General features: G+C 32.7%; 7 protein-coding genes across 8 annotated transcripts in view; 4 read left to right on the top strand and 3 right to left on the bottom strand.

Annotated features, from left to right (window-relative positions):
- Positions 1 to 7032: 7032 nt before the first annotated feature.
- LOC125829517 (photosynthetic NDH subunit of lumenal location 4, chloroplastic) lies at positions 7033 to 15802 on the top strand. Its single transcript, XM_049508737.1, has 7 exons — positions 7033 to 7389; positions 10084 to 10176; positions 11717 to 11777; positions 11875 to 11943; positions 12452 to 12567; positions 15503 to 15575; positions 15647 to 15802. The coding sequence occupies exons 1-5, from the start codon at positions 7066 to 7068 to the stop codon at positions 12532 to 12534; spliced, it is 630 nt and encodes a 209-aa protein (XP_049364694.1). The 5' UTR covers positions 7033 to 7065; the 3' UTR covers positions 12535 to 12567; positions 15503 to 15575; positions 15647 to 15802.
- Positions 15803 to 21748: 5946 nt separating this feature from the next.
- LOC125829530 (uncharacterized) lies at positions 21749 to 27861 on the top strand. The gene is made up of 5 exons (XM_049508749.1): positions 21749 to 21964; positions 23703 to 23743; positions 27050 to 27118; positions 27208 to 27267; positions 27373 to 27861. Exons 1-5 carry the CDS (start codon positions 21847 to 21849, stop codon positions 27448 to 27450), a joined length of 366 nt encoding a protein of 121 aa, XP_049364706.1. The 5' UTR covers positions 21749 to 21846; the 3' UTR covers positions 27451 to 27861.
- A 7221-nt stretch (positions 27862 to 35082) lies between these two features.
- Positions 35083 to 36146, bottom strand: LOC125829529 (heavy metal-associated isoprenylated plant protein 23). The gene is made up of 2 exons (XM_049508748.1): positions 35792 to 36146; positions 35083 to 35412 (listed from the first exon to the last, which is right to left on the bottom strand). The coding sequence occupies exons 1-2, from the start codon at positions 35946 to 35948 to the stop codon at positions 35111 to 35113; spliced, it is 459 nt and encodes a 152-aa protein (XP_049364705.1). The 5' UTR covers positions 35949 to 36146; the 3' UTR covers positions 35083 to 35110.
- A 7924-nt stretch (positions 36147 to 44070) lies between these two features.
- Positions 44071 to 53965, bottom strand: LOC125829472 (aspartic proteinase-like protein 1). Of its 2 annotated transcripts, none has more exons than XM_049508684.1 (10): positions 53390 to 53965; positions 52089 to 52227; positions 47699 to 47940; positions 47353 to 47580; positions 47035 to 47173; positions 46891 to 46961; positions 46707 to 46806; positions 46455 to 46515; positions 46215 to 46286; positions 44071 to 44670 (listed from the first exon to the last, which is right to left on the bottom strand). In XM_049508684.1, exons 1-10 carry the CDS (start codon positions 53692 to 53694, stop codon positions 44414 to 44416), a joined length of 1614 nt encoding a protein of 537 aa, XP_049364641.1. In that variant the 5' UTR covers positions 53695 to 53965; the 3' UTR covers positions 44071 to 44413. The 2 variants fall into 2 exon arrangements, with proteins under 2 accessions (XP_049364641.1, XP_049364642.1); XM_049508685.1 differs by having other exon boundaries at positions 44228 to 44670; positions 47699 to 47974; positions 53390 to 53659.
- A 7777-nt stretch (positions 53966 to 61742) lies between these two features.
- LOC125829581 (uncharacterized) lies at positions 61743 to 63323 on the top strand. The gene has a single exon (XM_049508791.1). It carries the CDS (start codon positions 61743 to 61745, stop codon positions 63321 to 63323), a length of 1581 nt encoding a protein of 526 aa, XP_049364748.1.
- Positions 63324 to 63604: 281 nt separating this feature from the next.
- LOC125829580 (uncharacterized) lies at positions 63605 to 64816 on the top strand. Its single transcript, XM_049508790.1, has 5 exons — positions 63605 to 63646; positions 63733 to 64014; positions 64104 to 64223; positions 64298 to 64355; positions 64481 to 64816. The coding sequence occupies exons 1-5, from the start codon at positions 63605 to 63607 to the stop codon at positions 64804 to 64806; spliced, it is 828 nt and encodes a 275-aa protein (XP_049364747.1). The 3' UTR covers positions 64807 to 64816.
- A 2495-nt stretch (positions 64817 to 67311) lies between these two features.
- LOC125829451 (protein CELLULOSE SYNTHASE INTERACTIVE 1) overlaps positions 67312 to 71798 on the bottom strand; it is a 10440-nt gene continuing 5953 nt past the window's right edge. The window contains exons 5-8 of the mRNA XM_049508663.1: positions 69416 to 71798; positions 68492 to 68946; positions 67876 to 67992; positions 67312 to 67762 (exon numbers count right to left, since the gene is read on the bottom strand). The exon at positions 69416 to 71798 is cut by the window's right edge and continues 162 nt beyond it. Of these exons, the coding sequence (XP_049364620.1) occupies positions 67610 to 67762; positions 67876 to 67992; positions 68492 to 68946; positions 69416 to 71798 (3108 nt within the window). The 3' untranslated portion in view covers positions 67312 to 67609. The remainder of the gene's footprint in view (positions 67763 to 67875; positions 67993 to 68491; positions 68947 to 69415) is intronic.

Below are 71798 nucleotides of genomic sequence, written 5' to 3'. Positions count from 1 at the left end.
GCATTCTCTAGCACCATTAAAAAAAATAATTAAATATTAATTAGGTCTTTCTTGAGAAATATGTCACTAAAGAGAAACACTTTATGCAATTAATTCTATATTTTTAATTTCTAGTAATACAATTTTTTTAGTAGTTCTTTAGAGTCAAATTGAAAAAAAAATAAACATATTATGACAAAACGAAGTTGTGATTGAGACAGTACCAACAATTTTCATCTTTTAAATGAAAAGTAAAAGATGAAGACTAAAAATTGAATATTATTGCATTATCTAGCCTACTTACTGTATTGTTAACCATCACTTCTTCAAAATCTTCAACGTCCCAAAGTCGGCTATGTCCTCCCGTATCAAAGATGGCTTTTGCTGTTGTCTTTTTACCAACTCCACTTACTCCCCATATCCCTACAATCCGAACATCATTGATTTCTATATGAAGTAAGGATTTTAGTTTCTATATGAAGTAAGGATTTTAGTTTCTATAATGAACATTTATTCCCTTAACATCTTGCAAAGAATATAAGGAATAAGAATGCTTACAAGAAGAAATGTGATTGACGATCTGTTGAATACTCTCTGATTCGATCCTACATAAATAAGAAGATTGATTGTGGAAAATGTGAGAAAGTCAAGTATTAGTAAGTATTTCATATGTTAATCAAATAGGGAATATTGTAGTTCAAGGTAATAGCAGCATTCAATAGTTGAAGTTGATAGAAAAATAATTTAATAAGTATATCTCAAAAAGTAGGACTATTTTTGGTCAAATAAGACCGTTTCCCAAACTTTATTTTCCTTATAAATTTTGAGAAATACACCTATATCGGGTGAAATATCCTTAAGGGTAGTGCCTTAACCACCTCTCAAGCTAAAAAAGTTTCCATGATTTTCAATAGTTTCCAACATAAGTATGAAAGTTGCAAAACTTGAATAGCTTAGAAGGATTTTTATGTATTCTTTGTAACTAAATTAACTCATTTTGGAGGTATAGATTCTTGTTCTATAGTAGAATATATCTAGGTTTCACAGAAGCATCCAAGTTTAAATAGAATTTATTTCAATTCGTTTTTCACTAAAAGCAATTATGTGTGTTTAACTCACCCGTCACGGATATCATATCCTTTTAGATCTGCGGCAGCAGTTAAGGCATTCCTCCATCTTTGCACCTTTTGCATCCCCTCATCACCCTCATCCTTATACGTTGATTCGTGTTTGGCAAATGCTTCTGCAAAGCTCTCACTTTGGTATCGTACATGTGATGGATCCACATCATAGAAGACCAGTATGACTGTTTGTCCATTTTCCTCCTCCTTGCATTTCATGATATTCACTAATTCATTTAAGCACCACCTTGATGTAGCATAATTCTTTGAGAAAACGACTATGACAACTTGAGACTCTTCTATAGCTTTCACCAGTTCTTCAGAAATGGAATCGCCATTTTCTAGCCTTTAATTATCTAGAAAGGTGAATATTCCCATGTTGTCCAAACCTTCGTACAAGTGACTCGTAATTTTTTTCCGAGTATCTTTGCCACTAAAACTTAGAAAGACATCGTACTTCCATTGAGGACAATATTGTGAATTACTTAGAGAAGAAGAAGATGATGCCATAGATTCGATTAATTGTTGAAAAGAAAAATAAACAGGATGAATGAGATCAATTGATGATATTTTGGACAAAGTTATATAAAGGAAATTAGAAGAAACAAGTACCACTTAACATGAAAGCTTCTATGAATAAATTATTGTTGTTGGATGTAGTCAACTTATATGTGGTACGTTATCATTGAATTATTTCTCTTATAATATTTTATTAAAGTAAGTTACCTGATGGTGTAGAAATTTACTACACTGACAGTGCACAAAACTTAAACTCATTTATTAATAGAAGTAATAGGTAGGAAATTCCTGTGAAGATTCTTAGAGCATGTTTTGACATTATTACCAGGAGGTCAAAAATATTTATTTTAAGAAAAAAATATTATTTTTTTTGAAATATTGAAAGGTTAGGTAAATCAGTAAGACTGCTTTTTAAATGAAAGCAGAAGCAATCTTTCTATGATTGAAAAGAAGCTAAAAATATATGTTTCTTAAAAACTGTAAAAGCAGAAGTAGAGAATTATTTTTTTCAAGACCACAATATCTCTTCCATATATACATATTTACCAATATATCACTTATTTATTAATTAGCATATCTCATAAGTTTGGTTAAGTTTCATTTAAGAATTTTATTTTTTTATTTTTATATAATTTATTTTATATTTTATACATTATTTTACATATTATTTTGCAAGATTATAAAAAAAAGTAACAACAATATTTTCATAGAATTATAGCAATATTTAATTTATTTATTTATCTATGTATAATATTATTGAAAATTTGAATACGTACACTTTCATCTAATTAAAAAAATTATAATAGATATTCAAAATAGTTTCACTATATAAAATAATCTTAATATTAAAAGTACATTGATACTTGTCTTTCTTCGTAATTTAATTTTGAAAGCACTTTAAAAAAAAATATTAGTCAAACACAATCTGCTTATCAAAAGTATTTTTCAAATGAATAGTCAAACACAAATTATTTTTTTCAAAAGCACTTTTCTAAAAAGCTATTTTGAAAAAACTTTTAAAAACAAGATATTTTTAGCGGTAATGTCAATCATGGTATGTCTACTCCGGCAAAATATTGCTCAGTCTTCAACAATATAAATAATCTAAACAAATTTCTTTGTCACCATACAACAGCTGACTTTGCAAAAGGGCAATAGAGAAGAGTTGACAAATTAATTGAAATAAACAAATTAATTTATTAGCAATAATTGATGATGAAACTATATATATTCAATTGCAATTTCCCAAATAAGTAGTTTACTTTTGCCTTTTTTTCACTAACGAAAGCCATCAAAAAAATAAAATAATGAAAACTTGATCGTTACTTTAAATAATGTGGTACAAATTATTACTCCGAGATACAATTATTAGTCTGAGATACAATTGATGTATCTGGCTCAAACGCAATTTCACCATTAATGCTACATCCAAAATTGTGATCTTTTGTTATTATGCACAATGGATATAACCCACAATTTGTTTGACGTCTTTTCAATTCCATAAAAAACATCATGCCCATCTAGTTTCGGATTTCGATTGGAGTTAGACTGTCTTTCATCGTGTATCTGATCTCCATTATTTTTTAGTACAATCGATTTCTAATTGTTTTGAAATACCATCCACTAGATTGTTGTAGTTTGCATCATCTCTCAAAAGTTTTCCATCAATTTTATAATTTTCATAATCAATTCTAGAGACCCATGAACCGGAATGCCTCAACAATACTGTGATATTCGACATTTGCAAAAGAAATCTCAAAAAATTTAAGATTCAAAAGAATGATTTGATGAAGAAGATGAAGTTCAACCTTTTAGATTAATAATTTTGATGATATCAGTTGATAAGATGGATCCACTAATGTCACACCCCGAGTGTACACCCTAGGCAGGACTGGCATTCGAGAACCATTTCTTTCCCCAAGCAAACCCTTGGCCTGGCTAGACTCTCAGCGGAAGACTTTAAGCATTATTACAAGGATCAAATGCATTTATAAAACAATTGTCTCAAATTAAACTCAGAACGTTTAAGGATAAAACATTCAAAATAGCCATAGATGGCAACTCAAGTCTTATAGCAAAACATCTGAAATACAAGACTAAAGAACTCTGACTACTTGTCTATGAAGCCTCTAAAACAAAGAGGGATATTGGGACAAGATTCCCGATCATCCTAACAACTGAAATACTAAAACAATATAACAGGAGTCTTTCAGAAAGCAAGGAGGCTCACCAACTAACTTTGAATGCTTAACTGGATCAACGAAGCGCTGGATGCTAATCCTGGTCACCTGTGTCTGCATCATAAAACGATGCAGGCCAAAAAGTATCAGTACATTGAATGTACGAGTATGCAAGGGGAATACTAAACGAGACATAAGCTTGAAAGGAATCTGAAAAGAGCACTTACCTTGGCTTTACTCAACTCATGAATAACTCAACTCAAATGCAAAGTAAAAACAACAATAATGGTGCAGTTTATACAAAGCATTTAAAATAAATAAGTGGTAACTCAATGTATTAAAGAGATACAATAACAACTCAGTTTACTCAGTAATGTAATACTGTGGGAGTTTCTCTAACCGACAACCACCACTATGAGCATAAGTGATGATACAACGTCTCGTCCACGCTGCCAGAATTGTCATATACTTTGCCGTCATATAAAACACCTCAATTAAGTGGATTCACTAGTCTATGCTAAAAAGCACTAAGGAATCATCTAAAAAGTATGATCTTTTCTACCCATGATGGCTACATGGTTTATGGAGACTTGAGTTATTATGAACTGGCGTCCCTATATCGGTGCTCAATACTACTCCCAAAAGATACTCAACTCATATGTTTTAAAAACAAAACTCTTTCTGTGATTTGAGATAATTACTCAAAAACTAGCTCAAAAACTCTCTTGGAAATCAGTTTTTCCTCTCTTGTTTAAATGTGAAAACATTTACTCTTTGGGAATACTTAGTTCCCATATACTTTTTTTGAAGAAACGAACTTCATTAGTTACTCTTACTTAACTCAAAACTCAAGTCTTAAAATAAGATTAAAACATTTGTAAAAGACTTCTTGGAAAGACTCTATGAACTTTCTATACTTGGCTCTTAACTTTCTTTGAATTGGAATTTATGGATTCAAGGTTATGATTCAAGTTTATGAATGATTTGTAAGTGTTTAGAAGTCATTTAGAGTAGTTAGAATCAATAGAAAGTGTCAGTGCACTTTAGAAGGACTTAAACGGACTAAACGACAAAAAATGGGTGGGGACAGACGACCCGGGCGCGTTCCTGGCGTGCCGCGCCATCCCCTAAGTTACTGGGGCTCATTTCTAGCGCATTGCTGGCGGGCCGCCCCAGTCTTCCTGGCGTGTTGCGCCAACATTCCCCAAGGCGAATCTGACGAATTTTTCCTCTCGTTTTCATACCTTAATTCTATTAATTTCGATTATTTTTCTCAATATATCTTTAGATTCAGGTACCCACTACATAAACACAAGAATCTAACTCAAGGAAACTCTAATAATCGCCATTAGACTCTCAAGAACTCCTCAATCTCAACCCAAATTCAAACAGAAAGCAATTCAAGAACACCCATCAAGAACATTCAAACTTCCAATTTTTTTAGGACGAATTCATGCTGAAATAAACATGTTTGACACGTGGGCGAACGAACCCAACGTTATGAAAGTCTCACATACCTCGTAGTATCAAATCCTTGATGAAATCCGCAATCAATTCCTTACGAAGACGACTTGATTTTCCTCTTCTCTTCTCTCTTGAGTTCTTCTCTCTAAAGCCCTAGCGTGAATTTTCAATTGTGCGAACTGAAGCAATTCAGTTTTGACCCTAATTAATTCACTAAAAACGAATTAAATCAAGTGGGTATGGAAAAGACCAAAATACCCCTTAAAAATTCGGATTAGACTTTCCTTATTTAAACATCCCAACTTCAAATGGACATATCTCACTCATACGAACTTGGAATCGCGCAAACTCAGCGGCGTTGGAAAGATAATTCAAAGATCTTTCATATGGTATCTGGAAACACACGTAAATCATATTGAGCTAGGAGTTATGATCGTTTGAATTTGACCAAAAACTCAAACTTAACCAATTTTTCAGATTTTTCGTTCTTTCCAAAAATGACTCTTTCTAATTCTAGCTCTTTCTAGTTCTTTCAATTAGCGAGATGTTACAACTAATTACGTTATGGTTGTTAATTTCCCAGAACTTACTCCCGTAATTAAGGGAACAGTTAATTCAAATTAATTAAAACACTTATCACATCCTTCAAAACATGTATCCCGTAATAGAGTCATGTATCTTACGGTTTACTACTAATGTATCTTATGAACGAAAAATGGTATAAGGAGTAATATTGAAAACTAACGGTATTTCTAGTAATTATGATCTAAAGTAGTGGAATTTATGTAGTTTACCCTTAATTTATCTATAAATGACGTGGTAACTTCAGTAAGATTATATCTACAAGTATTAATTATACTTAATCCTAGTGCTAGATCGATAATTTAGAGTGCCTTATATTCACAAACTACTTGTATCATATTAGTTCGATATGAATGGAAATTATGCTTCTTCAATAGAACTTGATAGCGAGGGAGAATGTATTTGAGCTTGCTCTACCACTGGAAGTACCTTCGATTTCTTGAAATAGTTCCCCTTTGCTCCACTTGTTTTGTGACGTGAGACGGCTTACTAATAATTCAAAATGTTTCTTTCATCCACCCATTTTGACACAACTTTCGTGCCTCACATACATTCATCTGTAGTTGAATTTAATTAGGACATGCTTGCTATCCATCAGAAAATGTAATTTGATTTTATAATGAAACGTGGTATTCTGATGTTATAAAAATATCGTATCACCTTTACTAATAAGACTAGTATATATGTAGATTTGAGTGTAGCTCCACTCAAGTAAAAAAAAAAATTGTTTGAGAAAATGGCAAAAGTGAATCTTATGTTTGAAGTAATTTTAAAATAGCCCCTTACTATATTCTTAAACATTTTTTGTCCCAGAATTTTTCAAAAGTGAACAAATTTTAATCTTTATAAAATATTTAACAAACTATTATTTTTAAAAACGTTTAATATACTCTTCAATTTTGAAATTTAGAGATGATATATCACTCATTATAAAAGTATCTCATATATATTTTTATCCTTACACAAATGGCCTAGATATATCTTTAGACGAAAATGATATGTTTGAATCATTTGTAATGATAGGATATATGTAAGTCACGTTCATAACAAATGTTAAATCAAACTGTAAGTGACAAAATTGAGAAGTAATCTTAATTAAAAAAAAGCCACAATGGGCCCCAAATATGTATGTATCATCACCTTCACTTGTTCTCAAAAAACAACCATTGCCCATATATCCAAATACAGCCCACAAGTTCCACATTAATCAGATAGCAGAAATGGCAGTTTCTTCACTATCCTTTACATTACCTAAGCTTCAAACCTTCACTCCAAAACCCACCATTGCAGCAACTTTTAAGGCTTCTTCTTCACATGAATCAACTCCTTTTATCAACCAGAAGCAAATTTTCCAAATGGGTGTTGGAATTTTGGCTGCTTCAATAGTGGCTTCAGCACCTTTAAATGCTGATGCTACCAGAATTGAATACTATGCCACTACTGCTGAACCCACTTGTGAGTTCAATTTTGTCCGCTCTGGACTTGGGTATTGTGACATTGCTGTTGGGTCTGGTGAAGAGGCTCCATATAATAAGCTCGTTAATGTAAGTTTGTAAGTTTGTATGTTTATTGAAGCTTAAACACTAGCATTTTCGTGTGTTTTGCCGTTTGCCGTTTGCCGTTGATGCATATTGTTGGAATTGCTGTACAATTTCTCCTAAAGTTCGTTTATTTTACAATTTAAAATTGACATTTTGCTTTCAAGAATTCAATGGTGCAGAGAATGTTGCGGTCTGTTGTTATTTCATGATGTGAGTTAGAATCAATTCCTAACACTTTTGGTCTCTGTCAAATATTTCGGAACTCCACCTGTTAGATTTGTGTTTTCTTGATAATCGTGGTGTTTGGGGGCCTATTTGTGCGCGCAACTCAACTAATTCCACGAGATAACTTTCACCCGCAACAGCTATTGGGTAACTTTATCCACCAAAACTGCTATTAGGCAAAAAATAAAATAAGCGGGAACTCATATTAAGAAGTAGCACAATTTTTGTTGTTCTACTACTTTAAATTTATTTCTAGAGTGTGGTGCAGTTTTCCAGGTGTAATTTCTGCTATTTTTCTTAGTATTTTTTTAGTGTCTACTGTAACTTTTTGTGTTGCATATTTTAGGATTTGATGAAATTTTTTTGGTGTTTATAGTTAATTTTTTTGGCTCAACTTCATATTACAGAGGACATGACTCTAGATAGGAAGGAGTGGAGGTTGCGTACTAGGGTAGAAGGTTTGTAGGGGTGAAGTGTTGTCTTGCCATGCGTAGGTTTAGGCTTGTTAGTGTCTGTTGTGTACTAGTCGTACCCTTGTAGTTCTTGTCTTATGTAGTGTATTGTGTTTCGATTATGACACTATTTTATTGTTATTATTGTTTCTTTCTTGTAGATTTTACAATGTTTTTCTTATTAATCACTATGCTTTCTTCATCATTTTCTTCTTCTTTTATTTGAGTTTGATGCACTTGAGTTGAGGGTTCTTCGGAAACAGCCTCTCTACCTCCTCGGGGTAGCGGTAAGTTTTGTATACACTCTACCCTCCCCAGACCTCAGACCTCAGTTAGTGGGATTTCATTGGGTATGTTGTTGTTCCATCAAATCTAATTGACAAAGTTCGGTAAATTTTTGCAGAGAGAAACTGCTAAACTTTTGACAAACTTAAAGGACCAAAATTGTTAGGTACATACTTAAGGAGCTATTTTAACCTATCCTCAAACACAAGGTGTTATTTTGTGATGCCACCTATGTATTGAAAAAACTAGATTCTTCAGCAACTATGTAAGAAGTAAATGCGGAATGAAGTAAATCAACACAAGAATTTTTTTCATGAAAAAACTCCTCTCCCAGGAGTAAAAGAGTAAGACCTACCTCATAGAATTTCCCTCTCAAATTACCACCAAATTTGAGTTACAATTTTAGGTTACAACTAATCAAGGAGCTAACCACTGTACACCTATCCCTTTCTACAATTCTCCCCAACTGTAGCTCACTTCTTCAACAACATCATGACACTTTATATAGGAATAGATGACTGCTTCTTGTTTTTCCAACAAGGATTAGTTCATGAATCCAAGATTCTAATCCAAGTTTGATTAGGTTCTTCCTTCACACATCAACGACTGTTTTGCTCCTATTTCCAAAGCTTTTCCCATGTATCCAAATATGATAATGCTGCCATATTCTTTTCTTGTTCCTTGCTTGATTGGATTATCCGCAATCCTAATTCCTTAAGGAATCCTTCTACGCACTTGGAATCTGCTTTACCATCTATCAACTGTCTTCTTCAAGTCTACTGTGAAGGACCTGGTTCCTTCCCTCCTAGCAGTATACTCTTGATATCATTTGTTGTAGTAGACATATTAAGGAACTGGTTCTTCAATAGTTCTTTGTCATAATCACTACCAGTCCTTTTTGAGTCATGTATGATATATGATTGTTGCATGTGTTTGTTATGTTTTGCTAATCATTTTGTTAATCATCAAAATTTCATATTGTTAGCATAGCTCATTGCTCTCTAGCTCACATAACTCTCCCTAGCTAATGTAGCTCAACTTAAGGGATCATTTTTGTCATTTTCTCGTTTCTTGATTATCCTAACAAGTTTCTTCCATGAGGTTCTAAGGTTGTAGTATTATTGTTGGAATAACAAAAGAAAAAAATTATATGTACAAATATATTTCTTTTCTCTGGCATGATACCGTGAAAATGAAATTCAAAAATATGTGGTTGATATGTCATTTTGAAAGTCAAAAAAAAAAAAAACTTGATTAAAAAAAATAAAAATAAAAGAGTTAACTTTAACGATGTTAAAAATATTTAAACAATCAGGTTACCTATAAGGTAATTACATATAAATTTTTGTGAGAAGATTAACCAGTAACTTGGTAAAATCGATAATTGACCTGTGATCACAGGTTAAATTAGACTGATGGTGTAAAAATTCTATACACGGGCGGATAAAAGGAAAAAGAGTTGATTTTTGTCTTCTATTGTTCATCGAACAGAGGAGAATAATGAGAAAGATAAATTGAAGTTACTAGAGGATTGCATCTCTAGTATTTTGTGCTTAAAGACGAGATTGAGGGAATAAAGAAGAAATGGTCATTGTTTGCTTTTTACTTTCCTCATGAGGACATACCACTGCCTCTTTAGTCACACAGGAAAAGAAAATTTTGTTTTGTGTATCTAATATCTCCTCTATTTTTTCTTGAACTTGAGAATGGTTTGTTGAGTATCCTATTCATGCAGATTCACTATACTGCAAGGTTTGCGGATGGTATAGTTTTTGACAGCAGCTATAAACGTGGTCGAGCCCTTACCATGCGCCTCGGCATGGGCAAGGTATGTTACCATTAGGGTCCGATGTAAGTAATTGTAACTGGTGGTATATAATGTGATCTGTATTACCTTCTGTATTGCTTGTCTGTCCCAGATTATAAAATTAGGACCAGTTATCTATCAGGCAGACAGTTGAGAAGGTTTTCATATATCTTTAGTTCAATACACTATGTGCATCAAAACATCATAAACAATGTATGAAGCTGGATGAATATCTATGTACTGACAAAACTAAATATGCTAGCAGTTTGAAGAGAACAATGTAAAAGACACTGCCATTGGATTTAGCAACTGTTAGGGCATTATCATCCACGTAGTATCATCAATTTTCATTTCCACTGTTTTCTTGACTTCCTTAAATTTTTTAAAGTTGAAAGTAGTTATACTTTTGATACAATATCTTACTTTACAAAAGCGAGTCTCTGTCAAGCACTACCATCGTCCAACTTCACAGGGGCGTATTTAAGGGGGTGCCGTGGGTTCACGTGAACCCATGCTCCCCTCTCTAGATCATATATAATCGTGTTATATTTTTTTAAAATATTTAAATATAAATGTCTGAACCCACGTTTAAAGTATCATATAATAATACAAATAATGATTGAGTGCACCTCTCTAAGTAAGGATAAAAATTTAAGTCTTATATCTATCTTGTCCTTTTGAGTAACACCTCCCCAAGTGGTTATCGATTATACTTTTGACGTTTCAACTAATTTTTCTTTTGTTTTTTTTTTCCTTTAATCTTTCAAAATTTTCAAGTGCCTTACATTGGAAGTTCCTAAAAAACTTTGCACTATAAGATTTTTATATAATTAAACCAAATGTGTATATTAAAATTTAAAACTAATAGTATCATATATTTTGGACACATAATTTTTAAAATTTAATGGTTCATATTAAGAACCTAAAAGTCAAACTTATCAAATTTATATTTAAGATGCATTTTTTCGTATTCGTTCACCCATCTTGACGAATTCCTGGATACGCCTCTGCAACTTCACTAGACTTTTCGGCTCTATTAGGCTAGTCTTTCCCTCTATTAACATCTTCCCTATTCCTCTGCTCTCTCAATTCATAATTTTTGCTACCAAGATCTTTTATCCATGCTTATCAAAAAATAGAAAAAAAAATTGTTTATCCTCACAAAAGAGAAGGAAAAGGAATGAAGAATAAGAGAAGCTCGCAGAAAGGAAACAACCATGTTTTGGGATATGAAATGGAGTAGAATGAAATAAGTTTATTTCCATGTAGCGTCAACAACCTCATTTGATTATTGACTAAAGGAAGACATAAATAATGTGCTGATAACCAATTCTTTCAGTAAGCCATCACTTCTTTCTGTTATGGAATCTCTTATATATATGCTGATAACCAATTTACACCTCAAATTGCAATAAGATGGCATCCAAGAGCTTTATCTGAGGCTCATATAGAAGGTATACATGAATAAGAAACATAAACGAGAAACTAAATGAAGAATATAGTTTAATTTTTTGCAATATCTTATCTACAATTTCTGAACTCCAGAGCATGTTGTTGACAGGTGATCAAGGGATTAGATCAGGGAATCTTGGGAGGTGAAGGGGTACCACCAATGCTAGTTGGTAAGATTTTACAGCTAATTAGAGCCTCCTGTGGATCTTTTGCTTGTTTCTTTTTAGTATTCCCAGTATAGTTCACTTTAGAAATTTTAATACATAGGTGGCAAACGTAAGCTTCAGATTCCTCCACATTTGGCGTATGGACCAGAACCAGCAGGCTGCTTTTCAGGTGTGTTTGTGATACGTTTTAAATGCATTATATTGTTTGGTTCCTTGAGACAAATATCATCTCGCACATCAGATGATAAGGCCTATTCTTTAATTTCTTTCTCTTGAAACAAGCTAGCAGAAATGAGTTGTAATTTTTTTTCCTTTGGTTAACTGGTGACATCAGAATGTATCAAAACTATTAGAGAAGAAAACTTGCATTTTTTGTTGAAATATAAAGAACACTTAATTGCAAGTAGCATCTTAAACAACTTTGCTTACTATGTTCTAAAGGATGGATGTGAATAGGTATGCAATTTCTCTTCATAATCTTAATCAATGTATATTCCTCATTTACATGGTCTAGGCTACCATTGGCCTTGTGAGGCTGAGAAGGACTCATCTACCCAGTTTCATTGTGTTACTCATCTAACCTTTTTCATCTCTCTAAATAAAAAGAAGATATTCAGTTTGTCGCGATAGCAGTTGTTTACACATTAATAAAGATAAATGTTTTTTTATCTGTGTAGGAGACTGCAATATTCCTGGAAATGCAACACTTGTATATGACATCAAATTCGTTGAATTATACTCTGGAAACAGGAAAATGTGATATGATGAGAAATCTGAAGCTCAAGCACAACTAGTGAGTTCCTAAGACACCTTGTGATTAAGGTTTTCTTCCTTACTTGTTTTGTTATATCATGGTGTCACACTTGCTTTTGTACTCCCTCCCTCCTTTCCAATCTGGATGTCCCTATTAAGTGTTACTATATGAGACTTGCCTATATGAGATTCAGGATGATAGTTAAAAACTTAAAATGTATAGATAATGGAGTGTCAAAGAAATATCACACCTAGTTAAAAGTTGATTTGAGCATGTGATTATTTAGTCTGTATCTGCATAAAAAAAAAAAAAAAGCATCACCCTTTGGGGTGGCCAGTGGTTTGGGCTTGGAACTTCCATGTTGGAAATCTCAAGTTCAAAACCCCTTGCCAGCAAAAGCAATGGGTTTGCCTTCTGGGTCGAGCTCATCGCACCGGGATTGCCTAGTGCGGGTTACCTCTCTTGTGTTGTTTGCGAGCTATTGCATAGGAGCGGGGGTTTTACCCTGTGCGTACCCAAAAGGTAGCGGCTGCAGGTTTCCCTTGTCATAAAAAAAAAAAAACTAACAAAAATAAAAGGTATAAATTTATATATAAACTATGCCTAATTCCCAAACTAGTTGGGTTAACTGTATGAGTCCTCGAATTAGTTTGACTATAGTTACGCTAACCTTCATCGTTCTGTACATCTCCTTTATCTAGGCTTGTGACCTGTTTACTTTGCACATATGCGGGATTTGTATGTTTACATTTATAGTTAGAATTATCATATTAGGGATTTCCATTCCCAAAGAAGGTCAAGTAGCTTGGGGATAAGGGAAAAAAAAGTAGGTCTTAAAAAATAAAGAAGGGGTTGGGGAGAAGTAGCTGATTAACTGGGAGTCTGGGACAGAGAAAGTAGCACACAACGTTTTTTTCGGGGGGAACTTCATGAGACATAAAAAAAAAAATTGCATCTACTAACATGTCATTGCTAAATGATTCCCGTGCATGATTTTTCCAGTGGCTTATCATACTATGTTTATAATTGATGAATTAAGCAAAAGTTAATTGCAAATACGGAAAAGAGAAGATTAAAAGGAAGAATGAGTTACTGTTGCTGATTACTAGCAGACTGGTAGCTCTCTTAATTACTGTGCCTAGAGAGAGTTTCCAACAAAACTAGATATTCAACATAGTTATTCAGCAGGAGAGTAATGCCTGCAACTTTCAGAACAGAGCTCCGACATCATTGTACAAAAGGAGTGTGTTCATTTTCTAAGCAGGAAATGCCATACAACCAGATATCAGGAAAGTCAAAGAAAGACTGATGAGTGATTTCCAGGTTTACCCAGTCCCTTGTTTCATTCTAATAAATGAACTCAGGATGACTCGATATAAATATTCTATCTTCTGAACTCTAGCTGGCTTTGGTGATGTTTGCTCAAGAAAGACACTAAAGTAAAATCCCGCTCCCTCTGGGTCTGTTACACTTCTTAAAGAAATAGAATAAAGTACAATTTTCTAGATAAGTCGTCTGTAATAAGCTCAATATAAAAGTAGAACAACCTGTTATTGTTCCTGTTTACCACATCCTTTTTTCATCAGTAAAGGGTAGATTTTTTGAATAAATGTAGTACCAAGCTAGTACTGAGCTAAGAATAAAACATTTCTAAGGAATACCCCGAAAGCTGAAAGCATTCCAAAAAGTTCAGCTTACAGTAATATTAGTAGCAAAATCAGCAGTATACGATGTGTTTTTAACTCTGGATAAATATTTTTTTCCACAGTGAAGAATTCTTCTCCTTCCCCTCGAAGCATCTGCAGTTTTTCTCAATCCAATTACTTGTTAAGAAAATGGACAGTGGGCCAAACTCAACCTCAAAAGCTAGCTCATGAGGTGAAGATTCAATTGTCTATCCCCAAACATTGTTGGGACTACTTACAAACCCCGCATGCCCAGGCTTACTGATTGGAGCATGGACAACATAAAATGGAGGCCCAACATCAATAAATTAAAATTTGGGATTGTCTAGTTCCGATACATATTAAGAAAATGGACTTTGGCCTAAATCAACCCTAAAAGCTAGCTCATGAAGTGACTATTGCCCAATTGCCCACCCCACAAACAGTGTGGGACTACTACGAATACTCCACATCATGCAAAATGGAATGGTCTTCCAGTCTTCTTTGTCTCTTTCCTCATTTTCTGGCTTTGCCAACTGTATAGGACTTGCTTTACATTTGTTGGTGTAACCCATTGGACTCCACAAAGGTTGAGAAACACACACCAGAGTTAGTATCCAAAGATCACGCCACCACCTTTGGAAACGTTAATAAGGAGATATTGGTTGGACATACAATCTGCCTTGACTCTATTGCACTCTGGTCTAGCTAGCACCTCTAGTTGAAATGCTGACCCATCCACAATAGCCACTGTAGTTAACGATAAAAAAAACAACCATCGTTGTTAGTGAACATCAGATGCCACTTTCAAGTATTCACCAGTTGTTTAGTTTTATGGTGAATTTCTTCGAGTATTGGACTCTGCTACGCCAAAATGTTTTGTATGTTGTGGATGTATAGGAAATCATGGTGACTGTTACCTACAATGATAATAGTGATAAAAATGTAGAGTGATTTTAGATAGAGAGATTTGGTTTCCTAACTTTTGGCACCATAATTGGTTAGATCAAGGAAGCATGTGAGGAAACTATATTCCGGTAAAGCAGCCGTATTCATATCGTTAAGAACATCAATTTTCATTTGAATGGCATAGTAAGCACTCATCCTCTGTGTGTTCCCTCTCATTTGGCATGAGATACATGTTTAGAGCTACTTGAAATCTGTGGGCTTACAGAGTAAGAACTTTCAATATCTTGTAGGTTGCATAACTAATACTTGAAGATCTTATGCAGAAAATATTGACTTCTCATTTCTTCAATGTTGTTGGGGCTTGTTTAATATACTGACATATTGTTGATCTCTTGACATAGGATCCACCCAGAATTAGTTTGAATGAAGATACAGAGCAAAAGGTGACAGAATATTTTTCTAGAGGGAATAAAAGTAAGCCAAGAAACAGATGTTTTTTTTTTCATACAAGATGCAACTTAACTAATGGTGAGGAATGCTTGCAGGTGCCAACTTTCTGGTATCATTTTTGAGCTGGCAATCTAAGTTCCTAACATTGTGTATAATTGACTGTTGTACTTGATTAAAGTATATGCAAACTAGAGTTTTATGTTCAAAATACTTGAAAATCTTGTATAATTATTTTATGTATATTTTGTGACGGATACTTGAAAATCGTGTATATTTATATCATGTATATTTTGTGACGAATACCGTTGAAATTAAATGTAAGTTCATCGTTCACCTATATAACATGAAGTCGAAAAGAGTTGGGACAGTTCCATTTGTCCTCTTTTCCTTTCTTTTTCAATAATAATGATGTATGGGCCAGTTTTGCCTCATCTCGACTTTTTAATTGGTTACAACTTACACGTTACCTCTCATCAATGCAGGGCAACTCTTCCCTTCAAGGCATACATAGATAGGAAGAAATCACCTAGCATTTTTTTTGTTTTTGTAACAAAAGTAATTGAACTCTGGTCTCTTGAATTTTGACCAATCATCGACTGTTAAGCCATCTCCTTGAAAATATTTATATTATTTCTGATGATGAGTGACTCGAGTCCAATGTGAGCTTACGGACGAGTAGTTGTATGTTGAATTAGGTACCACGACGGTACAGAACATAGACACCTAAGATCCTCTATAGGTCATGGCTAGTTTGGCAAGATTAAAGAATTGATAGATTTCACTGTCATAAGACATATTAATAGTTTCCTATTCTAAATAGAAAGAAAGTTAAATTTGTCTAAATAGTAGACATAAGGAAGCGGAGGATAAATGCGGGAAAGAAAAAATCTCTTATCCATTCTAATTAAATGACAATGTAGGAGTAAATTCAACTAGAAAAACTCACACTGGGCTTAGGGATAATCAAGCTTATTCTGGTGAAGTTTCAAATTAGAAGAACTCAAGAAGTTTTTGTTGAATTATGATACAGAAGAAAAAAGAGTTAGCATGTGTGTAGAGATAAGTGACTGTGTGAGTGATAGATGAGACTGATGAGATACCAAAGCTATAAAGTTGTGAATCAATGTGGATATAATTCCATGACTGTGTGTGACTGCTTATTAATTGCAGAGTTTTGTGATAACTGCGATATATGTTTTTGGTGACTTATATGTCTAGTGATGGTTTGACATTGATATGTCAGAATGAGGTTGTTTGTCATGTTGATGTTGACTACTCGTATTGTTGAGTTATTGATTACGTATTGCGGTACATGTCTACTTATATATATATCGGAAAATATAATTGGCAAGACAGATTTTTGGCACGAAATGACATGAGCAACAAAAATCAGGTATTTTCGTAATTTTGGTGAAATGTTAAGGGCATTTGGATAAATTCATTTATTTCGTGTACCTAAATTACCTCAAAAGTAAAACCACTTTTAATACTTTTAAGAAAAATTTTATTATGTGTGAGGCACACTTATTACGTGCTAGACAATACTTGTATTAGATCCTTTCATATTTTGCCACGTGGAAATTGGGTCCCACTAAAAAAAGAAGCTAAAACGCTCCATTTCTTTATATTTTTTCTCCAACTCCATATCTTCTTCTTCTTTTCCGTTTCTTTTTGTAATTTTATTATTTTTCGTATTAATTAGTTTATTTATCAAATGCTGAAATTTAATTATTTTTAGTAGAATTAGCCGTGATTTAGTTTGGACAATTTTTTTATTAAATAAATTAATTTGATTTTTGAAATGTTGAAATTAAGTCAAATTAATTAAGTCGGTTTTTTTATCACTTTAATTTTATTTTATTTTCTATTTGGTTTTGGTCGATAATTTGATTTTTCAAACTTTGAAATTAAGTCAATTTTTTTATCACTTTAATTTTTTTTAATTTTTTGTGTATTTGGTTTTGGTCGATTAGAATATATATGATAATGTAAGAAATTGATCTAATTATATATAGGATCCTTCAAAAAATGTATGCATTATCTAAGAATTTAATTATTTCTAAGAAATATGATAAATTCGTTCCAACGATTTTATTTTTTTACAAAAAGTTAAAAATTTAGTTGTGATATACTATGTCTTGATGATGCTTGATTTAAATAAAAATAATCAATTTAAAAGACATAAGTTATTTTGAACATGAAAATTCATTCTTGACATTCTTAAAATAAAAATATAAATTAAAATACGAAGTAAATGCAAATAACTTGATTATTATAAAGAGAAACACCTGAATAGAACAAAAAAAAAATTAAAAATATTTATAACATTTTTTTAATTTAATTTTTTTTTATATATGATGAAAAAAGTTATATTTAAAAAATCAATGTATAATCTTTTATAAACAAACACAAAACAAAATATCTAAATTCTCATATTTCGTATATATCATTCTATAAAATACGAACAGAAAAATAAAAGGTTCAAGAAATTAATACGCAAAATTTTACAATTTTTTTATTTGTAATTTCATTACCTTCAATTTCTTCCATTTCATTCAAAAATTAATTCGAAATTTTCTCGCCACATTCACTTTATTTTTTCTCTCAAATAAATAATACCGTAAAATATGCATATTAGATATTTTGGGCAAGTCTTAAAAATTCTTTATAACTCTGACAAATGAAGTAACGTAGAGGAGGAAAAAAGAAAGTCGAAGGAATTTTTTTAAAAATGAATGAAAAAGAGTAAAGAGGATGAAAGAAAATGAAATAGTTAAGGTATGGATCCCATTTGTACATTTGGCAGCCAACAAAAGCCTCATACAAGTGGTTTTCTTTTTTGGAGGGAAATACAAGTGGTTTTGGTGCCAAAGGGACATTTTCGTCATTTAGCCGTGTCTTGGCAATTCGTGCCAAAATTCTGTCTTGCCAATTAGCAGTGCTCTATATATATATATACATGTTACTAATTTGAGTTGGCTTATAATGTCTACCGGTACATAGTGTTGGTATTGATGTTACTCCTTTACTTTTCTTTGATCCAGAGTCTTTTATGCGACCTTGTGTCTAGCACAACTAGTTGATTGATCTAAGGGGAGCTATTCCTAGCTAGGCTATCACATACCTTCTTGATGATTGATGTCTATTTCTTTTCGGACATTGTTTTACTTGTTTAGTTTTTGACTACTTTTAGAGATTGCAATAACTTTCGAATTTGGAGAAATATAACAATTAGATTCTGCACTTTATTTTATTTATAATTTTATAACTCTTATTTCATATCTTTAATGCTTATAAACATGTTAGATGAATTGATTATGTCATTGTTTAGTTGGTAAGATATGATTTGTTTCTTTGAGTGTTAGTGTGGGTGTTAATTATGTCGGTTTGAATTGTGACAAAATCACTTAATATGATGATTGAAATTTGTAGGTATTTGACAAAATTATTTTATCTTTCTAAGCTTTTAAATATTATGATGGAATCTCTAAAAAAAAATTATTAAAATAATATTTAAACATTTTATATAATGAAAAAAATAAAACTCTACACACAAATAAAATTTCATCCAACTAAGTAAATTTAAAATAATTTTAAAATGAACAAACGAACTAAAATAAAACTAAAATCTGTATATAACAATATCTTATAATTAGATAAAACTACAAATATTTTACGTGTTTAAAGCGCAACAAAATAGTTGCTAATAGTTAATACTCATCTTGTTGTTAAAAAGTTATTTGTGTTTAGTTTTCTATTTATTAAGTTTGAACGATACATATTTCAAGAATGTTTAGTTATTTACCCTTTTTTGAATCAAAGGTGAAAATAATTTTTCTAACAAAAATATGTATCTTATCTTCTTCTTAAAATTTCAAAATGAATACATATATATTTTTTAAAATAATTATATTGTACTAATAAGTTTTACTAAGATATACCTCATAAGAAGGGTAAGTATGGATAGGGAGAGTTAATTCCGGAATAAATTTTAAGTATCCTTTATTTCCTTGTTTGGTTGGAAAGCTTGGGATAACTTATCCCAGGATTAGGAATTAGTACCGAAATAAGTTATCCCTCCCATTTGGTGGTATAGTAATCCCGGGATAATCTATCCCGGGATAGAATAGGTAAATGACAACTATATCCCTTTAAACCCTTTGTATACATCATTTTTTATATTTATGTATATTTACATTATTTTTAATATCATGTATACTGATATTCATTACTTCTTATTTTTAGGATAATTATTTCTATTTTTCTATTAAAAAATTACACTATATAAATATAATTTTTATTTATGAATTTATTTGACTAATTCTTATGTTTATTTATATTTTAATTTCCCATAAATCTTCTTTCACTTTAATAAAACTTAAAGAGGGAAATTCTATTTTTAAGCTAAATAAGAAAAAAGCTATATTTTTAAATACATATGGTACTTACCATGAGAATGCATAAACAAAAATATTTAAGCTAAATAAAATAAATATTTTATTTTTAAAAATAAATAATTAAAGTTTGCAAAGAAAATATTAACTAAATAAAACGAAGGGTAATTTTGTAAACAAACAACTTGTTCTTAAAATGCAATATACATTGTTTTAATACAACAAACCAAACACTCAATAAGAAATAATCTTAACACAAATTTATAGCTGCATGCTCTAGTTTTGGCAAGTGTTTTAGTGCAATTTTGGTCAATTTTTTGGAGTTTTTGCTGTTATTTTTTTTTCAAGTCTTAATAGACGTTTTAATGCGATTTTTGTTACTAATTTGGTGGATTTTTTGCTGGTGTCTGAATTCAGATTTGGTTCAATTTTTGTGGTTATTTTTATGCAAATTTTGTCCAGTTTTAGCTGTTTTAATGCAGTTTTTGCATCTGGCTTGGTGTATTTTGGTCACTTTATTGTTGTTTTCTTGAAGCATTTTTGGAGTTTTGATCCAATATTTTTAGTTATTTTGATACAGTTTTTACTTCAAATTATGATTGATTTGTTTTTAATTAATATTTTACTTATGATAGGGAAGAGGAGAGGCTTCCCACTGGCCTATTCAATTCATATGAAATACAAATTTAAACATATTCACGTAATTTATTTGAATAAATAAAGCTACATAAAAAATACATATAAAAAGCCTAAATAAGATGAAGAGTATTTTTGTAAACAAACAACTTATTCTTAAAAAGTATGTCATGCATATTAGTTTTAATACAACAAACCAAACAGTCAATAAAAAACAATCTCAGCATAACTAATCACAACATAACTAATCTCATCATAACTTGTATTCAAACCAAACGACCCTTAGGGTCATACTCATGCCATGTGTTTGATTTTAAATATGAAGTTCGACATATTATATAGTCATTTCCTTTTTAAGAAGTTCGGAAGATACATATTTCAAAAAAAAATTTATTCTCTCTTTTATTGAATAAATGTTTTCAACAAAAATGTTTGTCCACTTAAATCCATAAGAATAAGTATATCGGAACATTTACCTTGTAATTTTAATCTTTTTCTAAAATTTTGTGATCATATATTTAGTTTAATTGTGAATATGCCTCATGGTTTTTTTTTAAAAAAAAACACTTAATATTTTTAATCGAAAAAGGAAACATTATGCAAACTAATATTTGTGTAAAATTTTCATGATGTAATAATATTTGACTAAGTTTATAAGATGATTAAATTGATCTATACACACTTTTGATTTTTATATGTATTTTTATTTAAACACAACTATTTATTTATATAATTAGTTTCAACACTTAATTTTCTTCAATATTTAAAAATAATGAGTTACTTACAATAAGCCCTAAATGGGTCCTTAATGTGTAGTTGAATAATACATAGTATCATAATGTAATTTATCAAAAGTCGTATGGAACTTTGGTTATTTTTTTCATTTAATTAGTGCGCATTTGGACATATTTCATATTGAAATTTGAACAAAAATTGAATTATATTTAAAAATTAAAATGGTGTTTGACTGTGAATGCAAATCGAGATTTCATATGAAAACACTTTTTATTATTTTTTAAATTTTAAAATTCAACTTTAAATTAGATTTAAAAATTTGTTTTTCCAAAAGCTTCCAAAAAAAATTAAAAAATTTCATAATCAAACGTCTCCCTAATATAAATACAAATATTGAGTATTATATTGAAGACGAAAGAAAGGAAAAGACGAAGATAAACCCTAAACCCTGAAAACGCCTCAACTGAACTGAATTGCTCTAAAAGAAGCTTAATTCTTCAGCCAGTTGTTGAAAATCTGTATAGAGAGAGATGGCATACTGTCGACAAAGAGATTTTATGTTCTGTGAAATGTGTGGAACAATGCTTGCTTTTGATTCACCCAAGTATGCTCGATGTCCCTTATGCAAATTCAAGAAGCGTGTCAAAGGTTTAATCTTTTTTCTTAAACTTTACTTGTCTCTGTAATTGAAGCAGTTCTGAAGCGTTTTACTGCAAATTCTTGCTCTAACATGTTAATTGATTAAGTAAATGTAGCATATGCCTTGTTTTTAACTTTCTTGCCCATGTTTTATTTGCTTAGTTAGTCCATGTTTGAAGGCATGACACTGGCAAACTGTGGCTAGATATTGATTTTAGAGCAAGGGTGTGTTCGGTATGACGAAAAATGTATTCTTGATTTTTTTTTAGGAAAATAAGTTGGTTTCCTATTTATTATCTTGTGTTATGTAGGTGAACAAAACATGTTGTTCTGAAAGCATTTGTGTATTATCTAGACAAATGTATTGTGAGACGCGGGTGTGGTGGGGATGGGGGCTATAGGGGTGAGGGTGGATATGAGGTGTTTTATTTGCTTAGTTAGTCCATATTTGGGGCATGACACTGTCAAACTGTGACTAGACATTGATGTTAGAGTAAGGGTGTGTTCGGTATGGCGAAAAATGTATTCTTGAATTATTATTGTTTAGGAAAATAAGTTGGTGTCTTAGTTATTTTCTTGTGTTATGTAGGTAAACAAAACATGATATTCTAAAAGTACTTGTATATAATCTAGGCAAATATTACGAGAGGCGGTGGTGGTGGGGATGGGGGCTATAGGGGTAAGGGTGGATATGAGGTGTGTTGGGTGGGGAGGATGCAATCAATGCATCAATGTGAAATGCTATTTATGGAACTTGTTTCCCTTACTTCCATTAGATTAGTCATTTTCCTAGAGATCATGTTTTCAAATTTTTTTTACCAACCCGAGCACACCCTAGATCTTTTATGTCCTTCACTATGAGGAAAAGAAGCACTGTATATCAAACCTGAGAAATTGTTAATAGCATCTTTTAATTGACAGTGGCAGGGGCTGCCATAGTTTGTTGAAGAAGAGTAAAGAGGCAAAGAAGCAGTGCTAATCCTCTTAATCCTCACGCTACAGATGTTTCTTGTATCAAGGGTGTTAAATAGCATATATACACCCAGTCACACATATTTTTAATCATGTTTTTTACTTCTGTAAAAACTGAAAATTTTCTGCAAGGGAATTCAATTAAACTCCCTTCTTACCATGTAAATTCACCAAATGGACTGTGGTGTGTGGATCAGGTTATGCCACACCTTACCTAATTCCATTGAAAGCTTGTTCCATCCCACAATAAATAGGTGTCAAGTATACACGTCCAACATGGATGGAGTAGATGGGCTCATACCGAGTGTTGTAGTGTAGGTCAGAACCTGGGTGCTCCATTATTTTACTCTTAGACCTCATCCACTCAGGCATCTTTGGTACTAGTAAAAAGCATGTTATTTCTCTGTGATTTGAGGGTGTCTTAGAGAGGCCAGTACAATGAAGTTGATACCTTTAGGGTAAAAATGGCTTGTCCAAGGTTCTTTTTGTTTTCTATTGCAGCTGGTACATGTGCCAACAAGTTGTTACCCGCTAATAAAGTGACTAATTGTAAAATTTAAGGTTAGTTTGCCATGATCGATTGAAAGACACAATAATGCTTTCATAATGATAATGAATTATCTGTCTATTTCTTCAAAATGAAGAATTTGTGAGATTGACTCATTGTATATTTGTCATCCAAAACACTGACTCATCTTATGTCTTCTGTTTCTTTTCACTGGAATTAAATATTCTTTTGTTGACAACAATTGTTTCTCTTGTTTGATTTTTCTAGAGATTGCTGGAAACGAGATACAGTATACCGTTTCTGCTGAGGTATGCTTTAATTAGTGCATGTATTGAGCTTTAATTAATGCATGTATTGAGTTGGGAATGAGAAAGCTGAATGTAATACAAAAGTCGCTAAAGAAACTGTTTGAAAAGTTTTTAATCCAATGATATTCTGGTGTTTAGAGTTCAGGAAATGTTTGTTCTGTCTTTTTCTTTTCTTCAGAAATAAGTTCTACGCAACTAAAAAGCATATAGTGGAAAGTCCATATCATACTAAGCATAGCCATGTAGTAGTTCAAGTATTCCATTTGATGTTAAGGAGTAATGGAGTATGATGTGGAATTGATTGTCTGATCATCTCCACCAACAGTAGTTTAAGTTAAAGTTTTGACAAGAACGGTGCTTGTCTGTGTGAGGATACGGAAAACTGCCTTCAAGTATTACTTGTAATAATTTACCCATCAGAATCTCTTTTTTAGTTTGTATTTAACCTCTACTCACCAGGTGCCAAGTGATTCAGATTACTTTTTGGGTCAATGTTAGCAAAGTAACATAATCACGTTCCTGTGCCCTGTCTATAATACCTACCCAAAGTTTTAAGCCGAACTCCTAAGAAAATCATCCAAAAGTGGGAGGTGGGAGGTGGGAGGTGACAGGTATCCATGGAATTAGTCGAGGTGCGCGAAAACTGGCACGGACACCTCGGTCATCCAGAAAAAACTAGAAAATCATCCAAAAGTTAAAAGAAAATGTGTAAAAAGAATGATCAACTTACTCACTAGCTTGACTTTCTGTAGTCTAAGAAGGCATCTGCTCTTCTTGCCGCCTCCTATTTCATAGTCTTTGCTACAATGTTCTCGTGTCCCTTGTTCTTCCCCTCTACTTGAGTCACTTCAATTTGTATAAATAATTTGGGTACACGTAACTTGCCTTCTATCCCATCATGTTTTCTCTAAGAGTTGTTTCCCATATTCTTTCCTTCAATTATTGTTGCTTAAGCTATTGTATAGTTTTTTTGTAGTACTAAACATGTTTTCTTAAACAGAGATGTATATTTTGTTAGTTTTTTTGGTGTTATCTGGTTATCGAACATTATGTTGATGAAATGCTTAGACATAAAAGAAGGATTGCACAACCTGTAATTATGCCTGATGCACTGGCTTAGTAAATAAATTTATAAAAACATTAATTACTTATAAAAAAAAAGTCCCCTGTAGATTGGCAAAAGCTGGTTCAAAGTTATGAGGAATGCCCATTAGGATCCAAGTTGCTTCGGCCTTTCCATTTCCATATATATTCTAGTTGTAGTTCTAAACTTTAGCATTTCATTTTCTGGGTTTCTGTGGGTACATTGGTGATTGTACTACTGAGAGTTGATTTGTCATTTGAGTCCTTATTTAAAAAAAGAGAGTTGATTTGAGTTTTGAGTGCTTGTTACTGCGACCAGTCAATTCTTTTGCTAGGATGGTCATTTCCTCAGTGTTGGTTTAAGATGTCCAGTTTCAGCTCATGCAAACTCATTTTGCATCCTAGTAATAGTAATGGTTTTGGACTCTTGCTAAATAAATTCATGCTACTCCAGTTTGAGGAATGGATCATTTAACATGTGTTCTGCATTAGCAGTTAGTAGTGAATGACAAGCTACATAGCATTACTACTCTTCTAGTTTCTTGGCATTCTTACTCATTTAACGGCATTGAATTCCCTGGAAACTGATGGGGAGCCCTTAAATTGTAAAAGCGTTGTTAGAGGAAGGAGGTTTCAGAGTTCACCTGCTGAATAATTGCTAGCAGATCAGGAGTGTATTTGCATATTTTCCCAATGGCAGCATGAGAGGAGAGAAGTTGAGGTGAGACTAGATGGGATTGCAGTGCCAAAATGTAAATAATTTAGATATATAGGCTCGTTTTTCTAAGAGAATAGAATTATAGATGAAGATGTTAGTCATAGGATTAAAAACTGGATGGTTGAAATGGAGAAGTGCTACCGGGTGTTATGTGATAGTGATACACTGATACCTACAAAGTGAAAGGTAAGTCTATAGAACAACTATAAAACTAGTTATGTTATATGATAGTGAATGTTGGGCTGCTAAAGTCTAACATATCCACAAGATGAGTGTTGTTGAGATGTGGATGCTAGATGGATGTGCGGTGATACCAGATTAGTTAAGATTAGAAATGACCTCATTCTTTGAAGGTGCAAGTAGCAAATATTAAGGATAAAATGCGAGAAGCTCGCTTGAGATGAGTTGGACATGTTCTGTGTCGACCTATAGATGCACCGGTAGGTGTGGAACAATGGTAAGTGAAGATGTTATAAGTGGACGGGGTAGACCTAAAATTAAATGGAAGGAAGTGGGCTCGAAAGACCTGCAATTGCTTAGTATCAATAGACTTAGCTAAAGATAGAGCACAATGGAAGAAAAAGGTCCATATAGGTGATAGCTAATAGTTGTGGATAGGTTTTTAGACTCGTATGGAACTTTTATTATTATCCTTATCATTATTATATATTTTAACGTATTTTTCACTTTTACTTTATTTATTATGATACGAGCTTAAACGACAATATGAGAATTCATGTAGCAGACTTCAACTTATTTGGGTAGTTGTATTTGAGCTGTCATATGTGGGAGTATAATTGATGCTGAGGAATTACATAGCTGACTCCAACTAGTTTGTGATTTAAGCATGGGCATTGTTGTTATGTTCGGAAAGTCTTAACTTCTAAGAAGTCAGAAGTGCAGATTGTGTTAGTTCACCCTATCTCTTATTTTAAGAATTCACCCTGTTATAAAAGAACAACATTGAAGGTATTTGTAGCCTATTTCAGTTGGGAGTGTGGGGAAGGGGTGACCGGGCTAATCTTAGACGAATGGTTACTTTTAAAAAAAAAATGAATTAGAAAAACTCCAACATGGTTATCGTGCTTGCATCCATAACTGTTATGGAGGTGTTTTACATATGCCATCACCTCCGGATCTCTTTTCTCACTCAAATAAGCTCATTTTTCTACGGATTATGTTGTATTTAATGGTTTAATATATTAGAAAATTGTGCTTTTGTCAACGAAATTGTGTCCATACACCAAGTAGCCTTCCTCTATCATTGCCTGGATTAAGAATAAATTTTGATCTGATATAAAAGAAAGAAAAATGGTGAAAATGGAGAATGGGAAATATTAGTAGGACGGGAAAGAATGCAAAATACATAGAGCAAATATATTAGACTTTAGAGTATTTTGACTAATGCCATGGGAATTATTCTGGATGGCAGGAAGCTTGTCTATGTTATTTGTCATTGTTGTGCTAACGTGTCTTTTCTGAGCATATATTTGTTGTTTTTGTAGGCTATTAGAAGGGAATTGGGCATATCTTCATTTGATGATCTTGAAGAAGAGAAGGAACTAAAGCAAATGGTTAGTACTTAGTACAGTTTGCAGTATTCAATAACATGCGTTGTGTTCACACGCTCTTTTATTAAAATGTCTGTTCTTATGGTTTACAGGATTATAATGCAAAATGTAAAGGTTGTCAGCATTTAGGCATGTCATACATAGCCAGACAGGTAAATCTTTCTTTACATTTGTTCATATTCTTCCCGGATCTTTGCCTTTTACTGCTTAGCCTTTCATGTTATACTGTTCTAACACTTTTTGGCTTCTCTGAACAGATTAGATCTGCTGATGAAGGGCAAACTATCTTCTATACATGCCTTGTTTGTGGAAATAAACAAACTGAGAACTCGTGAAAACACAGCTCTGCAGGTTTCCATGGTGAATGGAAGCTGTTTTTAGTGTATGCACATCCTTCGAATTTTGCTAGAGTTCATACCATATTATTGCCTGTATCTTTATGCATGGAAACACATGTAAAAATCCTACATTGTCTCCGAGTTCTGGAAATAGGATCTTAGTTTTCCCAGCTCGAACCAAAGTGAAAGGACATGCATATAATTCTTTCATGAAATGCTCTTGGCAAAGCTTCAAATATGCCTCAACCCTACATGTCTTGCATTTATTGTACACCCCGAAACCTGATTGTTTGCTGCATCTTGTAGCTTGGTGTTGGGGCCTTGCACTATTCCATGGGTAATATGTATGGATAGCATGAAAATGTTACCATTACTAGAAGGTTCTATTTAAATGAGTGTTTGTGTTAATTTAGTGTTTCTTTATAGATCGTGTATTCTAAAGTTACACACTTATATTTTACAAAGGTCCTGTTACCTCCTAAAACTATTCTAAAGCTCCCGTACTGTATTGTGTTTAATGGTGTAATGCACGTGGTCGACACTTGTATTTACCACTTGAAATCTTTTTTCTACCTACTTCCTTTCTTTGTTCTTTCCTTCATCCACTATCACACCACTGAAAAACTACCATTGCAGCTTCTATTCTCTCTCTCCCTTCATGTATGCAAAATACATTCCATTCATCCTTTTCTTCTCCATTAAAACGCCGAAGAGGGTGGTACATACTTCTTTTGGAGTGTTGGTGCTTTTAGGGGAGAGTTGTCTAATCTTTTTTAGTTGCCATTATAGAAGCTAAGTATAATAAAATCTCAATAAATTAATATAGTTGGGACGGTGAAATATTATTATTTTGTAGAGGTATTATTTAATTGATAAATTAATAATTATTAATTTATAGAGTGTTTTGAGATTCAATCTTGTGATGCTCGGATAATAAAAGCTTTCAAGATGTATTATCGGAACATATTGTATCATAGGATATTAGGAGGCTATGAAGTGGGACATGAAACTGATCCAAGAAAAAATAATGTTTTTGATGCTATGAATTTTGCAATTTCGACTTGGACGACAAATGTTGAGTTCGGAGCCAAAAGGACAACTTTTTTCTTTCAAAAAACTAAAATGGCACATCAAAAAAAAATTTAACCAAAAGGGCAAAACTGCTCCTTCAGGAGCAATTTTCTTCTAACAAAAGCTGTCGTACGTTAAAAAAACAAAAATCGCTGCTTTCTCAAAAAAGAAAAAAAAATTCTTCAAAATGGTTAAGAATTTTTTTAAAAAGTTTTTTAAAAAATTTAATATTCTTTTATTATTATTTATGATAAATAATTCAATTTTCTTCATGCTTCAACAATTTTATTGAGTATACTGTCGGTCTTGTTTATCATTTTTATATTATTAATAATTAACAATAGGCATGAATAGGCATGAAAATAACAGCACTAGGCATGAAAAATGTTGCCCCTGCAGCGATGTGTAAGGAAAAAAATAATTTCTGACTTAAAATCGTTGCCATAGCGATTTTTAATAAAAAAATAAAAAATAATTTTTTTTACAAAATCGCTGCCATTGCGTTAGAGGGAAATCGCTTCATCAGGAGCGATTTTGCCCTTTTGGTTTAAAAAAAAATTGATATGCCCTTTTGAAATTTTTGACAATTTTTGTCCTTTTGGCTCCGGACTCTTTGCTATTCAGCAAAAGACAACAACAAATTATTTTCGACACTACAAAATATATTTGGAGGATGAAATCTTAGAGAATTTGAATGAACTCACCCATTTGTGAAAACGTCATTTATGAACTTGTGGTCATGATTAATGATTTCGAGTAACGCAATAAAATGGACGTCAATAATCTATTGAATTATCCAAGTGAAAATGAAACATATTCAGTGGTCCAGAGCTTAGAAGAAATTGTAGATACCATAAAAAACAATGTTGACAATGAAATTGTAGATGATACAATACTTTTAGAACCAGTTATGCGTAAGGAAACACTTTATCGTATTTAGAACTCTTCACAATATTATGGTGCAGTTCGAAAAGACAACACCAGAAATTTTGGATGCAATAAGAAAAGTTAGAGATGAACTTCAAATTAATTTAAAGTTTAACAAAAAAAACAAAACACAATAGAATCGTATTTCACTAAATCGTCTTAGATATATTTGTACTTTTTATTAATTTATAATATTAATGAGACCATATATATATGTATAGGGGTCTTCTGAAAATATATTATCTTATTATCTTATCGAAATAAGTGAATTTTTCCATTGGCCCAAGTAGATTCGGAAGAAAATATTATCTTAAAGAGATTATTAATTTACTGAGTATTATTTTAGTGAGGTTTTACTGTATGTGATACTCAAATGACTCCCCTTTAGGCCATCTCCAACTCAATCCTCTATTTTACTCTCCAAATATAGAGTTCTCTATTTTTTCAGACAACCAACTCCAACTCAATTCTCTATTTTACTTTCTAAAAAGGAACTTTTTTCTCTCTCCTCAATATTATATTGTTATTTCTGTTTCATTCTTATTTTCTTATTTCATAATATAAATCCTTTATTTCTTTTTTCCCAAATAATTACTTTATATAATTTTTAATGTGATATAAAATTATTTTTTATTCTAAATTTTTAAATAACATAAATTGCAAGAAAATATAATATAATACATAAATTAGGGGACAAATTCAAATAAAGGTGACATGCAATTACATAAACACTCAATTTTCAAAATTATTACGTTGCTCGCATAAATGCTTTATGGAGTTCAAAATGAGCATTTTTGTCCTTAATTTTTTTATGTCTAGCTAAAAATTGTTCAAATCGGAGATTTTCATCTATCACCATTTCTATAGTTGGAGTTGGAGCCTCTACGACATCTTGAATTGGTGCATTGAGATCACGTTCATCCTCAATTATCATGTTGTGCAATATAATACATGTAGTCATTATATCATGTAGCACTTCCTTTCTCCAAAAACGTGACAGTCCTGCAATAATTGCAAAACGTGATTGCAAAACTCCGAATGCACGTTCAACATCTTTTCGACACGATTCTTGTTTCATCGCGAAATATTTCTTTTGTTGCGAATGAGGATCACAAATAGTTTGAACAATTGTAGACCATTTAGGATATATACCATCAGCTAAATAATAACCCATATCGTAACCATCACAATTGTAGTCACAACCACAATCACAACCACAATCGCAACAATTCTCGGAATCATATCTTAATTTTTTTCCGAATAGTGCTAAATCTGGAAACGACCTACCGAATTTCTAAATTATTGTTGTGATCAATTAATTATTATGTTATGTATTGTATTTTATCTTGTATTTAACTTATTATGTTATGTATTATATTGTATTGTTATCTTGTATTTAAATTATTATGTTATGTATTATATTGTATTGTTATCTTGTATTTAAATTATTATGTTATGTATTGTATTGTTATCTTGTATTTAAATTATCATATCATGCATTGTATTTATAAATTAAATTTTTTCATCTTGCCATTTTAATTTTGTGTATTCTTTATAATGAAAATTATTATTCACGAAAATTAGAAAAAAAATTAAAATACTATTAATTTGAAATTAAAATAGTATATATTAAATAATATTTGAAAATATTATATTACATTTAAAAAAGAATTATGAATATTAGATATTTAATTAATAGAATTATATGTAAAATAATATGTTAATTAGAAAGTAATAAAAATAATAATAAAATAATGAAAAAGTGAAATAGAGAGTGTGAATATGTCACTATGATATTGAGCAAGAAAATTGCAACCTAGATGAAATTATGGGAATTCTTTTATGTCATTTATATCTCAATAATGTATATGATATAATAGAATTTTGATAAAATATTGTGCCAGCATATTCTTTAGGATTCTAAGTGAGAAATATGTATAACATGCCCACTGAATTTGCAAGTTGGGTGATGCTTCTGAATCTTGAGGTCGATTTGCTTATGTAATTGTTTGGTGAATCATCTTTATGTGACCTGCTCTAGTAGTATCAATTATTGGGTACTTGTTTTGATGTTTTATATGGTAAATATTACTCCAGCTTGGTGGTTATGCTAAAACTACGTTACTTAACTGTGGTTAGTTAATGATAAAATTAAGTTGAAAATTGTTTAACCCTAAAGTACATGAGTTGAATCTATATGAGGTCGATCAAGAGAATGCGTCTCACTTTAACCCTTGTTTTTAGTTTGTTTACCATCGGTTTGACTATCGATTCAATGATGTATTAGGTGTGTAAGAGCTTGAACAAATAAAGCATGCAGATAAAGGATGAGAATATGAATCTAAAGTATTCTGGGGCCTCTGTGAACGTCCTCGAGAGGTTTCCCTCAGCTCCGAGGATGCCTTGAAGGTGATAAAGAACTAATAAGTAAAGCAAAAAGAAACATAATGCTTAAGAAAATATAGAGTGGTTGATGTATTGTTAGAATTCATATCGTCTTTATAATATTTTTACCTTTCTTGAAATGTGACAAGAAAAAGTGGATTCTCTTTTTGCTTTTACCTTATAGGTAATTCATTTTCCCCTAAACAACTTAGGGAAAAAGGGCTATATATAGATACTTAGATGCTTCCTTTTCAGTTTCAAAGTTTTTGCAGTGCTTTACTTTATTTGTCAACATACTTTTGCCTATATGATAAAGTATGGTCGTAGACTTGTGCTTATGCATCCATCGTGAGTAAAGGAGGAGGATTGTAGTAAGTTGACGACTAGCATAAAAGTTAATCTAACTATGATAATATATATATTAAAAATATACCAAAGTTATGAAATAGGATACTGATGAATCGTATAATTTGTCAACAAATTTAATAGGTCTAATATCATGTTAAGAAAGGGATCTTGACTTTAACTCAACTCAAAAGCTAGTTCAAGAGTTGAGTAATGAATTCAGAAGACGTATATTGCGGAGATAAGGATGTTGAGGTGAATGCGTGGGCATACTAGGAGTGACAAGATTAAGAATGAGGTTATTCGGGAGAAGGTGGGGTGACCTATGTGGTAGACAAGATGAGGGAAGCGAGACTGAAATGGTTTGGGCATATGCAAAGGAGGTGCCGACACCCCAGTGAGGAGATGTGAGAAGTTGGATATAGGGGATACGCTGAGGGGTAGGCCGAAAAAGTATTGGGGAGAGGTGATTAAACAGGACATGATGCAACTTCATATTACGGAGGACATGACTTAGATGAGAATGATGGAGGTTGCGTATTAGGGTAAAGGCTAGTAGGGGTAGAGTGTTTGTCTTGTCTTGTGAAGGTTTGGGGCATGTTATAGGACTAGTTGTGCCACTATAGTTATGCTATTATTGTTTTATTATTATCACATTATTTTGTTGTTAGTATTTTCTCTTGTAGACTTTACACTTGCTTTTTTTTTTTACCCCTATGCTTTTTCTATTGTTTTTTTCTTCTTTTACTTGGGTTTGTTACACTTGAGGCAAGGGTCTTTCAGAAACAACCTCTCTACCTTCACGAGGTAGTGATAAAGTTTACGTATACTCTACACTCTCCAAATCCACTTTGTGGGATTTCATTGAATACATTATTGTATTCGTCCCATTGACCATCACTATGGAACTCTTCACAAGTCCACATAACACAGAATTTTCTTTTATAGATTGTATATAAGAGAAAAAAGAATAACACTAATATAGGACCCTACAGGCTACAGCACTATTACCTTTGGCATTATTTTGTTTGAATTATTTTATTTTATTTGACCAGTTTCACCTAATAACAAGTTAAGATTATTTTAATTAGTGATATTAACAAAATGCTTCTTGAAAGCAATTTATATAAACAGTATTTTTGATAATAAAAACGAGAAAACTAAGAGACATTTCTTCCATTTGTCTCCTTCAATCTTTTTGGATGATGCATGCATTTGATTTAGTCAGACAGTCTTGTTAAATTTATTGAACTCAAATTTGAAAAGTAAGTTGTTAGAACATCCTAATCCAAAGTTTAAAAGGTTATCGAATATTTGTTTTGGTGCAGTGAGTTAAATGTGTTCATGAGATAATTAACTAGAATTTTTGAATTTAAATCCTAGAAATGCATTTTTTTCCAATAAGGAGCGCATCCCCTTAAATAGTGGGTCCTACCCCATGTGAATCAAACTTATCGGAGCAAATAGATTTTGAATACTAGATGATTATAAAAAATAATTGTTTGAATACTTTTATAATTGTTCTTTTAAGCATATGAAAGGAACCCATGAAGATTAGTTGTCTTGATTTTTGGGACATTTTCTGGGGGAAGTTGAAGGTGTGATCATTTTAAAAACATTGTGTCTCTAATTTATTCAAGTTTGGGTTAAGCGTTTATCATCATGTCAAAAGCTATAGATGATAATAGTAAAGGCACAATTTTATTTCTTAATCAAGTTTACGTCAAGCAAGCGCTATTTCGATCATAACTTTGACTCGAGCTACCTAGCCCCTCGTAGGCCTTGCCACAGGCAGGATGTTGGTATTACCCAACAATTCATCTCCCAACACCTGCTTCTAGTGTTTACTATCATGCCAAAAGTTATAGCTAATAGCAAAGGTGCAACTGTATTTCTTAACTAAGTCCACCAAGCAAGCGTCATGTTCAACCATGACTTTGACCCGAGCCATCCAATTTCTCGTAGGCTTTGCCATAGGCAAGATATTGACATTACCTAACAATCTCCCTCCCAACACTTGCCTCATGCAGAATGATCTCTTAGGGCTACACTTACAAAATGAATAAAAAGTAACAATATTTTCATATATGTTATGTGTAAAAATGAAAATCTATTATAAAAAAATATATTAAACTAATGACAAATTTGTAAAAGATTACAAAATCATTCGTCCCCAAGTGTTTATGTTACTTCTTTTTTATATATTTTCTAATTATCATAGGTGTTGGCCCCAATTATATTTGTGTAACAAATAGGAGATGGTGAACCTTAACAACTAGCTTTGCTGTGATATCAATATTACAGCTGTGTACACAACCACCAGAGGAAAATATTCATCATCCTACCTAGTCTACATTAATTCATTAAAAAGAATAAAAGCCATAATAACATGGTAAAAGTAGTAAAAATAATTTACATCATTGATGTATTTTAATTTTTAACCTTGTAGCAGCTTGTCTTTTTATTCAAGTTATTAATTTGATTTTTTTATAGACAATCAGATATAATTATCTTTTAGATTATCTAATCGATTAGGCACAATTTTATATATAAATTTATCTATGAATATTATGTATTTTTTTTAAAAAAGGACACTCAAGTATTATTATTCAATAACTACAAGTACTAGTAGGTTTACTACACAAAATTCCTGAGACTGCTTAATGACACCATTGCACCAAAAAAAAAAACCATGCAAAACTTAAAATACAACAATTAACTTTTCAATCCCATCCTCACCCGACCGGAACAATAACAATATATTCAGTGTGATCTCATAAGTGGAATCTGGAGAAAATAGTGCGTACGCAGATCTCACCCTAATCGCCTTATATAATAAGGTAGAGAGCTATATTTCTGATAGACCGTTGGCTCAAAGAATTTGTGTTTTCTCGTCCCATCTTCAGTAGCTTTCTCGTACCTTAATTAATTACATGATGGAACAAGCATTAGGATTGTCATCACTAAACATGTTGACATAGGAAGGGTCATCATATCTCGCAACAGTACCCGTGGTTGGGTACTGATCGACCCTCCTGACGAAGCCAGGAGGCGCCTTTTTGTCATAAGCTTGAGCAGCATATGGTTGGGATACCAAATTGTAAGGGACATAAGGCCATATCTCTGCCTTCTTTCCAGTTGACTTTGCCTTCTTTAACACTTTGTTTGATTCCACATAGCCTGTTACTGTCACCTTCTGTTGTTTCCTGTTTATCTCCACAGATTTCACTCCTAAATATTTAACAAACCAAAACTTATTATCTTTGATAAAAAATAAATGATCTTAAATAAGTCATAATATACTTTTCCGTCCCAATTTATGTAGAGCGTTTTGGATATTCAAGAGCTATATGAAAGAAACTATGAGTTGCAATTCTTCTCATGTCAATACGATGAAAGAATAAATTTTGTTTACATAGTTTGAATCTCGAAAAGTAAAAATTACGTCAACATAAACTATAGGATAGAGGGGGTACATTTTTGTAGCTATAAACCATACTATTAAGAGTAAACTAAGAAATTTGAAGTTAGATTGATTGTTTCTAAATATATATTTGAAGATAAATTTTTAAAACGTAGGACATAACGCTAGCTAATTAAGAAAACTTACCACTCATGGAAGATAATGTATTTTTGACTTTCATTTCACAGCCCTCACAATCCATTCTAACTTTAAGCTCCACTGTAGTAAACTGCTTCTTCTTCTTCTTTGGCTTATCAATACTCATCATCTCTGATATATACTCTAATGTTCCTCCAACGCCCATTCTTTTTAAATTTAGAGGAATTAAGAAAATGGTGTAATTATGAGTTAATTTATAGTAGCTAAGTGAAATTAAAGAGATTTTTTTTTTAAAATGTGGGGAGTTTGTAAGAAACTTCCTAATTGATTCTTGCTTAGCACACAAATTAGCTTAATTGATTAAGAAGAAAAGGGAGAAATTAAAGCAAAAGGGCTACTAAACTTTTCTTTTATTTTTACACTTGCCAGCCTACCTTCTTTTATAGACGTTTTTTTTATACCTTTTTCTAAACAGGTTCAAAAAGACAAGGATGGCCCCCCGGGGCCGGTTAGACAACACACTGAGTACTGTTTGGTACGAAGGAAAATATTTTCTAAAAAATAAGAATATCAAATATTTGATGATAAGATCATAGTAAGCTAAAGTACCAACGGAGGATAAATCTAAATAAATTTTGTATACTAAGGCATAGTTGGACCTTTACCAAAAAAAAAAAAATAGAGAGAAGGATTGAAAATATTCCTAAACTCGATGTAAATTATTAGTTTTATTTCTAAAGTATTGACAACCTTTAAAACACCTCTTTACTTGATTAACTGATGATCTTGCAACTTGGGTGAAAATACGTACTCCTAAATCCTTGCTAAATTTAGGGATCCTTTCAACACGTCTCTCGGCTTTTTATTAAGAGACTCATGCTTTTATAAGAGTTTGAGACTACTTACTATATCATGTTGCATATCGAAGGTGTATTTAAATTTAGTTAGTCAAATAGAGGGTGTTTTTTAAAGCAACCAATAGTTCTGGAACAAAATTAATAATTTGCGTCAACTTCAAGTTAAAATAATATATATATATATATATATATTAGAGGTTGTATGGAAGGTGGAAGAAAGTGTGGGCCACGGTAAACCACCAATAATAGAGAGAGTAGCTGTTACGTGTTTCACAAGGACAGGTGTCAATATCATAGATTTTTCTTTTGAAATACAACGGTCAATGTTAGGGATCAGAGGGAGCTGCCTTCATTTTTATTTTATTTTTCATAGGATGTTCAATATCCTCAATGGAGTTCAATTAAATTTAAATTTATATTAGAAAGTTTTATAGTGAAGTCCAATTAAATTTAAATTCATGTTGAAAAGTTTTATATTGAGGTAAAACTTTCCATAGTAAAGACGAATCCGTATTCAGGAGGATTCAAAGTCGACATCTCTGATTTAAGAATAACAAAGTACTTACCACTCCTCCACCACCGTCCTCGTTAGTGTCTTCATTTTCTATTTTTGGTTTGAAATAAAGGAGTAGTTAGGAGTTGATTTTGACGTGTTTGTGTGAGTTGTTTTTTTGGTTTTTATTTTTGGCGCCTTCTTCATGCTTAAACATTTTACTTTCCCAACGACGCTCTAAGCGTGTTACCTAAGGGTGTGTTCGGTTTGAAATGCTTGGTTGATCAAAATATATTTTTATACGAAAATTTATCTTTCTTTTTCTATACTAGGACTATTTATTGGGAGGATCATATGATTAATTATGCTTAACAGTTCCACTTATCGAATATTATATCCTATTTCACATATTATACATACATAATTTTAAAATTTTGTAGCATTGCTTTCATGGTCTTACTCTTGTGATAATTGATAAAGCTTTATTTTTCTTGATATAATTGTATAAATCACTTCCACAAATGTCGATAAAGATAAGTTGATAACTATAAACACGGAGTTTAATTTGCTAATTGGTTGTCGACTTGAGTAGTTATCTTTTAACAAAGACATTTTAGTTAATTTAAGTATATAAGATATTTTATATGATAAGTAAACATAGTGGCTACTTAAATCCAAAGTAGTCATTTATCATATTTAATAACTCATCTTTATCAACCTTCCTGTATAAGGAATAGTTTATTAAAAAAATAATATATCATGACATATCACTGATGGAAAGACCTCCATTTCAAACTAATTTTAATTATTAAGTATTTCTACTTTCACTTTTACTTGTTCATTTCGAACTCTGTATATCTTTTAAGAAACAATAATTGATATGAATATTTATTATAATATTAATATTATTGATGTTTAGTACTACTAGATACGTACTTTCATCACCAAGTAGAGCCGTCAATATGGGCTAGGCCCGTTGGGCCGACCTGGCCTAACCCGGGATTTGATAGGGCTGAGATACGATTTTTTGAGCCCATTTAAGAAAAATATTTTTTAGCCTGGCCTGAATAAGTCTGCCGATTTATGGGACTTGAGAAGTATAGATAGAGCCGGCCCGTGGGCCAAATAGAAATTAATTAAAACAATAAAAATAAAATAAAGTATTAAAAATAACAAGAGTCTAAACTCAAAATCAGTTTAAAGTTTGAAATATTACAATTTAAATACAAATTATGTTTAAAAACTATGTATTTCGTAAAATAAAAATTCTCTAAATTTTTTAGGAATCACTACATAGGCCGTAGCCTATGGAATATTGTCATAATTTTTGTATTTTATTATGATCATAGAAAAACAATTAGGTTTATATTTTTATTTAGCTATTTATACTTTAACTTGAAATCAAACTTAATAAATATTATAAAGATAATTTTATTTGTGGATTTGATTAACAAGTAGTAACACTAACACCATGTAATATTATATTGTCGATATTTATGATAATATTTTTAAATTATAATTTAATTTTAAAAATTATAAAAAATATATTTTACAAAAAGAGGGTTGACCCGGCAATCCCATAGCCCACGTACTTGTGGGCTGGGCCGACCATTTTCTTGCCCACACCAAAAATGGGCTTGCCCGACCTGACCCGTCAAATTTTAAAGCTTGTATGGGTTAGCCCAGATGGGATGAGTCAGCCCATATTGACAGCTCTACAATCAAGTGAAAGAACCCAGTGGATTTTTTATTTTTTTAAATAACCAATCATAATATGCTTATCAAATACAGATAAAATTATTTCTCAAAGAAATTGGTCAAATATAAATCATTTTTTCGTAAGAAAACCCTTTTTTGAAAAATATTATTTAAAATAAAATAATTGTTGAAAATTTGACCGTAATTTCATTTCCAATTATTTGAAGGAGCGGATAGGAAATTGATTGACAAGATGTTCTCTATTTAAAAAAAAAAAACAAAGTGCTTTTGAATTACATTTACCTGCCCTTGGTTTGTCATAATTACGAAGTGCGCACGAGTCACGATTAGATATATACAATACAAATCATGTTACTCTACAAGAGCGCACAATTATTTATAGACTCTCGACTTAAAAGAATTTTTTTTGAAATATGGCCTGGAAAAAAAAAGTTAACAACAAATTTGTGCTAAAGACAAAGTAAATGAAGCAACAAATATAGTACACATTGGATAATAAGAAATTATCTGATTACTAAATAATATTACAAAGATAAGCCCCCCCCCCCCCCCCCCTCCCCTCCAACATAAAATGTGATAATATTCGACTACTTACTAACATTCTATCCTAATTTTCGACCTTCATATTTTTCTATCTAGGGTCATATCCTCATTAAGCTAAAGTTGTATCATGTCTTGTGTAATCACTTCCCCCTAGTTCTTCTTCATCATATCTCTACCTCTCTAACTCATGTATGAAGGTCAACCGCTCACACATCTGTACTGACGCATCCATGACCCTCTTGATCTTCACATGACCGAACCATCTCATGCTCGCTTTCCTAGGCTATTCTCACCTTGTTTCGTATAACTTTATTCCTAATCAAATATCTCCTAGTATATTTACACATCAATCTGAGCATCCTCATCTCCGCTATATTCATCTTTTTAATGTGTGCATTCTTGACTGGATAAAATTGTCACATAAAACAATATCGGCCTAACAACCGCCCTATAGAACTTATCTTTAAGTCTTGACGATACATTCTTATCGCAAAGTACTCCGGATGTGAGCCTTTATTTCACTCATCCTGCTCCAATATGACGTGTGACATCATCATCAACTTTCAGTCTCCTTAGATTATGAACCCAAGATACTTAAAACTTCATCTCTTGGGTATGACTTGTGCATCAATCTTCACTTTCACCTCCGCACACCTCAATATGTGTTACACCACTGAAATACACTTCAGATACTCTATTTTGATCCTACTTTAATCTGAAATCTTTAGACTCTAAGGCATGTCGTCTCCATACTTTCAGATTATATGTTGTTAACTCTTCCACACGTCTCGTCAATAACAACATCATGATATACCCACCTTGAATTGAATATGTTGTGTCAATTACTAAGGCAAATAAGAACGAGCTAAGAATTGATCCCTAATGTAATTTTATCATGACCGAAAAGTATTTGGAGTCACCTAGCACTGTTCTAACCTAAAATACTACAATGAATGCATGATTTAAAGTTTAGTATAAAAAATTCTACAAAAATAAACAATCAATCAAATATCGAATTTAAAATTTATGAATTACTACAATAATTTTAAGTTATAATACCTTAATTAATTATATTTATACTCACAATCAAATATTTAAATAATTTTTAAATATACATTCAAAATTTGAACCAAAATTATTGAATCCACATAAATTCTTTATCAATACACCATATATCCAGCCCTGGAAATAGATAATTGAACTCAAGACCTACCATTTGTATTTTAGCACCTTTACCACTAAACTCTTGGAGATTTATAATTTTTAATAATAGACATTACCAACATATATTATGAGCAAAAATTAAAGTATTCACCGTCTTTTATTATTTTATTAAATTAGGCAGATGGGAACTCTGAATTAAACACAATTTAGCTTCCTACATACTTGGCAGGTACGTGGAACATAAAAGGAAAGGAAGATAGAAAAGGACAAAGTAGCCAAAAGACCAAAAAGTAATGAGGTTATGGTTATAATATTAAGGCATAATAATTAATAAGTATACTCTTTAATTTAACCTTATTTCATATTTATGTCCTTCAAAGTGTGATCTTTACTTCTGCCCAATTCTCCCCCCTCTCTTTAAAAAATAGAAAAAGGCTATTTTCATTTTTCAGCTTATTAATCCTATTACGGAGCGAAGATTCAAAACCTGAATTGTGAGTCACGGGCCAAGACTCCAACAGGACCTGGAGCGCAAACGAATCTTTCGAGGAGAAGTTTGATGGGTTGGAAGGACCCAGAAGAGGAAGTGGCTGCCCTCCTCCCGAACCAACACTTAAAACAACAAAACAAAAAAAAAAAAAAAAACTTTCAGTAAATAAACACCAAAGTGAGATAAAAAATTGGTGTGTAAACAACACCCAAATTTTGGTGTCACAAGTAGACACTTAAACTTGTATAAAGTTGAACAAGTAGACACATACGTCCTACGTGATATAATACACGTAGGATGCAAATTACCATGTAGGATGTCACGTAGGACACATATGTCTATTTATTCAACTTTATATAAGTTTATATATCTAGTTGTGCCCACATAAAGTTGGAGGTCATAAATGTGAGCTACGACCAAATTAAAAACATATTTATATATTATTTATAAAGCTTTTTGAAAATGAAAGGTGGAGCCCTAAAGTCAATCATGCACTCCATTAGGCCCCCAATAATTCCATTTTTTACAAAACATCCCCTTTTTCTTCATTGTCTTCTTTCACATATGCCCATCCATAGTCCAAAAACTAACAAACCCACCCATTGATTTGAAATAATAGCAAATAAAGTGTTGCTAGATTTGGTAATTGTATTTACCTTTCTAAAAAGTTCATGCACACGTTGCTATAAAAATACGTGTGAAACAGAACTTTATATTAAAAATATATATATATGGAAAGTACGACTTGGAATTAATTTATGAAGTCCTTTAGCACTTGTAATATTTAACTAAAGAAAAAGTTCAGAAAAAAGAAAAAAAAAAACAAGTTATCTACCATTGTTTGCTAAGATAGAAGACTGTGATAATTTTAATAAAAAAATATGAAACCCCTCAATAATACAATAATATTATGTCCATATAATTAGTTCAAAGGGGATAAAAAAAAAACCAATACGTTACAATCATGTAAGCAATTCTTACTAAACTATATTTAAATTTTAAGAAAAAATTCTAATTAAAGAAGGAAAATGCCAAGTACTTTCTTGTGTTGATAATCTATTACTATGACTTTATGAGTGATGATGATAAAATAGTTTAATTCCTAAACAATTTGAGCAATTACATGTCTATATAAGATCCCAAAACAAACACTATCTAAAATATACTAGCTCTACTAAAAAATTCACTATTTTTCCACAAAAAAAAATCACTAAAAATATTCAACGATTATTTCGGCCCACACAATATTTAATTAAAGTAATGTTTTTATATGAAAAAAATAGAAAGTTTTCACTATTTTAATGAAAAATTATTTCTATCGTGTATATTTCTGATATGTTGATAGAGAATTAACAAAAAAATCATATTCCATAACACAATTCATACTTGACAACATTTATTAAAAAAAATCTAAAGAGGGAAAATTCCAAGTACTTTCCTGTGTTGATAATCTAATACTATGACTCTATGAGTGATGATGCCAATATAGTTAAATTAATTCCTAAACAATTTGAGGTATTAGATGTCTATATCTATGGACCCAATTATTATAACAAACATTATGTAATTAAATACTAGTGTACAGAAACTGAAGTAGGACCCTTGTAGTTTGTTGCTAGGAGAAAAAATAGAAAGCAATTATTTGGAAGGTTGAGACTTTTTGGCACCTATACAAATATCAAACGTCGAATAAAAAAAAAAGTGAACTATGTACACACAATATCGCCATAATATATATTATATAATTATGTCTTTTAACTTGGCTTCAAATCACATTTATGTCCTTTAATTTTGGGTGTGCACAAGTAGACACTTAAACTTGTATAAAGTTGCACAAATAGACACACATGTTTTACATGGCATCCTACATGTCATTTTTTGTCCTACTTGGTGTCCTACGTGTATTGTGCCACATAGGACTCATGTGTCTACTTGTTCAATTTTATACAAGTTTAAGTGTCTATTTGTGCATATCCAAAGTTGGAGGGAATAAATGTGAAATGAGGCCAAGTTATAAAAGGCTTATTTATGTATTATGCCCACAATATATTACACAATACTTACTGAAATGGTTTGTTGATTAACACTATGATTGCATTAATTAACAATGTATATCTTAAAGTAGCTCCCATTAAAAGGATTATTACATTAAACAACATTATACAATTGTCTACCTAATTGCAGAATAATCCTAAGAAGAACCAAAGCTGTCTTTTTGGGCTTATTCTAATACAAAATGTTTATAATGTCTGGAAATAACAACACTACTAATGACACTTCTTATTATAGAAAGAATAAATAAATACTTGCAATCAATTAAGGTTGCTTGGTTATGGAATCTTCTTGGATTTCCTAAATGGAATCTCTAAGACACTGATAATTTATTTTTTATTTTTTGATATACTTAGAATAAAATAAGTGTTAAATATACGGGGCAGAATTCACTTTTCATCAGTAACAGATAAAATTCATAAAATAAAACAAAAAATGTTCAGCCACTATAATTAAAAATATTTATTACTATGAAATCCTATGTGGCCCCTGTTTCTTTAACTAATATTTCCCCGTTTCAATTTATTTATTTGATTTTAATTTGAAAATTTTACACAAATTTTATAGTGCTAAAAGCTAATTACCTTATATCTCTACTCGTTTTCAAATTACAAAAATCCTTTAAACTTGATAAAATTCGAATACGTCTCAAAACGTCTCGATACATCATGTCCTGATTTCAAATATATCCCTCAACGTTCCGATACATCACATCTGAAACATATCACTCAACATACCAATACACCACATAAGTCTCAATACATAGCATAAAGTTGTATATCCAAGAATAGGAGGGGGTGGGAATTTATGTAATTTTTTCAATTGGTAGGAAATTTTAGAGAATATGATAAATTAAGTTGTGTATTCAAATAATTTTTCCTTTTAATTTAGCACAAAATTCTTTCTAAAAATTAAATTTTGTGATTTGAAACTAAAGATGTACATAAATACACAACTTATAGATATCATTTTTTTTAAAAAGATGTTCCAAAATATTTGACCAACGGAAAAAGTGAAAATTGGAAATTGTTCCATTTTGGGGCTAAATAGACAAACTTAATAGAATCATATGAATGGAATTCAACAGTGTGCATTACACATGTATGTATGTATGTATAACAGTAATCTGATAAGGGAACACGAAATTGAACATCCAAAGTCATAAAACAAGCTCTTCATCTAGCAGCCCCATCCTATCTAATGGCTAATATCTCAAAATAACAATAAACCCGAAAAAGGCGGGGGATGGGGAATAAGAAAACAAAAACGGCTCCAAAAGACGGAGACATGATTTACACAGAAAACTAAACATCTATAATACTATGAACCTATAGGGTATGCCATTATCAAGCTTATAAGGTAAATGTATTTAAGGACCAACGGAAGTTACTTGATACAAGCAGTAACTGAAACAGCAACTTTGTTAAGCATAACTTGGATGGCATCCCCCGACTAGTTGGTGCTGCAGAATTTGAGGGTGTCTTTCCGGCAACAGCAGGGGCAACTCCTGAGCTATTAGGGGTATTCTGCTGTTCTGCTGGCAGTGAGTTTGGCGAGTTACCATCTGCTGGAGCCAATGGCAATCTATTATTATCAGTAAGGTCTTCACCTGACAAGCAGAAACTCTTATCAGACAGACATCCAAACACTCTTATTAGAAGAAACGCGGCCAGGGTAAATTATTTGTTGAGAAGGAGCATCTGTCAGCTTAAAAGGAAAGTTCCTGAGAAAAGCGAATGTAAAAGAGTATCTACAGAGTAGGCTAAGCCTCCCTTGCCTCTGCTACCCACAATATCTTCCCCTCTCACTTTTCGGACAAGTAATGAAGCAATATAAAGTAATAAACAACAGAGATAAGTGAAGGCTATGTTGCTCGGACTCTTTAAAAATGTAGCCGCACCCGTGTCGGATCCTCCGAATATGCACTACTTTTGGAGGATCCGACATGCACCCCGGGACATTTTTGAAGAGTTTGAGCAACATAGAGTGAAGGCAGAAAAGCAAGTTTTGTTAGAAGCATTGTTTGGGTATTTTTTCTTAGGAAAAATTAGCTTCAATTTAGGGTTAACTTGAAGGGGTCACAACTTTCTTCTTGATTGTTGTAAGAGGAATTAGAGCTAGTTCCTAGATTGCAATTGTTTTGTAATCTGAATTTAGCTACAGTCTAATGATTGTAGGGGCAAAGGACTAGAAGTAGTCTCTTAAGTTGCAAGTTTTTGTAATCTGAATTCTATAGAGGCTCATGGTTTTAGTGAAGTTTGGGTTAAAACCTGCATAGGTGTAGGTGGTGGCTTTTTCACCCTTGTGAGCTGGGTGTTCCATGTAAAAACGTGCGCTGTCACTGTTATGCTTACTGGATTCTGCAAACTACTCATAAGAAACAGATGACGTAACCTGGTTCATCACATAGGTATACCCCAATAGATCCCCCTTTTGTGTTTATTAGATCATGCAAATATATCATAATCTTTTGGTGAAACTGTGAATAGGGATGGCAATAGGGCGGTGCAGGGCGGGTTGAGCTTAACCCGCAAAATTTATAATCCCCCACCCTGCATAACAACTTTTTTAATTTTCAACCTGCCCCGCATAATTTTTTTAATATTTTATTTTTCTAATTAAATTTGATACTAAAAATAAAATTCATAAAAATAAATTCATTTTTTCATTAAGTTTTATTAATTATATATAATGACTTAAAATTTTATTTTTTAGAGGTCAATTGAAAACATGTAACAAATTGTATTGAACTATTTTCATTTACTATCTTAAATATTTTAGTATCTTTAAACAAATTATCTTAATAAATAATGTTTTATCACTCTTATAACATGTAAAAAGTTAAAATTAAGTTTGAACCCACATAAAACACCCATTAGTTTTTACAAAAACCCACTTCAACCCGCCCCGCACAACCTTAAACCCGCCTCGCCCCATTGTCATCCCTAACTGTGAAACAAGCTTGTGTATCACATTAACTCTTGTTGGGTGTAAAAACGCAATTCAACTTCTCAATACACAAGAAAAGGTTGTAAGAATTAAAAAAAAAAAAAAAAACTTTTAAGTTAATCACTCATGGCTACAAACAATAAAGAGAGAACAGCTAAATCCAGATCCGACCAAGAAATTATTAAATCAGAAATTGGTACTCACAGTCAGAGTGCGACCAGCCCAGTTTCAGGTTCTCTCTATCAAACACCATACGATATCCCGTCATGAAGTTCTCTGTAGAGGAAAATGATTATTAGCACATCCAAAATTTGAGAGAGGAAATTGCAGCACACATTTGCATTCAGAAACTTTTCACAGTATTACCCCCTACTTTAGCAGGTGGAGGTTTTTTACAGTTGTAAGTATAGAGAAACGAAACCATAAGTGGAAGAGGAGGCTTACGTCCAATCGTTCCAATTTCTATGCCTGAAGGCTCCACGGCTAAACAAAATCCAACAGCGCCCTACATCGATATTGAATATAATACAGTACTGGTGAATGAGTCGAAATGATCAGAAGTGAAGGACCAAAAGCTTGCATGATAAGATAACCAAGAGAAGGAAACATAGGATGCCTCACAGTTTATGTAATCAAAAGAACCAGAATGTTCATCTTTGAGATGCAAAAACAGGTGGTATATATTCAAGCACTTACTTGACTGCCATAGATCATAAATACAGGATCCTGGACTATAAAGCTGCTGTTCGCTGTGAACTTCAGAGTAAATGAAGGAATCTTCGGTAAAACTTCAGAACTGTCTAGGTTCAAATACTCATTCAGTACATATGATGAAGCAGGAAAAAGAAAGTAGATCTCTCTTTATCTTATATGCCATTACCTGGATTTGTAGCAATATTGCCAAGGATATCCTTCAAAGCTAGCTTTTGTAGCATTCACTTTTCTGTCAAACTGTAACAGGAAAAGGACATGTAAAATACTGCACTTTAAAGTACAACAAGGCAGCAAGTAGGTGTAAGCTTACCTCTTTAACAACTCTATCGTAAATTTGATCTGGGAGAAATGTAAATGATGACCCACTATCCACAATGGCTTTGAAGCTTGTCTGCTCAATACAGGAGCTCCCAAAACAACATGATTCCAAGCCAACAACATAAGTAACACTGGACCATGAACCACTCATAAAGTGAGCAAACAGAGAGTTTAACAACTCATACATGCAAGAGAACAGCAGAGGTAAACAGACAAATACAGCACTCAAACTAATCAATTCTCTAAAATTCACAAGTGTTTTTTTTTTATAAGGTAAGATGAAGTCTCTAAAATTCATAAGTTGACATACAATTGTCCTTCCGAAGGCAGAAAAGAAGTTGTCTGCTGGCCAGCAGGCCCTTGGTCTCCAAAGAAAATCCTTCCTGAATCATCTTCCTTAAAACAAAGAGAAAAGGAGTTTCGGACCAATCCAGCTTTGGCAAGACGACTGGGAACTGAGATCTCTCCAGGTCCCAAACCCATAAGGCCATCAGGTGCAACTCCATTTAGGTAACCACCAGTTTGCTTACTACCACATCTGACATGAAAAAGAATTAAGACCTGTTTAATATAGTCTTGGCATACAGAACCATGTGAAAATGGTCCCATGCATGAAAGTCTTATTTGAACTTGAGATACAAGCAGATGACACACACCCAAAAGTGACTGGAGCCCTGGCAGAGCTGTTGGCTGCCATACGGCTGCCAGATGCAAGGTGCAAGATATCTTCCACGAGCACTCCAGATGTGGATGTATCTTCTGATACATAATTCACAGTGTACGGACAGGGCTGCTTAGGGTTTTTGCAATTTGAACCCAGTTCACACAACTGATGGCTGCATGACAGGAACTTACTTGTGCTTGAACCAGATGGATTGTACTCATTTAGATCTTTATCCTGCATAATAGATGCCCCAAATACCAGGGAGCACCTGCCAATCAATCATCTGATATAAGTGCTAAACCTATAGGCAGTATTAGCAAAGACTCCGCATCTACATCGAGTACTAATATTTATATAAAGGAAATGAGAACGGTATTTTATTAGGAGAGACACCAACTCCAAGAAAACTATTCTCAGTTACCATGATGTGACAAGACAGCTCACAATGATATTGAATAAAATGTAGAAATTTCTGAAGTTCCCAACATAGTATATGAACTGTGTGTTGTTTTCAGATGACTAGAACCCAAATATATACAATGTAGAAAGATGAGATGACGTAAAAATCCATGAAGACATAAATAGTCACAGGTTTGTTTACCTAACGCTTATTCTGTTGGAACCTTCTTCCTTTTTAATTTCAGTTTTTAAATTAACTTGTTTCTCCGGTGCCTTAATGTATTATTGGGGTGTCCAATTAGGCCAATACTAACATAACCTGGCCAAATAAACTATTGATAGGTCAATCTAGACAGGTGGGGTCCTGACCAATTGTTTCACTCAAACTGATCCAACCTATCTTTGACCAAAACAGCATTGTGGGTTGGGTCATGGCCCATTGGTTCACTCACCCCACTTCAACCCCTTCAAGTTGCCCAAACCTCCCAGTTAATAATCTTAGTATAATCAGCACCCCAATGGTCTCTGTCTACTGTAGGCATAAATTATAACTAACATAAGGATCATATCCAATGGAATTGGCGATACTGAATGTATCTGAAATAGCCTTGGACCCTTCTGTTATTCTATACTCAAAAGTAAAACTTCAGTTTTTTCAAGGAAGTTAGTTTTAGATGTCTCAAACTCAAAGTGGTATCACACTACTTGTTTAGTGACATAAAACGGTCCGAGGAATCATGATCAGTTATCAACTAAAACTAAAAGAAGAAGATATTAAAAGACAAATGGTAGAAATAGAAACCAAATAAAGAATAGGACAAGAATTGAACAAGTTCACAATGTGTCGATTATAGACTGGGGTACTTAGAGCCTGTTTGGATCGACTTATTTTAGGTGTTTTTAAGCTAAAATAGCTTTTAAGCACTTTTGAAGTGTTTGGATAAGATTAAAGGTGCTTATAATCACTTACTTTTAAGACAAAATCCATAAGTTAGAAATCCCAACTTATGGCTTTTGGCTTATAAGACGAGCAATAAGCCAATCCAAACGGCCCTTAACCAGTAAAGGTCTAGTTTTAGTTACCCCAACTCCACTATAAAGTTAGAAATCATATATCATCATATATCATATATCATATATTTATATATTTATATAAAAGAGAACCATACGCCCACCTACGTGGCGCCACCACAAACCAGGATTCCCTTTTAATTTATTTATTTCTAAAACTAGTCTTCCCCTTTTATGAAAAGTTATGACTTTTATGAAAAGTTGTGACTTCTACGAAAAGCTGCGACTTTTATAAAAATTTGCGACTTTTATGAAGAGTTGTGACTTTTACGAAAAGTTGTGACTTTTATGAAAAGTTGTGACTTTTATGAAAGGTTGTGACTTTTATGAAAGGTTGAAACTTTTCCAAAAAGTTGTGACATTTTCGATAAGGCACAATAAACATTTGTTCACACTACCCTTTGTTGTCTATAAATAGAGGGATTCCTCTCATTTTAAAACAACGAAAATTTTGAACTTCTTCTTCTTCAACACAAATAAATATTTGTGTACTTTGCTCCTGTTGAGTGGCTCACTGCACCATTGTTTTTGTATCAATACATTGGTGAGAGGATCTAATCCTTTAAACCTCGAGTACTAGAGGGAATAATCTCCTTAAAGGGCCATTGTGCATTCAGTGGGCTCGATTTTTTCCTTTCTGTTTCATTCTATTGTTACAGATCCTCCTGATATGTTTTTTTTACAGTCATTAATTTATACTTATGTTATTAATTATTGTTTTTGGGTACATGTTTTAAACTTTGTTGTTTATGTTTCTGCAAAGTTATTGTTATAAGTATTTGTTAGTACAGATTAAATAACATACATTAACTGAGTATTCACGCAAGTTTTATCTACTGAAATTGTTGAAGGTACAGTAAAAAAATTCCTTAAAGATCTATACTACCATCTCTTGAAGACAAAATTCAAATTTGGTATGCCATTGTAAGAATATAAAGACCTTAAAAACTTTTTGGCACCTTGATGTGCAAAGTGAACCAGGAAAAGAAGACAAGAATTAATAAACTTTGACATGGGTTCAAGGATGTGCCGAATGACCTACAGAGGAATATGACTAGACTAGAGCCTCTTTTAATCCCAAAGACATAGACAACTACATAATAAATTAATTGCAGTGTGGACAGATTCTCAAGTTTACTGCAAGTTGTAAATACTTTTCTTGAAGTAACAGATGTGTTTCTCAACACTACGATTGGAATAGAACTGTAGTTTCAAATTGAACTTCATCACTCTGGTATGTTGATTTTTAAAAAACACTCAAACAAACTGAACACAGTTTTGTGTAATATTTTTCCCTTTCAAGTAAATATAATAGGTTGAATTGTTGTCCAATACGATACATTCTCCCTTTAATTTTTCATTTTAATAATTACTTATTATACATTTTTTTTTGAGAAGGTTACTTATTATACATTTAAATTGGGAACTTTAAAATGATAGATGTAAAGCAAAATGTAGGGTTGAACTTTCTACACGTTAGAATTAGAATATTTGTTCACTTTTTTCACCCTTTTAAAATTTATTTATCCTTTCACCAACGATTACTTATTTATTAGAAAATTTAATATCTCCGATTGATGTTCATTTGATTCCCCAAAAATATCAAATAGTAACATTTCCTGGAAGCAAAAGGATAAATTATAAAATCAAATTAAAAATGATTGATTGAAGGATAAATTATAAGATGGTATACTTATCATCTTCCTTTACATTATTAATGTTTGTTACTACGTAATCTTGTATGTAAGATAATATAGTGTATAGGTTTTAAGTATTATTTTATAAATTCCGTGATATTAAATTCCCACGCGAGGCGAGGGTGATTTTACTAGTTTTGAATAAACAAGAAACATTCTGAATGCAGTTCGTGACCTTGTCTACCTGATAATTGAAGTGTTACAAGTTCTAGTGACTCTTCTAAGCATAAACATAATTGACATCAAGGCTTCTTCTTGCCTTTCCATTTAATTGACATTAAGACTTTTTTTTATGAAGTAAGTGAGATGCAATTGACATTAAGACTTGAAAAAAAATAAATTAACTGCTCGTTAGAAGTATGTAGTTAATATAATTCCTAAAGCATTAAAAAAATCAGAAGTCAACAACGCACCTTGTGAATGTGATCTCTCTCAACTGAAGGTTAAGAATTGGCTTATATATGTTCCGATGAAAATATTTTAACCTTCCAAATGATTCACCTCTGATAAAATTTAAATGAGCGAATAGAAAGATACGGTGTTTGGCTCCAAAGTCTGGTCACAACTCACTACTAACTACCATATCTATCCTTCTATAGCAGCCTAAGTGTTAACTATAAAGATAACCTTTTTTTAGAAGAAAACTATAGAGGTAAAGATAAAGATAGTGTGCTGTATTTATTTGATAAATAATTTTACAGCGTGATGTGGATGTCAAACTGCTCAACTGAAACCAACAAAGGCAGATATCATCTACGAGCCTAACCTATTTGCAGTCACTACCAGCAAGAAGCTAGGAACAAACATTTAGAATAGTCATATAACATTCTTGATTAATATTGCATACCAGGCTACTATAATAACTGGCTGAGAGAGGAGCGCATTGTACACATTAACATGGAACCCACAGTAAGTCACTTCCAGCATCCAGTGCAACGAGAAAAGAAGCATTCGGCGTTCTATAGCAGCCTAATGTTAACTATAAAGATAACCTTTTTTTAGAAGAAAACTATAGAGGTAATAAAGATAAAGATAGTGTGCTGTATTTATTTGATAAATAATTTTACAGCGTGATTTGGGTGTCAAACTGCTCAACTGAAACCAACAAAGGCAGATATCATCTACGAGCCTAACCTATTTGTAGTCACTACCAGCAAGAAGCTAGCAACAAACATTTAGAATAGTCATATAACATTCTTGATTAATATTGCATACCAGGCTGCTATAATAACTGGCTGAAAGAGGAGCGCATTGTACACATTCACACGGAACCCACAGCAAGTCACTTCCAGCATCCAGTGCAATGAGAAAAGAAACATTTGGCGTTCCTATATCAACCCACATGTAATGTAACCTGAGCAAAAGTGCATAATATTGGATTAGTATCATCCTATAACCTGGAATGCCAACTCTTACAATATAAAACACGAAAAAGAAAAAAAAATCAAGCCCCAATTCCGAACTTGCATCAAACCTTACAGATCAAGAAATGTAATCCACATACAACATTAACCTTCATTTCATAAACCCCTAACCATGTTTTTATATTTAATTCAAGCTGAAACCGCTAATTTCAGAAAGGTTGTCAGTAACACTTTACATTTCACCCAGGTTTTCAGTAACATTTTATAGTTCATCCCCCAAGGAGAAAAATAATACAGTAATCAAATCCCAACATCCTTCTGTTCAATGGTACATGCATCAGTGCTCCATATCACTCCACTCTGATTATTCCACTATGTTCCATTTTTAGCATATGCTAATCTAGTGTATCCAATAGATAGATTACAAGGCAAACTTGATTTCGGAGTAGCTTGTAGTTATACAACAGATGTGGGATAATTTACAACATACCATTGTCTTAGCACTTAGCAAAAACCATTGACTTTTCATAAATGCTTTCAGAACTCAATTTTTTGTTTCTATTTAACAACAAACTATAAATAGCTCAGACAGGCAAAAGCCAAAAATCAATGAAGTCCTAATTGAACTTACATCCACTTGAAACTAAAAAATATCCCAAAGCTTCCAAACAAGAAAAATGTCACATCATCATCCCAAAAAATAGATACTTTGACAAAAACACCAAATTTAGACCATACAATTAGAAGATAAATTTGTCCCTATTATTTAATGACCCATTCACTTTTTCATTAATGCTTCCAAAACCCATATTTTAAAATTCCCAATTAGTAACATATTATAAATAAACATGTTGGATATATAAACAAGAAATCCTTAACTATACACACACTGATTAAAAGTCACTCCTAACAACAATCACAACTCTTTTCTCAGAAAGATGGATTCACTAACCCCTCAAACAGTATTTCCTTAAGCTGTTTTCATTTCCGTTATTTTTTTCTCTTTACTATTTTGGACTGTTTTTTCTTGTGCCAACGTTCGAAAACAGTGTCTCTACCTCTAAGATAGTGGTAATATCTTTGTACATCAAACTTTGCTCAAAAAGAATACTTATTTAGAAGGATAAACAAAGGAGAAAGAGGGTAACGAACCATCCAAAGTCATTTCCCAACGGCATCGTTTTGCTACCCTGAGAAGGAAAAAGTAGCTGAAACTGAGGACCAAGCTTCATTTTTTGCCGCTGCAAATCACTGTTCATCAACTTCCCATAATACTCGAAGCTCCTATGTTGCGGCCACACAACACCCACTTCCCCATTCCTTGAAACCCTAACTTTCCTTACTTCATCAGAGAATCTATGAACTAATTTTGACGAATACATATCGGATACCCCACATTCAACCAGTATAGATAAACCCAACACCATCGTTACAAGACCCACTTTCCAAATCTCCATTTGAATTACAATAACTCCACAAAACACACACCCACTTACTCAAGATCTAGTTTAACAAAGTGTTACTCATCATAAGATACTGCAAATAGGTCTCTCTATTAACAGAGTGAAGGGATATTGTAAGATGGGATAAAATTAATGGCTATGGGGTAGGTGGGTGATTGTGTGTATATATATACTCTATATGTATAGGTGTATGTGTGATATAAAAGAAGAATTTTGGGGGAAGTGAAGAGAGAAAAGTAGAAAGGGTGAGGAGTAAGAAAGAAGACGAAGATGGAGATCACGCGTGTCACTAAGCATTGTGGTGGGAATCTATATAATGCACATACACACTTCCTCTTTTTTTTTCATCCAATTTCGAAATCCGTATTGAAATTCCAATTTCATTGTGGGCCTATTTAGGAATGATGTTTAAATTCGAAATCTCTAATTAAATATGTAAAGCAATTTCATTATTATTTTATATAATAAAGTCACTCGAAGAGTCGAAAGATAAAGTGTAAGCAGAATCATTACTTTAGATGTAATTATTATCTTGTGAAGATACTCATAAGATTCTCGATCTAAATATAGTAAATCCAAGTAAAAAAAAGTGCAAAAATATACTATAACAAGAACAATAGATAATTAAAATATACTATAACAAGCAATAGATGATGATAAATATCACAATTCAAAATTGTAATAATAAAGCTAGTACAGCGATAACATTCTATCTTAATATGCCTCTTACATACCCTTTCTAATTACCTCTACATTTATGTGTATCTACTATATCCAACCTCTCACACCTTCTAAATTGATGGCATCTGCCGATCTCCTTTTCACATGTTTAAATAGTGTCAACCTAATTTTTCTCATTTTGTCCAGCACAAAAATCGTTTATTTCTTAACCGATCTATCACTCCCCGTTTTAAATTATCTATCATACAATTTAAAATTTAAAACAAAATAAAATAGTTTAAAAACTCTTCCAATTAAATATTTTTTAAAAGAGCATAAAAAAAGAGTTAAGAAGATATTTGAGATGGAGAAAGTAATTTATTTATTTATTATTTAGTTGGAAGGGAGAGAGTAGTTATTAGTAGTACTAATATGTGTTGCCAACGGTCTCTCATGTTTTATCTATTTAAGAGATTCAAATATTTTGACATAACTGTTTAACTGATTTTACGACTAACTCCTTTTTATAATCAAATTTCCAAATTCAATGATAAAGTACACAATAACTTAAATATGATTTTGTAAAAAAAGAGAAGTATATATTGAAAATATTTCTCCATTTCATTTTTAAACTATTGATAGTCTTAAAAATATCATTTTTATTTGACAAACAAAACTTAAATATACCCCAAAGTGCAACATGACATAGTAAATGATCTCAAACTTTTGCAAGATCTGGAGTATATCTAAGTTCAGTTAGTCAAGTAAATGGATAATTTCAAAATTGTCAATAGTTTGAAAATAAAACTCCCAGTTCATTTTACTTGTCACTATTTGGTTTGACACACTCATTAAGAAAACAATTATCGATATAGGCATTTTATCAAACTATCACTATTAACTGATGTTTAATATTAGGTCTTGGAAAATAATTTGAAGAATAAGTAATTGATGCTACAAGTAAAATATGAAAAAAAATTATCTTTTTTTGAAATGTCAAAAATGACAAGCAAAAATGAAAATTTATTTTAAAAATAAGTGACAAATAAAAATAAACAGAGAAAATAATAATTTACACAAAATTTAAGAGTATTTTCAATATTTCTTTCTTCGCAAAACATTGATGAATAATTACAAATATATACAAGTAAAAAATAACAGTGACAACTGAGACATCGAGCACCAAAAATAATTGGCATTGTTTTGCACATCTAAACTACTTTCACTTATTTCCAAAACGGTAAACTTTGAATGGTATTTTTTATTTCTTACTACTAATTAAGCCCCCGTTAATCTGATATTCTTCTTTAAGAAAATAATTAAAATGTATTTTGTTAAATTAATATTACTGATTTAAAATTTTAAGTATGACTATTATATTACTGTTATATGTAATTATTTAATACTAGTAAAGATAGCATAAAAAATTTAATAATAAAACTTTCTTTATTTTTCAAAATAAATAAATAAAATAAAAATATTTATATTTTAGTATAGAAATCAAAAGAAATGGATAGAAAGGACTATATTTGAAGCTATAAATATATGTTTAAATATATGGAGTACATAAGTATTGTTAAAAAAAAATAAAAAATCATGGAGTATTATATTGGATTATTATTTTAAATATGATATTCGTTTAGTTCGTTACATAAAAATTTATTATATTGTATTGCTAATTCTATTGTTATGTAATAATAATAAACCCTCATCATAAACTATTAATGGTGATATCGAATTGTTACCTTATTTTTTAAAGGGAAAAGGGTCTGAAAAATATTTTAACTTTGGCCGAAATTGTTGTTACGATACCAAACTTTATGGAGGACCTTTTACCCCCTGCACTATCTAATAGTGTATTTTAAAGGTATATATGTGTCCACGTGGACATATTACTATTTATAATGATGCAATATTTATGATGCCCACGTTGACACATATATACCTTTAAAATACACTATTAAATAATGCAGTGGTAAAAGGTCATTTCTAAAGTTTGATATTGTTACAGCAATTTCGATCAAAGTTCGAATATATTTCAGACATTTTTTCCTTTTTAAAATTTTATTTTGTCCTTAACAGTATTTAGTATGATCTCCACTCCTTTAACTTGTTTTTATCTTCTTCTTTTTTTATTGTATTTCAAATTTATCGAAAGTAATATTTCTATCTTCACAAGAATTGGAGTAAGACTGAATACCCCAGACTCTTTTTCTTTTTTGATGACCATAGTATCCAGATCAGTTTTCGCACACCTCGACTAATTCCACGAGATATCTAACACTTTCTACCCACCAACAACATTATATATATATATATATATCATGTATAAGCATGAAATTTATGTGTCATAATTGATGTGTTTGCAGTTTGTAGTCTTCAGGAACAATTACTACTAAGAGTAAAATGAGAAAAACAAATTAATTTTGTTTTGAACTTTTAAAATGACAAATATAATGAGACAAATATTTTAAATAATAAAGAACGATAAGTATTTTAAAACGAAGGAAATAGTTTTGAACATTTTTTTGCCATCTCACTGTCGTTTTTATTTCTTTCCATATGTTTCTTTACTGGTATAAATGGATATTGCAGTGATGGTTTTGTCATCAAATCTTCCAACTAATTACTCTTAGTAGTAATTACTAAAGAAATAACAAAGTTTGGGAGGTTATAATTAGTAGTATACTTAAGTTTTGGATTGAGTTATATGTAGCTCAATATTCTAATGAAGATAATACGATTTTATTTTGATCTTCATTGTGCCAAACCTTATTTTACTAAGCAAGTTACATATTTAACTAGTCGATTAAAAAAAATTCTATTCGCTAGTCAACAACAACATATGCAGTATAGTTTCATTAAGTAAGGTTTGAGAAGCGTAAAGTGTACACACACTACACAAATCTATCTCAATCTTGAAGATTGATAGGTTGTTTCCGATAACAAATCTATTAATATATTTTATTTATATTATATATTAATATACAAAAAAAAATATATTTTTGACTATTATTTTGATTGACGACTATTACGTCAATTTTTCTAGAGTTGAAAATTGAATTGTAGTTCCCTCATTTTTTTATTATGGCAATTTTGATAATTTTGATTATTATTTTTCCTTTTTGAAGATGTAATCGCATAATAAAGTCTCACGGTTATAATTTGAGTTAGAATAGGATAATAATTATGGTTTGAACCATATTCAGAGATCTCGGATTCAAATATTGGGTATGGAGAAAATCTTGTTGGGAGCGCTACCTTCGAATGAGCCCTGTAGTACGTGATTTGAATTTAATCGAGACTCTAATATAGACTCCGAACATCGAATGGAAAAAAAAAGAAGATAATAAACATAATCAACAAGTTTCCCATATATAACTGTACTCTTACAAAAGAAAGTTACATGGTGATAGCTTACCTAAATATACCAATCAAAAGAGAATTAAGTTACAATCAACAAGCTGAAAAGAGAAGTTGTTTTCATTGTTATTTGAAGAATTAACTTGATACTTTACTTTAAGCAAAATCATGTGCTCCCACTTAATTAAAATGATAATTAGTCTTAAAAAGCTTGAGAGATTTGACATTATATTCTTTGATAGACTCTATTTAATTAGTCTTTAATATTGACTAGAGGTTAATGTTAACATCACCAAAGAAGAATATTACTGGTTAGGAGATTAATTTGAGGATGAGGTTTGACACATAAAATGATTAATGAGTAGATAATTTCCCATATACCACAGAAAGTTACTCCAATTGTACCACTTTAAATGGCCTAGCTCCGTTTTTTTGTTAAAAAAGAAGAAGAATTAAGAAAAAACTTGCGTAGGAGGCTTGCTCCAGTGATTGAGCATCTCCATCATTAAACGATAGGTTGAGAGTTCGAATTATGCTGGAAGGTAAGAGATCATTATAGCCTTGATCATGAGCCATTAAATTATCAGTTTATCACTATAAGTAAGAACCATAATCTCAACAGTGTTGATTAATATTGACATAATAGAAGTAAGTGTTTCGATCAAGTAATTTAAGTCCAAAAAAAATCATTATTATTTTACATTAATGCGTGGTTTAGAGAAGGGTCACATTTAAGAGGATACAATTCACAGAAATAATTTTACCGGTGTTCTAAGTCTCCCCCTTCGTCTAATTTCACTTTCTATAGAATAAACTAATTTTAAGAGTAATATTTGATCTTGATTAGTCAAATTATTAAATAGATAATAGGTACTTATTAAAATAGTATACAATAACTCTGCTAAAATGATTTTAAGTCCTTGTTCGAAAAGATTACACACATTAACTATTCTGACAGCCAAATTCCATAATTTTGACAATTTAGGATTTGGATTAACAATAAAGTTGTTTCGTTATAACTTATATGTCATGGATTCGAGTCGTGAAAGTAGTCATGCTTGTATTAGGATAGACTGTCTACATCACATCCAAGAGAGTGTGGCCCTTAGCATATCTTGCATAAATGCAGAATATTTTGTGCACCAAACTGCCCACGATAACAAAAGTCAACTATGAACAATTATAGATATAACACCTTTTCTATTATATTGTTTCTATTCTCTTGATTAAAGCAAGAAGAAAGGATAAAGCTTCGAAATAATGCAATATACCTACTCATAGTAATTTGTACAAGTTATTTATTGAAACTATCATAAACCAAGGAGCTTATATTAAAAGATATGTTGTAAACTAATAGGTCTTTCACTTCTCATTTGGACTAATAATGGCAAGGAACACATCAAACTTTGCTTAAGTGACAAGTAGAATGAATGATAGAGAAAAGTGAAAGCAAAAAATTAAAAGGAATGAATCAACAAAAACAATAATTGAAGTCTCTTTCACTTTGTATTTCTTAAAAGGACAAAAGTTTCAAGATTTTAAGGCCTTTGGTAGCTCAAGTGTCCTAAGTCACTTCTGTTGGTTTTGTAGCTGGAGGATGTGACACCAACCTTTTTTTTTCAATAATTATGATAGATTTTCCATGTGGCTACTTAAAACCTCTAAGAAAATTGCTATTATTTTTTGGGTCCCCCCTACCCCCCCCCCCACACACACAAAAAGGGGGGGGGGGGAGGGGGAGAATATCTTTGTTCATATCATATGGTTAGGGTTTTGGTATACAACTCCATTTGAACAAGTTCGGATCAGTTATATGAATTTTCACGATCTGTTACTTTATTTAAGTCTATCCCAATTCAATATTCAGTAGTTGGATCCCCCTAAAAAAAAAGGAAAACTAAGAGAATATCTTTGTTCATATCATGTGGTTAGGGTTTTGGTATACAACTCTGTTTGAACAAATTTGGATCGGTTATATGGATTTTTACTATATGTCACCTTTATTAAAATCTGTCTCAGTTCAATATTCAGCGTTATAAGTTCTCTACATTTTCTATTGGCGTAGATGCTCATCAAATATATTGGTCTAAAGCGAAAGTACTAACAATACAAATCTTTTTTGTTCTATTGTATGAAGAAAAAATATCACATAGGCCAAAAGGCTAGTAATATTTTATGTGAGTGATGGAACACCATAGGACCATACATTGTTTATGATATATCAGCAACTTGCCTAAGATCAAGTGTACTGAATTGCCAATTTGGGAATTTTTGTGTTGTTTGCTATGTGAGATGATTTGCTTGTTCGTTTTGTCACTTTTTTTTTAGTTCCCAGCCGATGTCTGGTATCTACATTAGAGTCTGACTAAATCTAGATTCGCACCGGAAAGTCTCACATTGGGGTAAAACGCTCCCTAACAAAGACGACTCAGTATCCAAGGATGCTCAAACCCGAGACCTCTGATTGAAGATGAAAGAATACTTGTCACTCCACCACAAACCTGATCGTTTTCTCACTTTGTTTTGCTTTCTTGTTAATAATGTTGCCATGTTTGAAATCAAAGGGTATCATGATGTCACTGGAATAAAAGTGAACCATGTTAGAGGGACTCACTTTTGTCTCCTTTTTCACAAGGTCCATGCCAATGTGAATTTTATTTCTATGGATTTGACCCTAAAAATATTTCAATTAAGACTTTCTGGGGGTCTATTTTTTGGGAAAATAACATTAGTAGCCACAAATTTTAATAGCTGAACTTAATAGCATTTGACTCGAATACACTTTAAGCACAAAATATTAATCCCTCTGTCTCAATTTATATGACTTACTTTTCTTTTTAGTCGGTCCCAAATAATTTAACTTTAAAATGTCCATTTTACCCTTAATGAACACTACTAAAAAAAACTGATAAAAAAGACCTAAGAAAAGAGACCTCAAAAATAGGTCGCTAAAAGAGACCTCATGAGGTCATTATTTGCATCTATAATTTTTATTTATTTATTTTTTAAATAAGAGACCTCATGAGGTCGATTATATATATAAAAAAATTAGTATAGATCACTTATTTTAAAAGTTATTTTTGTTGCTACTTTGCCTAAAATATGTCATCTCACGAGGTCTCTATTTGTGAAAAAAAAATAAAAAAAATTGGAGACTTCCTAAGGTCTCCTTTTTTTTAGTCAAATTTGGTCAATAATATTTTAAAATAAGAGACTTCATGAGGTCTCTTATTTTAAAATATTATTGACCAAATTTGACTAAAAAAAGGAAAAAAATTAAAATAAGAGGCATTATTTATTTTTTAACTTGGCGCATCTCTTTCCCACAATTTTATATCACCTAGAAAGCCCTAACTTGTCTCTATCTCCCACGATTTTGTAGCTTCAGGGACGATATTGCCTCTCCGTTGAGGCTACCGCCGGCCACTCACTCACTCAGTTTGAAGCCCTAGTTCCGTCGTCGATTCGTGAGAACTCCATTTATCGATTTTGAACAGATAATTTTGGAGCTTTTCAGTTTTTAATTTGAAAAGTTTGAACAAATGCAGATTTTTTTTCCTTTTTTTCTTGATTGATTGCTTTCTAGTTTGTTTTGGCGTGAAGAAGAATGAAAAAAAGAAGGTAACATGTTTTTCCTCTTCTTCAACGACAAAAAATACAGTGAATCATTTATGTTTTCCAATAATAGCAAATACATTTCGGACTGTAGCTTATCAAAATAGTTCTATGTACTGTAATAATACCACCAATTGGTGAGAGTATTATACATGGGAACTATAGCTTATGTTTTCGTTTATGAAAAAAGAAACTTTTAAAAGAGTTCTATGTACTGTAATAATACCACCAATAAGTGAGAATATTATACATGAGAACTGTAGCTTATGTTTTAGGTAGAATGATATAATTTGATTTCTAGGTTTGTAAATTACTACTTAATTTAATGTTTAACAAAGGCAAATTTTGTGATATTTGTGTAGATGGACCGTAGTTGGATGTATAATATGACTAATTTTGGTCAAATGGGGCTAAGACCTGAATTTGTAGAAGGTGTCACTGGTTTTGTGGAGTATGCAAAGATACTAGAACCTTTTCAACGTAATGGTATGATTATGTGTCCTTGTAATAAATGTCAATGTTTGAATTATGAAAAAACAAATATTGTTGAGCTTCATCTCTATCGAAATGGGTTTAAAAAAGAATACACAGTGTGGACTAGTCATGGAGAAATTGATAATAGTTTTGATGTATTTCAACATTATGTTCCTGGTGAAAGTAGTAGCGCAGTGAATTCTAATGCAGAAAATTATAGAATGCATGACATGGTTCAGGATGCGTTTGGGGTGCATTCTGATTTTGAATCTGGTAATCAAGGTGAAGAAGCTCATAATGTTGAATGTAAAATTTTCTTTGAACAATTGGAAGCTGCTAGTCGGCCTTTATATGAGGGGTGTCCACACTCGCAATTGTCTATTGTTGTTAGATTATTAAGTATCAAATCAGATTGGAATGTTCCTCAAGGGGCAATGGACTCTATGATTGACCTTATGCATGATTTAGTTGACCCAAATCTAGAGATACCTGACAATTTCTATAAGGCAAAGAGGTTGGTATCAAAGTTAGGATTGTCATCGATAAGAATTCATTGTTGTGAAAATGGTTGCATGCTATACTATAAGGATGATATTGATCTAGAATCGTGTAAGTTTTGTGGAAAATGTCGTTATAAGTTGACTCCTAGCGGGAAGAAAGTTCATGTTAAGGCGATGCATTACTTACCTCTTATACCAAGGTTAAAGAGGTTGTATGCATCTAATAGCTCTGCTCCTCATATGAGATGGCACCATGAAAATAGAAGACCACCTGGTGTTATGTGCCATCCTTCTGATGGAGAGGCCTGGAAGCATTTTGATAGAACATATCCACAATTTGCAGCCAAACCACGAAACATTAGATTGGGTTTGTGTTCAGATGGATTCACACCACATTTTGTTTCTGATACACCATATTCTTGTTGGCCTATATTTGTAACACCATATAATCTTCCACCTGAGATGTGTATGACCAGTCCATATATATTTCTCAATTGTGTCATTCCTGGACCACGAAATCCAAAAGTCTTGATTGATGTATACTTGCAACCTTTGATTGATGAGTTGAAACAATTGTGGGTTCAAGGGGTTGAAACATTTGATGTGTCTCTTAAGCAAAATTTTAATTTGCGGGCTGCCTTAATGTGGACTATTAATGATTTTCCTGCGTATGGAATGTTGTCAGGGTGGATGACAGCGGGAAAGTTAGCTTGTCCTTACTGTATGGAAAATACTAAATCATTAATTTTGAAACATGATTGTAAAAATTGTTGGTTTGATTGTCATCGACAGTTCTTGCCAATGGATCATGAGTTTAGGAGTATGAAAAATGCATTCAGAAAGTATATTGTTGAACAAAGTTGTCCACCTCCAATCTTGACTGGAGAACAAGTTTGGGAAAGGGCTCAACACTTTCCAAAGGTCACAGAAGAACAACCATACAAATTTGATGGGTATGGTGTTGCACATAATTGGACAAAACAAAGCATATTCTGGGAGTTACCATATTGAAAGGATAATCTTCTTCGACATAATCTTGATGTCATGCATATCGAAAAAAATTACTTTGATAATTTATTTAACACAGTAATGGATGTCAATGGCAAGACAAAAGATAATGTTAAAGCTAGAATGGACTTACCAGAATACTGTAGGTGAAAAGAGTTATGGTTGCAAGAGAAACAGAACAACAAGTTTTTCAAGCCTAAGGCTAGTTATTCATTTACATTGGATCAAAAGCATAAAATATGTGAATGGGTCGAGCAGCTTAAGATGCCTGATGGACATGCAAGATGCCAAGCAATCTCAAGAGACAAATTTTTTTGGAGTTCAAGGTATATTTAAATTTATTTCTTTAACACTATTTAAATACTTGTCTTCAATAATACTTATTAATTAAAAATTTATGATTTCATTGCAGAAAAAATGTGCTTGGCGTCCGGAACATGAGATCAAAATTTGTGCAAACTTTCATAAGAAAGTTGTGCGTGTTCTCGCTAGTTTGTTGACGAAAACTCGTAAAAATAATAAGAATCCTAGGTGGATTCTATCGAAGGATTGGGAAAAATTACTTGTGCATTGGGCGAATGATCCAAGATTTAAGCAGATGAGTGAGATCAGTAAGAAGGCTAGATCATCTACTAAGGGTGGTTCTCTACACACAAGTGGGGCTCAAAGTCAAGGAAGTGTGAGGAGGAAATTGGTATGTATCATTTTTCTTTAAGTTTTTATATATTTTAGGTATTACTATTTAATTACTCTTGATTATAACTTTATTAGTTTTATATGTAGGACAAGGAACTAGGAAGACTGGTAACTCAGGCTAAGGCATTCAAGGCAACACACATAAGAAAGAAGAAAAATCTCGAAGATCCAAATATGTGGGTTGAGCCGGGAGCTGAAATGACCTATGTAAGCCTCTAATTTAAAATAATAGTTACTTATTTTCTAAATTTATATTCTAATATTAATACCATTCAATTTAGAATCGATACCTTCAAGCTTTGGAGGATTTACGACAAACTCAGCCAGAAGAAAATCGAGGTATGCCACTTACTCAAGAACAAGCCGAGAGAGTGTGGTTAGACTTGATTGGTGGACCGAGTAGATATGGATATGCCTATGGCATGCCGCAACAAACCTTCGTGAATATCATTCTGAGTTTGAAGGCCTAAGTAGTTCCTATGATGATGAATTGATGAAGAAAAATTTGGCTATGGAGCAAAAGATAGCTGAGTTATCTAGCCAAGTCGAAGACTCGCGGGCTAGGGAAAGGCGAAGGGACTTAGAGTATGCGGGTCTTAAGGCTCAATTCGATGCATTACTTGCTTCAGGAGGGATTCCCCCTTGTTCCAATGATGTCACTTTCCCTCATCGACCCTCTCAGTCTCAACCTACTCGATATACAGTGTATGGTCAACAAAGAAATATGACAGATGAGTCTAGTAGTGATGAAGAAGATGAGGATCATGTGGCAAACACACTACCGCATTAGTGAAGTTTAGAGTTGTAATAGATAATCTAAGTTCTTTACTTTATGACTTTTTTATGGGACTATTTGTTTTGTGAATGCATGATAACATTGAAATCCTATTATATAACTTATGGATTTTATGGTTTTTCGTTCAATTTCGAATTACGTTGAAAGTGAGTTGCATATTGAGTTGATAAGAGAATATTTAGTAAATGTTGTATCAATTGATTGTTGGAAGTTGTTTGAGCTTGATTTAGCTAATTAGAGAGGTATTGAATTAATATGACAGGTGATGAGCAGCTGCAAAAACAGTTACAAGCTGCCATTTTCGAGGAAAAGACACCTCATGAGGTCTCTTTTTTGCCTTTCATTTTCCAGAAATTTCATAAAAGAGACCTCATGAGGTCTTTTTTCTGCATTTTAATTTTAGAAAAATGCAGTAAAGAGACTTCACAAGGTCTCTTTTTGGCAATTTCATTTTTTAGGCTATGAGAAAAGCGGCTTTGTGAGGTCTCTTTACAGATTTATTTTTATTTCTTTCATAAAAGAGACCTCATGAGGTCACTATTTATTTTTTTTTGTTTTAATTAAAGCAACCTCATAAGGTCTCTATTCAGAAATTTAAATAAATTTAATATACTGTATGGACCTCACGAGGTCTCTTTTTTTTAAATATAAATTAAAAATAAATAATATAATAGTGACCTCATGAGGCCACCTTTATTAAAAATAAAAAAAAAAGTAAATTATGAAATTGCGACCTAATGAGGTCTCTTTTTTTTTAAAATCGAAAAATTTATTGGTGACCTTGTGAGGTCTCTGTTCGGCGACCTAATGAGGTCTCTACAAAAAAGTCACCTACATTATAGCGACCTACCGTTGAGGTCTCTTTTTAGGTCTCTTTTTTCAGAAAAGAGACCTCATGAGGTCTCTTTTTTAAGTCTCTTTTTACAATTTTTTTAGTAGTGACGAAACGATTTATCCATACAAATTTCTATCATTCATTTTAGACCACAAGTTTTAACAGTCTTCGTTTTTTTCTTAAATTTTGTGCCGAGTCAAACTACCTTACATAAAATGGGACGGAGACTAGTTATAGCGAAATCCACAAAATTTAGAGTGGATGTAAGATGTAGAAAACAATGGTTACCGTCAAAGAAGATATATATTCTGGCCAAGTTTGTCAGTTGTTCAGTGCTCCTTCACTTATACATTGTGTAATTAGTGTACAATAACTGTATAATATGCGTATACATTATATACTGTGTATATTGCTCATAGATTTATCATACAAATTATATATATTTTTAAAAGGGAAAATTACGTGTATAAACAAACATATACTAGTTAATTACTTAACATAGTTATAGTTTGCCTTAATTACAATTCGCGATTTACTTTTAGCTATAATTACACAGCTCAGCTTTTTAGTTTTGTATAATTTGCGCATTTGTATAATTCGGAATTTGTATAATATAATTTATATAACTTTTGTATAATTCATAATTTGTATAATTATTTACACTTCTGATGTTTGTAATTGTATAAATTCGTTATTTCGAGTTTATACAAAAATAACTGAATTATACAAATGTACCCGCGAATTATATAAACCTGCGAATTATACAAATGAGGCAGCTTAAACTATAGCTACAACCTGTAAATATGCAAACTATAGCATGGAGCATAATTAAGTTTATTATAGTGACTATTTGTGAAAGTTCCTTTTTTTTTAAAATGGTCGTGAAGAATTACAGTGGATACACTAGGTACTGATAACATGTATATAATGTGTATATCTTATATAAAAATTGTATCTACAGAAATCAAAGTCTCGTCTTTTGTTGGGTTCTCTCAAATTCTATGATAAACTTATTGAATTTCTTTTACTCCTTCCTTCACTATGCCACTGCCCCTATATGAAGCATCAAAGGAACATTTTCACATGCAAAGGAGTTTACTCTAATTTTATTTTTTTATTAGTTAAGAGGACAACTAAATGAAGCCACTTTTTTTTCACCCGGTGTCCAGTACCCAGAAGCACAACTAAATCCAAATTTGCATAAAAAAGTCCCACATTAGAGGTAAAGCGCTCCCTTACAAAGCCGACTCCATAACCAAGGACTCAAACACAAGACCTCTCACTCCGAAGCCAAGGACTCAAACACAAAACCTCTGATCAAGAACAAAGAAATATTTACCATTCCACCACAACTCTTGTTGGTAAATGAAGCCGCTTATTTATCTCAAATTTTGCAGTCTAAATTAGTGTCCTTGATTTTATAACATCTGCTGTTTCTTGATCAAATTATTTCTGAACTTGTAACATCTTTCTAAGATTTCAACTACTATAGTCCTAATTTCATTCTAAAAATTGGTAAAATAAACAACAATATAGAGTTATCTTTAAGGAAGAAGAGATGATTGATATTCAAAACAAAGTGCATACAACAGACTGAATTCTCACATAACAATAAGTAACAATGGAAAGTTATTAATCACAATGCACATCCTCTACTAAGGCAGTCCAAACCAAAAACACTGTTTTCTTTCATCAAACAACATATGAATACAAAAAATACAAAGGAAGCAAACCATGAATCCATGTCCCTTCCTTAATGATACTAAAATGTGACTCAAGTTACAAAAGAATACATTGACAACAGCCGTTACAAGAACTAAATATGATCGAAGAGTAGTAACACCTATACCAGACACTATATACATTCACCTTATAATTAAACAGGAAGAAAGGAAACAGAAAACCGAAAAAAGTTCCAAACATTTGTTCCTATACCCCTAAAATGCAGTTTGAGTAACAACCTTATTCCATTTGCTGCTTATTGGACCATTGGAATTCTATTTCCAAATTCCTTGAGGGTCCGCTTTTGCTCTCGGGCAACAAGGTGTACTCCCCAGCGACTGCACCCAGCATAACTACGCGGTCAATCTGGATCGTGACCTTCCCGAATGAACTCTGTCATTAAAGTGGAATGAATTTAGCAGAAGTCAAGAAGCATATTTTAGCAAAATGTTCAGTGTGTCCCGTTAATTGTAATAGTAACAGGAGAATAGCTTGTATCCTCTTACCTTCCCCATTTTGCTCTTATTCTTGCATGAAATATGGAGCTTCTGGCCTTTAGGAGGACTTTCAAAGGACCATGAAAAGCTCTCATCGAACTCTGGATTAGGACCAGTTGAAACAACCTGACAGGAGAAAAACAAGGAATTGTGAACCATATGAGGGTGTGAAGGGAGTAGCAAGAAAAGATCTATGCATATTGAGTGTACCAAAGAAGTTCAACTTAATTATTTTGTTGTTGGAGAAGTACAAGTCTTGATTACCAATCACTGTTGAATCAAACATAACCAAATTTCCCAATGCATTAATTGAAGTAGACAAGGTAAACTCAACCCCCCGCTTCCAAGGCGCCAAGAATGGCCCTTTCCCACTTTGCTCTCTTGGTAACTCGAACCCGAATCTCTTCCTTTAGTAAACAGATCCCTACTTTGTTTTCTAGAGCCATCTTGTTCTACTTAATTTACAAGTTTGCAATTTAGAGTGCCTCACTCCCTCCACCCCGCCCCAGCACACAAAGTAAAAGTTCTTTATAAATTAGAGTTTGGTTAACACTGCAAAAAACGGGTTCCAACCCCACTTAGCAATGAGAAATAGTACTGTACTTGAAATGAAAATGGAGAGTACCTTCGTTTGGCGAGGTGGATTATTTCCAAGGGTAAGCTTGCAAAAAACGCTTGGATTTCCAACCGATTGTCTCATGTTGTTCCCTCGCTTTATTATTACCACCAGAGTCCCAGGCAAACATTGCAGTAAAAATTCTGACTTCTCCTGAAACCGAGGGGGGCCAGATTGTATCAGATACTGCAACAATGGAATGGCATCTGCAGCAGCAATTGATTGTGCCCGAGAAACTTCAGCAGGACATGCTGACCAAGCTTGGCGGAGAAAAAACAGAGCATCCAAAGCAGCTTCTTGAGTTGCCTCGGAACCAGTCTTCAGGGATGTCACTAAATGTGGAATACTCAGGGTTGCAGGTTCAGTAGCCCTTAAACGGGGGAAGTTTCCAAATAGTGCATTCAGAGCCTTAAGGTACTCCTCATTTACAGTTCCCGAGGCCCATAAATCTTTCTCAATTGCAGCTACAAGATAGGAAATCAATTAAATTTATAAGCTATTAGCACTAACAAGAAATGACTCCATTTGCATATAAACTTTTAATAGTAAAATTAATTAACTTTTTGGACACAATAACACATCATCTAAACTGTTCTTTAATATTAACCAACCTGGATCAAGAATAATGGGGGAGAGAATCCACCATCATTTTACGAAAACTTCTACTTTGGAGATACTAATTTTAATATATGAAATGTAAAAGAAAATATAGTTAGCCATGTATATTACACTCGTACAAGTTCCAGACAGATCGTATCTTGTAAATTAGAAATTATTTCTTTTGTTTTATTTAATCCAACAATTGGATTTCTTAGTTAAATAATGAGAACTAGCCAATTTATCTTTTTCCAGTCAGTTTTTATCTCACTTGTCTTCTGCAGTTTCAATACAGATAACTCTGTAACAATAGATTATGGGGAAAGGAAAGTTTACCAGTGATAGCCCTGACAGTTTCACTTGAAGCATACTCTTGAATGGTGTTATTGGAAAAAAGAAGCTTGACGAACATTGCTGCCTGTACTGATGTATCTGTCTCACTTGAACCAATCAGATCTAACACAACCTGGACACCACCAGCTTCCGCAACTGCTCTCTTATTTGATCTGCTATACATAACAAGGTTCTGTAAGGCACATATAGCGACAACTTTCATTTCTTCAGTAGGTTGATCTTCAAGCAGATTCACCAATGCCCGGCAAGCTGAAACAGCATCACTGCTTCGAGCAAGAGCCTCATTCTGGAATAGGTCGCCAAGAGCAAGAGTTGCCAGTAATCTTGCTTGTTGCCCTTGTGTCTGAGGATCCAAAAGATACTGTGATAAGGGCACAATTGCTGACTTGGTGGCTTTTGTTTCTCTAATCTTCACATTGTTCAGCAAAACCTCAAGGAGTCTTGCAGCAGTTTCCTCACAAAGGTGGCATCTGAGAAGTTCTAAGAGAGACTCGATCGCCCCACTTTCAGCCATAGCTCCAGCACTGGTGGAGTCATCAGTCTCCAACACAAGAAGAGCATTTAATGCACCAAGAACTGTGCCTTCAGAGCCAGAGCGAAGCAATCTTACCAACACTACAACAGGTACTTCCAGAAAAAACTCAGAGCTAAATTGTAGAATACTGGATAATACTACAGCAGCTGACTCCCACAAGGCATGAGGGAGTGAAGGGTCAGCATTCATTATTACTTTAGACAGTTCATTAACGCCACCTTCTTTTGCAATTTCATTTGGCCAAGTAAGTGCAATGCAGACTAAGGCCTTCACAGCTCTCTGCTGCAAAATGGGTATACCAGAACCAAGGACCCGTACCAGGGGACCAATCACTTGCTGGATAACTGGGTCCTTCTGCAGGTGCTCTTCCAAAAGCAGGTGAGACAGAAGCTCAGCAGCCAGTTGTTGCACGGCAGAAGCAGGAGAATCAAGTAAGGGAATAAGAGGTTCTATAGCTTGGTGAGATGTCAAGGTATAATCAGATCGGCACTGCGGATGCTCTAGGATATTCACAAGGACCTGAAGCGTGCTGTGTTGCCCATCAGGTCCAAACTCTGGTCTCATGAGCAATACAAAAAGTGGCTCTACCACCTTTGCAGCAGATGGTCCCTTAGCAATGGTAGCATTATTTGTCAGTATTCTGAGCAATTCAGCAAATGCAGCACAAAGGAAATCTGGTGCTTCATGCAGAATGTCAAGCACACTCTCAATAACCCCAGCCTTGACCATTTCCATCTTACAGGAAGGCCTGTCTTTCCCCAACTTCACAAGAGCTCTAGAAATAGCTTCATGAAGTAAATAATTTCGTCCATAAAGAAGGCCAACAAGGGGAATGACTGCACCATGTGCTGCAACTAGTTCAGCCAGCTGTTCGTCGTCCACTAGTTTATCTAATGCACGAACAACAGAATGATGAGCAGGACTAAATTCAGTAACAAGAAGAGAAACCAAAGGCTCCACACATCTAGCTGCAGCCATTGTAGACCTTATTCTTGTATTTCCAAACAAAACAGAACACAACTCGGCTGCATCACCCTTCAGCTCCATTGAGCAGCTTGATGCAAGAATTCGGCAAAGAACATCCACTGCATTCATCTCGACATCTGCAACCGCAAGAGCTTTTGAAGGATTCTCACTGAGAAGCCTAACTAATGCAGCAATGGCTGCATGCTGCTCCCTCTCCAGACCAGTATTCAGAATCTCAACCAAAGGCTGAACAGACTGTCTAGCTGATTCTGCATTCCTGATGTGATCTGCTGAGAACAGGTTTTCCAAGGCTTTGGCAGCACTATACCTTGCCCCTCTTCCACCAAGACGTAAAACTGCAATTAGCTGACCAACAGCACCAAAAGCAGATTCGTGTCTGCATATTTCAGCAGTAGTAAATAGGATACCTAACAAATCAGTGGCAGCCTCCTCAGTTGCATCTTGTGGACCAAGTGAAAGGTATTTAGTCAGTGCTTCCAGAGCTCCAGATTCAACCATAACAATCTTATTTGAAGGACAATCTCTGGCAAGCTGAATCAGAAATCCAAGAGCTAGAAAAGGTGCACCGGGACGATCAGGGATAGGTTTTAGCAAGTCTACAAGGGCTGGTATAGCTTTCCTAGAAGTTGCACCAACCCTAATATCATCCACCCTAAACAACCTCTCAAGTGCAACTTCATCTGGGTTACGGACCAACGCAAATTCCTCTGATAGTGCCACAAGGTCCTTTATATCCTCATCAGCACAACCAAGCAACGTTATGAGTCCGGATGGCGCTCCTGAATTTGCAACGGACAGCAGAGTTCCCCTGCTACCATTACAGACAAGGCTTGCTACGGCTTG

This window comes from Solanum verrucosum, unplaced genomic scaffold (assembly GCF_900185275.1).
Source record: "Solanum verrucosum unplaced genomic scaffold, falcon-dt-bn FXZP01000031.1, whole genome shotgun sequence".
NCBI classification, from domain to species: domain Eukaryota; kingdom Viridiplantae; phylum Streptophyta; class Magnoliopsida; order Solanales; family Solanaceae; genus Solanum; species Solanum verrucosum.
Note: the sequence above shows the minus strand (reverse complement) of the source record. Positions and strands in the feature narration are given on the sequence as shown.

What these genes read in the sequence shown, in the direction of transcription:
- LOC125829529 (XM_049508748.1), bottom strand. Translation starts at nt 35,948, where the DNA reads ATGGGCGTTGGAGGAACATTAGAGTATATATCAGAGATGATGAGTATT. An exon ending in TACATTATCTTCCATGAGTG is followed by an intron (nt 35,413 to 35,791) that starts GTAAGTTTTCTT and finishes TTAAATATTTAG; the next exon opens with GAGTGAAATCTGTGGAGATA.
- LOC125829530 (XM_049508749.1), top strand. Translation starts at nt 21,847, where the DNA reads ATGGCATACTGTCGACAAAGAGATTTTATGTTCTGTGAAATGTGTGGA. An exon ending in AGTATACCGTTTCTGCTGAG is followed by an intron (nt 23,744 to 27,049) that starts GTATGCTTTAAT and finishes TTGTTTTTGTAG; the next exon opens with GCTATTAGAAGGGAATTGGG. An exon ending in TGTCATACATAGCCAGACAG is followed by an intron (nt 27,268 to 27,372) that starts GTAAATCTTTCT and finishes TTCTCTGAACAG; the next exon opens with ATTAGATCTGCTGATGAAGG.
- LOC125829581 (XM_049508791.1), top strand. Translation starts at nt 61,743, where the DNA reads ATGGGGCTAAGACCTGAATTTGTAGAAGGTGTCACTGGTTTTGTGGAG.
- LOC125829472 (XM_049508684.1), bottom strand. Translation starts at nt 53,694, where the DNA reads ATGGAGATTTGGAAAGTGGGTCTTGTAACGATGGTGTTGGGTTTATCT. An exon ending in CCAGTTATTATAGCAGCCTG is followed by an intron (nt 47,941 to 52,088) that starts GTATGCAATATT and finishes TCTATTATGCAG; the next exon opens with GATAAAGATCTAAATGAGTA. An exon ending in CTGCCTTCGGAAGGACAATT is followed by an intron (nt 47,174 to 47,352) that starts GTATGTCAACTT and finishes TTCATGGTCCAG; the next exon opens with TGTTACTTATGTTGTTGGCT.
- LOC125829580 (XM_049508790.1), top strand. Translation starts at nt 63,605, where the DNA reads ATGCCAAGCAATCTCAAGAGACAAATTTTTTTGGAGTTCAAG. An exon ending in CGGGAGCTGAAATGACCTAT is followed by an intron (nt 64,224 to 64,297) that starts GTAAGCCTCTAA and finishes CATTCAATTTAG; the next exon opens with AATCGATACCTTCAAGCTTT. An exon ending in TCAGCCAGAAGAAAATCGAG is followed by an intron (nt 64,356 to 64,480) that starts GTATGCCACTTA and finishes CTGAGTTTGAAG; the next exon opens with GCCTAAGTAGTTCCTATGAT.
- LOC125829517 (XM_049508737.1), top strand. Translation starts at nt 7,066, where the DNA reads ATGGCAGTTTCTTCACTATCCTTTACATTACCTAAGCTTCAAACCTTC. An exon ending in TGCGCCTCGGCATGGGCAAG is followed by an intron (nt 10,177 to 11,716) that starts GTATGTTACCAT and finishes TGTTGTTGACAG; the next exon opens with GTGATCAAGGGATTAGATCA. An exon ending in GGTACCACCAATGCTAGTTG is followed by an intron (nt 11,778 to 11,874) that starts GTAAGATTTTAC and finishes TTTAATACATAG; the next exon opens with GTGGCAAACGTAAGCTTCAG.